At 38.5% G+C, this 52,339-nt stretch overlaps 1 protein-coding gene across 1 annotated transcript; it reads left to right on the top strand.

The window, feature by feature from the left end:
- Positions 1–1,583: 1,583 nt before the first annotated feature.
- On the top strand, positions 1,584–47,919 carry LOC103772733 (titin-like). The gene is made up of 48 exons (XM_008940077.1): positions 1,584–1,674; positions 5,922–6,125; positions 6,838–7,125; positions 7,877–7,965; positions 8,056–8,300; positions 9,978–10,263; positions 10,499–10,651; positions 11,138–11,257; positions 12,319–12,456; positions 13,377–13,514; positions 13,983–14,111; positions 15,434–15,709; positions 15,823–15,948; positions 17,049–17,330; positions 17,621–17,686; positions 18,179–18,437; positions 18,979–19,039; positions 19,153–19,365; positions 20,090–20,232; positions 20,866–21,071; positions 21,170–21,400; positions 21,946–22,190; positions 22,906–23,129; positions 23,246–23,410; positions 23,514–23,682; positions 24,190–25,880; positions 25,978–26,259; positions 26,549–26,815; positions 26,969–27,241; positions 27,343–27,606; positions 27,706–27,966; positions 28,504–28,764; positions 29,274–29,537; positions 29,630–29,890; positions 30,062–30,322; positions 30,788–31,048; positions 31,138–31,279; positions 31,369–31,534; positions 31,739–31,970; positions 34,004–34,288; positions 34,386–34,511; positions 36,333–36,521; positions 37,196–37,570; positions 38,184–38,603; positions 39,863–40,375; positions 40,790–40,846; positions 41,960–43,125; positions 43,258–47,919. Exons 1-48 carry the CDS (start codon positions 1,584–1,586, stop codon positions 47,917–47,919), a joined length of 17,226 nt encoding a protein of 5,741 aa, XP_008938325.1.
- The last annotated feature ends 4,420 nt before the right edge of the window (positions 47,920–52,339 follow it).

The following is a 52,339-nucleotide window of genomic DNA, read 5'->3' as shown; positions in this document are numbered from 1 at the left end:
ATATATATATATATATAAAAATATAAGAGTTCATAAAGTTTAATTATATTGTAAGATTATTTCCATATATTTTAACTGAGCTTCAAAACATAGTTATAACTGAAGCATGTCTTAGTGAAACACATGTGCAGATATTTGTCTTCATCTTCCTTTCAGAAAACTAATGCTGTTTTATGACTAAATGTTGGTAATTTCTTTATAATTTGAACTCATTTCTGCCCATTCAAAAGCTGAGAAGCTTTGATAAAAGGCTGTTCCTCTGTCATGCTGGAGCAAGTATCCAGATAACCGGTGAAGGAAATAAAAAGCAGCTCAAAACTGCAATACAATATGCAGATACAGTATGTAGTTGTTAGGCACTGATTTCAGTGAAGAGAGTCATGTGATGAAGAACTTTCTCCCCTTTGAAAGGCAGCATAAATCTAGTTTGTAGTAAAAGAAAGTTTACTTTCTTATTAATTTTTAAGTTAAGCCTGGGACTGTCACAAAATGAAGCACAAAAGTCAAAGTAAATAACAGTTAATGTGGGAGTGAGATTGACTTGAAAAGATTATGGGGTTAACTCTTGTTTAGTAAGACACGGTATGTTCTTGGGGGAAATTTTTAATGAGAAAAATGGTAACTTTAATAGAGATATGGTGGTATTAAGAAGATGCTAGCTACATTTTACAAACCTACACAATTCAACATCAGTAAATAAATATGGTTACGCCAATATGAAATACTCCTAATACAGGACCTTTTCCAGAAGCAATGTTCTATTTCAATGTAGAATTTTGTGGCATAGGAAGAGAAAGCATACTATTTTTCTTTCAGATTTCACATGGATCTCCAGTTGTTCAAACCATCAGTGTCAGTGGCTATCTTATATCCTAGCTCACATTTCGAAGGTGGCTGTCTTCCCATATTCAAAATTCCACTGAGATACTCTCTAAGAAAGAGTAGAACTTTATCTGCATTTTTATATGCAATATACCTCTGTGTAAAAGGAAAATGTTCACTACTTACAGACTACTTTCAAAAGCAAGCCTCTTGGCATTTTAAAAATTATTATTAAATTTATTTTATTATTATTTTAATTATTACTAGATTTTAGACTGTCACCTTTTTTTCAGTTGCTATTTTGTGATCTACTTGTCTTCCCATTGGAGAATGCAAATGCTTTGCACTAACAAAACATTTTTAAATTATTCAAAAAAAAAATTTTACTTGGAGGTTTTTTTTCTCCTTAGGTAAAGGAAAATAATAGTCAGAGGCTAGACGACCTGCACAAGGTCATGCAATGAGTCAAGCAGAACTTTGTCTCTGCTGCATACTTCTAATGCCAAATCACAGCTTTGTTAAATATAAGTTTCACACCCAACTCAGCCAAGTGTGCCCTAAAAGTAGTTTGCTATCCAGCTTTGTCAAAACCTATAGTCTTCACATTTCACCAGGTTAATGTGATTTAAAACTAAAAAAGGGCAAATTGTTATGAAAATAATTACAAATACTCTAGAAATCTAGCAAGAAGGATGTGTATAATACAAATTTCATCACTGATATCTATTTATGTTTTTGTTGCTTTCAGAGTGCCTGTGAAGATGACGACAAAAGCACCAACGTTTACACAGCCATTACAAAGTGTTGTGGCACTGGAGGGTAGTGCCGCAACCTTTGAGGCTCATATTAGTGGTAAGCCTTTGATTAATTCTTGCAGATTGATTATTTTAATTATTTTTAATAACATTTATGCTAAGCCAAACAATTAACACTTTTTGGAGATCATAATCTAAAATGAATGAATAAATAGCAGTGCTGGAATATTAATATATAACCACCTCATACGATACTGACGAGCAGTGTGAGTTGCTATCAGATATCCACAGACATGCTGCATAAAGTTACAAGGCCTCCCAAGCAACAGCAAATCATCCTGCCAATGAGAGCACTGTCTGCTTCTCATGTGTCTTAGAATCATCAGAACTGGGGAGAAATAACATTAAAAGTATATACATAAAAATTCATACTGTGCTAATAAGGGAACTTCATTTAAGCACAGAGAGAGTAATCTTGCTTGGATGTTGATCAGACAGAATGAGGATCAAGGTGCACAAGACAAAGCGTATAAGGCATATGCAAGTTCTTTGTTGATTTGGTGTTAAACCTTACTCCAGCTAAGCTGTATTTCTGTGTTCTGTGCCTTTGAGCTTACTTAATTCCAGAGTTCTGGTAGGGGGTTTGAAAGCACAGAGTCTAGGTCCACATGGACACTGGGGAGGGAGGAAGACACTAACTTGCTAGATGGTAGATGTGCTTAGTGATCAAGTAATGCAATTTAAATATGCTACATAATTTTAAAGAACAGTTCATTTTGCCAGTCTACACACTACTAAAACACCCTGTCTTGTGCAAAACCCCATGCAACTGGCTAACATAACTTTACCAGATAACCAACACCCTGTTCTAAGTGTGCCTCTGACCTCAGCAGTGACTAAGGAGAAATGACACATGGTCCTGCTGATGGAATTATATTGTCTTACAGGCATTAGCAATGTGATGATCCACATACCATAAAACACCACTCATATGCTCTGTGACAGGTGCAAACACATGATATGTCCAGCTATAAAGATCTCTGACATCTGTGGTTCACTGTGTTTCATCCTGTAGTCCTTTTGGATAACACTAACTCACACAAGGTGTTTGAACATGTTCTGTAGTCAATATTCATGATTTTTTTTCATGCCTTATTCTGTTATTTGATCTACTATTCGGTTAATTGCCCTGACCTTCTCTTCTCTGTACACTGTAAATTATTTGTGAAAAGTTTCTTTCCAGTGATGATTACAATGCTTGTTTTATTACAAATATATAAATATATCAAAACAAGTTAGGATGCTAATATTAAGGCTCAGTGTGCGATTCTGGTTCTTTTAATTTGTGTGATATCATGGCGTACTTGGGAGTGGGAAAACCTGATTTCTAAGAAGAGATAACAGCAGTTTTTCTAATAGCATATACCATATTTGTATTTTAGCTTCAAATACCATGTGAGGTAATCTTCTGTTAATGGTTAATTCTATTGTGAGATTCTGGAATAGTTTTCCTGCCTCAAAAGTGTTCACCAAGATCTGACAGTGTATTGACATTTAATTTTTTAATAAATAAAAAAAAAATGAAAGTTTTCTTTCTTGAAGTAATTGCATAAATAATGGAATGCACAGCTTTGTTCTGCTACATTGTCTGCCCTTTCTAGCTGTCATGAACTGATGTGAATTTGAAATTCAAGCTTTCTTTTTATGTCTGATAACACTGCTCTTTTATATACAAGTATTAATACACAACTATAATTTGAACTTGAAGAACCCAGTTAATCTAAGAGTATCAAAAAAAGTTTAGCAACCAGCGGAGGTGCAATTTTGCAGTCTGCACACTAGAACTAATGAATTCACTGTTGTATCAGACTGTGAAGTAAGTGCCACATTTCAAAAGTTTTGACATCAGACCTAAATACCCAGTACCTTCCCCTGCACTCAGAAAGTGCAGAACACGCAAACCTGGTGATTAAAAGCGGCACACGCCAGAGCAGCTGGGACATCATCATAGGCAGTGCCCTACTTGGACAAGCAGTGGCTGAGTGGATGTGAGACAGCACGTCACTGTCAAGAAAGTCTGTAGTGCTGCTGGCATTAGACCTGTGCCCAAACTCACGTCTGCAGTACTGATCAAATATTGCATTTGTTCATAAAAAATTAATCTGTACTCTGCTTAACTGTGTCTGAATCTATACTTTCAGATATCCCTCAAGGCAAGACAGCCTTTACACTGCCTGTTGTTGAAAGCTGCACATCCATTGTTCACAGGACGGCAGTTCTCACATTGCTCTCAGGACAGTCTCACCGAGTTTAGTTACATAAGCACTGAACTTGAGGCACTTCAGGTTCATTTCCTTCTTCTTGACAATAAAGCTCAAAACCCCTCAAGGACAGTTTTAAAATTAAAAAGAACATCCTAATAATTAATATTCAACTCATAGTGTTATTTGGCACCTATAAAAGTAAGTCCCTACTCTATGTAGTCCATGCAAAAATATCTGTAATCTGAGGTAGACCTTACTGTTTAGTGCCCAGCTCTGTGACATCAGACTAGAAAAGTGATAGCAAATGGGTGAAGTTGAGTTTCTTTTAATATGATTTTTTTTTCAAAACGGCTTCTAACTTTGAGTCCCTTGAACATACTAGTTTGAGACATCAAAATAGACTTCATTTTTAAAATAGAGGCCTTGATCAACCTACCCCACAATCACCCATGTTTGCTAATCATCATCTGATGCTTCACCAAGAAAATAAAACATGAGTTTTGATTGCCTAGCTTAAAATATTTTGAAACCCATTTGTACAAATGTTGAAGACACCGAGCTCTGGATGAAATCAGTGGGATCTGCTGTATACTCTGGGACAATAATATCCAAGTTGTCCTATATCAGCAATACAAAATCGAGTGACACCAGCCCCCTCAGGACTGTTTAGTAACTTTCATTTGTGAAATTAACAACGCTTAAATGTACTTTTACCCTTTTTGATCTCTCGTCCTCTCTAAAACCGGCCGTGGTTTTTTTTTGTTTTGTTTTTTTTTTTTTCCTGTGTATGTGTGTTTCTATTTTGCACGTATCTAAAATTCAGTTTGTTAACTATGAGCAAAATGTAAAACTTTCCTAACCAAGTCTGGCGTGACTTCAGACAACCAGTAAAAGCTTCAATCTACATATCTCAGCTTCTCTTTCATTTTAGACTCACATAGTCATATTCCTGACACATTAAAATCCCAAATAATTGAACGAGTCTATAGAAGGGATCCTTTAGAAAGGAAGCATAATTCTGTAGGCTTTGGGTTTTCCAAACCACAGAGTGTGGAACTGGGAAAATTAGAGCAGCTGAAGTAACTGCAGTCTAACATCTCCTTCCTGAGCCCCTCTGCAGTGCAACTGGTGACTTGACTTGAGTAGAGAAGTACAAGAAGTAGATTTGCAGGGATTTCCATTTTGGAAAAATCTTGTTCTAGGTCTACAAAAAAAGATTTTGAACTGGAACTGTCTCCTTAAATTACCTGTTCTCCTTATGTAGCAAATACGAAATTTTTACCTGTTTGTCAAATGGATTCCAGTTTCCTAGTAAAGTTGGTTGAGTAGAACACTGGGATGAGAATTTCTACTAGAAATCTAAAATCATCATTTAAAATGGAGGAAAAAAAAAAAAAAAAAAAAAAGAAGAAGAAGCAAAAGCTGTAGGTATATATAGGTGAAACTCTTCTGACCAAAAGAGTCTTGCTCATGACCCTGACAACAAAAGAATAATATATTTGGAAAAAAAAAAAAAAAATCGTCTGATTCCAGCTAAACTGCTTTCCACCAAACTCAAACAGAATGAACGCTGGAAAAAAAAGAAACAAACCCCTGAAACACTAATAGCGTTTGATGGTAATGTCCACAACAGACACTTTTTCTGTCACTTCATTTTCTAAAATCATATAGTATCAGGACAACAGCTTAGTTGGTAGTTCTGATTTTTACTTTCTCTCCGAACTATTGAACTGCACAATTTTGTTAGTGATAAGAAATACTACTTAGATACTAGCAAATAAATTAAAAAATACCTCATGAATATTAATTCATCCCCCTCATAATTTTGATGAACTTTTTATGCTCAACAGAACACCACAGTTGACTCATTATTCAAGGGATTTCCTAAATGCAGTAGCCTGTGCAGTTGTATTTTAAAGACCTTTCTCCGAAGAAATTCCTTTACCCTTGTATCACTATAATAGATCTATGCCTGTCCCCCTACACTATAACTGTGACTAAGTGAACAAGTATTATGGTAATTTTAGATGTCTGTCATTTCATAGCATCTTAATCTCTTTTTGTCTCCCTTTTTCTTTAGGTTTCCCAGTTCCTGAGGTGAGCTGGTATCGGGATGGCCAGGTTCTCTCTGCTGCAGCTCTGCCCGGTGTGCAGATCTCGTTTAGTGATGGCCGCGCTAGACTGGTGATCTCCGCCGTGACAGAAGCCAACAGTGGAAGATACACCGTGCAAGCCACCAATGGATCTGGGCAAGCAACTAGTACCGCTGAGCTGCTTGTCACAGGTACCCAGTAGCTAAAGAAAGGCACATCTCCCCAGCAGCAGTGTGGGAAAGGGAGCAGCAGCAGGGGAGTCACAGATAACAAAAAAAAATTTTTGAAGTACATGATCAGCAAAGAAACAATTTTAAAAATTCCTTTCCCTAAAACAGTCTAGAATTCAGCAGATAGTCTCACTAGTAATTTCTAACAGCATCCTTTACACCTTAATTGTATAAAGCTTGATCTTGATCTTATGAACTCTTAATCACCACTACAAACTTCTGATTTAGCCCTGTAGAATTTTGCTCATGTGATCTGCCACACTGGTTACGTTCAAACTACACATGCAAGAAAGGACAAAGTTCTGCTGTTCTTCGTAATATTTGATGATATGACTGATACTTAACAGAATAACTCACATACAGGGCCATATCCAAGAGACTGTGCTTACTGCCTATGATTATAATCAATATAGCTCTACTTCTAGAAACATTTGCAATTATGGGAATAATCAGAAATATCAGCGATTTTAAACACGTGAAAAACGTTAAGGGTGTTTGCACTTTGGCAAACCGAGTAATGTTTTTAATGTTTGAGAAGGTAGTATCTTCTGTCAGCAGCATGTGAAGGAGAAATAAAACTTGTGCACTTCTGGTGATGAAAATATCTAGCCCTTACAGTTCTTTCTAACAGCCGTTACTGTTTTCTTTTTTTATTTCTTCAATAAAACTGCAGCTGGAACAGCACCACCAAACTTCTCACAACGACTACAAAGCATGACTGCAAAGCAGGGAAGTCAAGTTCGTCTTGACGTGAGAGTGACTGGAATCCCTACACCTGTGGTGAAGTTCTATCGGGATGGAGTAGAAATTCAAAGCTCTCCCGATTTTCAAATTTTACATGAAGGAGACCATTACAGCTTAATAATTGCAGAAGCATACCCTGAAGACTCCGGCACCTATTCAGTGAATGCCACAAATAACGTGGGACGTGCTACTTCAACAGCTGAATTGCTGATTCAAGGTAACAAGAGTAGAAGATTCAAGTCATGAGAATAAGACAGCATTCATTGTTGTAATGTTAGAATGCATACCACTTCATCAAGCTGACATTCAATAAGTTAATTTATAACTTTTTTTCTCCAGAGTTATTAACTTGCTGTGAAAAAAAGCAGTGTCTTTGGTGAAATTTGCCAAATATTTTTGTCTGAGAATTTAAAAGGACCTTTTGTCCAGAATAGGTATTCTTTAAACAGGGTATACAGTAGACCACTTTCAGTTGGTCTCATTTTGTTCTGTAGGTTTCTCAGGGATGTATCTGTATGCCAGCTTTGATAGAATAGATATATTAGACTGTGGAACTGTACATGGTCTTACAAATGAGCCTGATAAGGATGAAGACAGTTCTTGGAGAATTGTAGCAGTGAATCATTCTTCCCAGAGCAGTCCTGCTTAGATTTCACATCACTCAAGCTTCCAGTCTGTGTAGTCATCTGAGATCCAGGACTGATTTGGAAGAATCAACAATAAATGTGTTTTGGTTTGGTTTATTTGGGGTTTTCTTCTAATAACATAGTAATGCAGAAATATTATTTTGAGTGTTTTTACAATTACCTGTCTATAGATACTGCAGGGAAAACAGACGATTGCTTAATTCTTTCTCTGTTGTTTGTAGAAATTTGTATATAATTGGAATTGCCCATTCATTGTTTCTGCAACTGCATATTGTTTGTTGCCATACTCAATTCCCCTGACCCTGTTCTCTCTTCCAAAAGGTGAGGAAGAAGCCGTTCCTGCCAAAAAGACAAAGACAATTGTTTCGACTGCTCAGATTTCACAAACAAGACAAGCCAGAATTGAAAAGGTATATTTTTCAAAACCAAAGCAGGTAAGGCTAAAATATAGACAATTACTTTTACAGTATCTCAGACTTGGTTTCTTAATTTCGTTGTAGAAGACTGAAACCCACTTTGATGCCAGATCACTTACAAGTGTTGAAATGATCGTGGAAGGTGTGACAGCTCAACAGCTCCCACACAAAGCACCTCCACGAATGCCTCCTAGACCTACGTCAAAGTCACCAACTCCACCAGTAATTGCTGCAAAAGCACAAATGGCACGACAGCAGTCACCATCACCTGTTAGACAATCGCCATCACCTGTAAGACATGTCAGAGCACCAACACCCTCACCAGTAAGGTAAACGTACTCTTTCATACAGAATTGCTTTTTGAATCACTTTCCTATGTAGCGGTAGTGCCACAGAATGAAAGCATAATGTGAAATGGAAGAATGCACTGACTTGACACTGACTTGAGTTTATGCTGGTGGTAAGCTGTAATGTGCAGTGCTTGCCACTGCTATAGGATTGTGTGCCTCTTATGGAAGTTTCCTGTCCCATGTAAAAAAAAAAAAATCCTTTAGAGAATAAATGCCGTTTGATTGCTTTACATACAGCTGAAGTAGTACTCAAAGCTTAAAGTTAATGATGAAAGACAAAAAACCAGTAGGGCAGTTTGCCCTTGATTATTTTAGATTAACAGAGAAAAGAGCAGTGACACTGCATGGCAAACAGGTTGGAAAGTTATGTAAAAAAACATGAACACGTGTGGTGGTAGTGACTGCAGAAATAATGTTTTGAAAGTAGGCAAGGTAAATGTGGTTACAGAAGAAAAGATGTTTAGTTCTGCTGCATAAAGGGTCTTGATGGGGAAAGTGAGCAATCTGAAGAGCAAGGCTCTCTCTGGGAGACCTCAGGAGGTCTGTGCCAAGAGGCAGGCAAAAAGAAAATTACCTTGAAAGTCCTGCAGTTTCAGAATCATGCAGAACCAGCATTGTGGAAGGAATGTCTCCAAGCTGAGAGCTCAGAAGAGCCCCATTTAAATTGCCAGAGCTAGGAATGTTGGTGAATTTTCCCCCACTGAGAATAACTTGCAAGGATAAGAGATGGATTGATAGTAACTGGCAATAACTAAGTGCACAGATGAAGGAATAATTAAATAGTGCCATCTAGAGTGCATGTAGAATTAGAAGTTTGTGCTCCACTGGTAGTCAAACCACTTTCACCTGTACATTACACAAGAAATAGAACATTCCCAGGATGCTGCTGCCCCCCACTGTTGTAATTTGTTAATGTAATCTGGGAAATGCAGTATAAAAAAGAAAATTCAAAGAAAATCTAAGTTAGAAAGACTGTTAAAGCATATTGAAAAATACTTTTAAAATGTCTGCTAAGATTTGGATTTAAGTTTTTGAATACAAAATTTTAGAAACTAGTACTTTCCAAGTGGGTACCAATTCCTCTTGCTGAGATTTGTAAATGTAAGAATGGGAAAAAAATATAGGCTTGCCTGGAGCCTGAACGTGTGTACGGATGGCACGTGGAAATGAGATGTGGTGCAGGAGTAGGTACGGTGGTGTGGCTGCTACATGGTACTACATAATATTCTTGTGAAGACTGGTTACACTAGTAATTTTGTCCCTCTGCAGAACCAGACCACAAATACAATATCATAGCTTCTAAGACTTCTGTATTATTCATATTAAAATAATTAAGACAGAGCAAATGGAAATAAAAAGTGTATTTTTATATTTTAAATATACATGTTTGAGTGAAATGCCCTTTGACACTTGCCCTTAATTTGCTTTGGGAACCTAACCAAACTACAAATATGCGTTACAGCAATAAGTGTGACAGAAACACATATTAGGTGTAGTGTTAAAAACAAAGAAGTGTAATTTACAAGTAGAAGACCTCAAAAACGTTTTCAAATTCAAACTACAAAAAGTACTGAAGGTACACTAAACGGAGTTCTTTATACAGGTGTCATCATATGACACTCCATTAATCATATTAATACTTTATATTTTCTTTAGATCGGTTTCTCCTGCTGGAAGAATTTCCACCTCGCCCATCAGACCAGTGAAATCTCCATCTCCAATCCGTAAACCACATGTAGTGACAACTGGGGCTGATGTCCTTCCTCCTTGGAAGCAGGAAGGATATGCTGCAACCACAGAAGCCCAGATGAAGGAAACAAGAGTATCTACAAGTGCTACCCAAATAAGAACTGAAGAAAGATGGGAAGGGAGATATGGGGTCCAAGAACAAGTTACCGTTAGTGGTGCTGCTGCTGGTGAGGCTGCAGCTGGTGCTAGAGAGGTAAGGTCTATTTTTGGAAAAAGCCTATTGGAAAGAGTCTGTTTTTTGGTTTTGTTCTGTGTGGACTCACCACTGCTGCACAGAATTGCTAAATGGGGTCTGAGTCTGCTTTTGAGACAGTTATGCTGCAAATATTTAAATGCTTCGTTGCAACATTCTGTCACTGTACTTGTTTCGTGCTTCTTCTGAATGTATGTCAAACATGAAAAAATGTTCTTTGATGTGACTAATATAGGTGAGAAAGGACAGTGAAAAAACAGCAGCTGTTGCTACAGTTGTTGCTGCTGTGGATCAAGCCATGGTGAGAGAACCAGCTCCAGGTGCTATAGAGCAAACTGCTAAAAGGACAGCAATGACTGCAGTCCACGTTCAGCCTGTTCAGGAGCAGGTAGAAACAGAGCACAGACACTCCATCATTTTCCCTTTATCCCTTCATCCAACATGCAAACAAAGCATGATTCACTGTGAGGAATTAACAAGATATGACCCAGTGCAGTGCCAAAGCATGCATACTCCTATAGAGCATCTGGACTGTAAAGGAATGTTCGTGGATCACTTACTCCATTGTTTTCCATCATAGCAGCATTGAACTAATTATTCTTAAACAGTTTTTAAGTTTAAGAATGCCTTCTATGAAACTGATCTTGTATTCTCCCTTCTCATTTACTCTCTAACACTTTTCTTACACCAATGAAGTTTTTCCTCTAATATCTCATTTATAATTTTCCCACTAGGAGTGAAATAATTCTCCCTTAGTATTTTTCCTTCATTTGCATTCCTCTCTTGTTTTTCCTTCTCCTCTTCTTTTGATGATCAATTTGTTAAAATTAATTTTAAGGCTTTGGGTTTCTTTGTTTGTTGCTATAAAAATCAGATGACAAAGGAGGAAATGGTAGTAGTTACCAGTGATAAAGCTGCAAAACAAACACTAATATCAAGAACTAGAGAAGGATTTGTTACTTCACAAGAACAAAGGCACATCTCTTATGAAAAGGTGAATACAGATGTTACTTCTGATTGTCATACCCTACCTTGTTCAAAAATCTAATATCTCATCAAAAAGACAAGGCTATAAATAAGACAAATGTCATACCTTACTATTTTTTCTTTTAATTCACTCTTCTTTTACTTTTATTCACTCTTCTAGTTTATATTGTTATTGTTCTTCTATCTCTCCTTGATGATGACTTTCCTTCCTTTATTTAATTTCCATTATTAATACCTAAGAATGTGATAGATAACCTTGCAAGACATTAACTTAAAAAAAACAAAACTTTTTTTTTCCCTGTTGTATGGTGAATTACTAGACAGTACTCCTAATAATTTAAAGAACTGACATGTAGGAAATATCCCTTCAATATATATTTTTTTTTTTAATGTTGTTTCTAAGCTTGCCATTTGTAGCCTGCTTTCTTTGTTGGCAGCACAGTGGGTCAGAAAAAGAAGGAAAAACTCATTCTGCATTGAAATCAGTTTTGAAAATACTGAGGAGTGATTTGAATTCAGATTATTTTAGCATGTATTTTATCAGACAAATGTGATTTAATGGAAAATCAGCTTTTATAGAGAAATGTTACACTTGCATTCTGGCTAAAATGCATATAGAAGAAAGTGTAACATGTGTTTTAAATACTGAGAAACAGAAATCCACCTGGGAAAAAAAAAAACCAACATGTTTACGTGCAGATCACATCTGAACTTCTTGGCAAAGTGAAAGTTACCTAAAACTTGTTTTCGATATCCTACACTTATACATATCCTCAGTTTAAACTGATTATGTGGGACAGTTTTTCTCTGATCCATTTTTTTTGCTACTGCTTTCAGTAGCAAAGGAAACATTTGTGGAAAATTTTACTATTTTTATGCAAAAAGTCTAACGGTTTTATAGAAGTCTGCTTATGTTGTTATTGTTGTTTCCAGACTAGATGACTTTGAAATCTGCATTTTAACATTTTTCCTCTCTTTCGTTTGTATCTTCTTTTCCAAATACATTGAAGATCACTTTCTATTTTAAATCAAAATATAATTTAACATTCCTTATTTGTAAACATCCAGGTAAGAAAGGAACCAGAGAAAACTCCACTACCCACAGTAATAACTGCCACAGACAAAGCCAAAGAACAAGAAACATTATCACGAGCTAGACAAGAAATATCTACCAGACATGAGCAGGTGCACATTACTCATGAAAAGGTAAATAAATGTTACAGACGTTTGTAACTCATTATTGCACTCTAATAAATTTATAAAACCTCATTTTTCATCAAATGTGCTACTTACCTGTGTTCTGCTTCTTTATGGAGAGAAGATTACAAAACTAAACATAAAGGAAAGTATTCCAGATATAGACCCTGACTATATCCAGATATATCTGAAGCGAATAGTGCTTCAGATTGGGTTCTACTGATTTCATTACAACTCTGTCTACAGAGGAAGACAGAAAGAAGAACCCTTCCTACAAATCCTTCAGTCATTATAGCTTTTATTGCCAGAGTACTCAGAATTTCATCTGATGCTTAATGAACTTTGCTTTTTGTCTGAAGGTAGCTTTCTGAAGATATTAAATTATTTTATTATTATACTATAATATAATTATAGAATAGTATAAGAATGATTATTGTTACATAATATAATTATACTATTATGATGCAAAAGTATCTCATGGTATGATGTTTGTGTGGAGTTTGATTTAATGAATTTCATATTTGTGCGAGAGATGAATGCATCTGCTGGACCATATTGTGGAACCTTGTTTGCTGGAGTAGCTGATGAAATAGTTCCGTCTACTGATGGGAATAAATATTAAGTCAATAATAGTCGTTTTCATACAGTTTCTGCAAAACATAAGAAGGATATACCACAATTAACTATGAACTGGGAAAATTCTTCTCTAATTCACATACAGATTAATGCAATATGTTAATAACTTGGGATGCACTTTGTTCACCTAGCATATAATATAGGCAATAATTTGATCTGTACAAAGGAATTATTCCATTTCTCAGCTGTTTTTCTCTTATTGATAGACATTCTGAAACCTTTCCCAAAAAGCTGTGTAATTTTGAGAACAGGCATAATGGATTGCTATTCTTTTTCTTTACCATAAAAACTAGATAAGGAAGGAAGATATGAAACCTTCTGTACCTAAGGTAGTAATTACCACTGATAAACCTAAACCACCGGTCATAGTATTGAAAAGTAAAGAAGGAATTACTACCAAACAAGAACAAGTGAGCATAACTCATGAAAAGGTGAATAGCACTGTTACAACCACATTTGGGTTTTTTTATCCTCTCTTTACAAACCTTATGTGTCCCTCAAAAAATACTAACTATACATTTCCAGCTCATTTTTTTCTAAGATTTTTTTCACTTACAAACTTCCGGAACTACTCTTAATTTGACCATATTATTCTACCTCTACCTTTTTCTCCTAACCCGTTATTAATAACATGCCCGTAATTATCTTTTGACCGACCTTTTGAATGGATTGACTGACTCCTGAAGTGCATTTTAACTTTTTTAAGAATCATTACTTCTATTTAAATAGGGTTTAACAATCTTTATCAATATACATATAATACAGAGCTGTGTGCAGTGCACAAGGATCTAACCTCTTAATTCTCCATCCCTGTTCCCACTCCAAAACGCTTTTCCATTGTACAAATATCTTTCAAGATCATATGTAACTGAAACTTTTATTTCTGCTATAATGATTAGATCGAAAAGGAAGCTAAGAAAACTACTGTAGTTCCGAAAATAATTGCCACTGATAAAACCAAAGCACCAGTGTCCAGAACTCGAGAAGAAATTACAGCCAGCCAACAAATTCATCTAGCTTATGATCAGGTGAATACATCTGTTGCAGATGTGAGATGCACTGTTACAATTTGTTTTATCTGCAAACCTCACCTTTTAAGAACTACCTGGATACAGTAGAATGCCTTCAGATACATTCCTGATAACATACCTGTTAAGTGGGAACACTCTCACCCTGTTAGGCGATGCCACTTATAAGACTACAGCTGGATTTCTCTGTGAAAGTTTATTCTCTAAATTTTTTCTATTGTAATACAGCCAGGAGCATTTGTATGTGGGAGAAGAGCAGTGTGGTCAACAGCTCTTATTTAAAGTCTGTCTATCTGCTTTGTCAAAAACAGTATGATCTATTCAGAAAATACTTTTGTAAAATATAATTAAAAGAGCATAGCATACAAAACTCTCTAAGATGAGTCAGACTGCTAAGAGATTACAGTTACTTATTGGATGATGTAAATGTAGAGCCAAATTCAAGTTGGTATGAACAATCATTTTGAAATCAACAATACTGAACAAGAGGTCCCTGTTACCTAAATACTACTTTAATACTAAAACAGAACCTCTGTAAATAATAATGTTTTGGCCTTCCTCAAGTTATTTTCATTTAAGGCAATAATGATTTTACATTCAGCATGAAAGGATTTTTTCCACATCTACAAGGCATGTATTTCATATGCTCTGTTGCTACATCCAGATCAGTTATGACAGTAACAATAAACATTAGTAGTAATTTGGACCCTTATAACATACAAATTGACTGTATTAGTTATTAGAAGCAAGTAAAAGTTCTGGTACAAATGTATTGTTTCCAATTTCTCAGAAAGATCCATTTTCCTGCTTTTGTAAAATCATTTAAAATAGAATAGCACCGAATTAGCAGATATGCCTGTAGTAAAATTTTTTATAACTATACTCCTTAGTAAATACATTCATATCATATGCTAGACATGTTCTCTACACTTTTAGTAGCACCTACCAGTTACATGGAATTGATGAGTATACTGACTTTAAAATTCTGTGCACATTTACATACTTGCTCTAATCTTAGGCAAGTAGCCATAAGTGTGACTGTAAAGTATTGAGTGGGCTTGCATACAAATATTGATATGTATAAAGCACAAAAGCATAGATATGTTCTGAACACACATAGATAGAGCTTAGAAAAAAATATGTCTACACTTGAATCTGTTGATTCTGAGTTGTATTTGAGCATGAATACTTTTGATGTTTACATTATTTTGCATATCTTTACATTCTCTTTGGAATACACTTTCCTGAGCATTATAAATACTTGTCATATATGCAAGCACTTAGTGATGATTACTTACAAATTCTGTCAACATTATCTGTAGACTGAAGCTGGAAAAAGAGCTGAAGCTGTAGCTACAGTAGTTGCAGCAGTTGATCAGGCACGTGTTCGATCACCCTGGGAAACTGAACAAGCAGATGAAGCTTATGTAAAGCAGAAAACTTTGGAATATGGCTATAAAGAGCATGCTGTAACAGACCATGTTGCTGAGGCCCCAGCAGAACGTCATGTCGTCACTAAAGAAGTTAAAACTGTCTATGTTCCTCCTGAGAAACATATCTCAGCTACTGAAAAGAAGGAAGTTCATATATCCACAGAGGTTAGGCTCAGTTTCCGCTGCATTCTTTTCCAAAATCTATGTCCCAGTGAAATCTGTTTCAGTTTGGGGAACAACATCATATTCACAACAACCTTTTCCATTGCTTTGTGTAGATAAAAAGAGAAACAGAAGCTAAAGCTGAGAAAACAATTCATGTTGAACACCCGCGACCTCGCACAACAAGTCCTCATTTCACAGTCTCTAAAATTGCGGTTCCTAAACCAGATCATACATATGAGGTAAGAAGTGAAAATTGTATCCAACAAGAACATCATGCTCATTTATAATGTGGTAGGTCACCTGTACGGGTCTATTTGACTTTTTCTCCCACTCCAGTATGGTGCTTTCCCAAAAAGAAGAGTCGTATGCTCTCTACAGTTGTTTTTGTTGACTTGTTTGACTAATAAAGAGCAGTTTTGTAAACAGACACATTAAATGCTAAAATATGATTTGTAATGATTAGTTATTTAAACAAGCTTATCCTCTGTTTAAGGATGCGGCTTCGATACTTCGTATCATACAGTCGAATTGTAAACATTTGTCATGCAACTTACATTTTCTAAAGAGCAGAGGAATTCCTCTTCACAGTTATTGTTCACATCCATTCACCAGCATAAGAGTGTTTCTGTCTTTCTTGCCAATTGCTACATGCTAACCTAATTTTTGAAAGAGAAAATATAATATGACACATAACAGGACAGCATAATATGACACCACTCATTTTTAATGTTATTTTTTCTATCCTTCTTTTTGACTCCTTCACATACTATTAATAGTTCCCATTCAGTTAATTTTCTTATTTAAATATACCCTCTCTCTTCACCTGAACTTTAAAAATGAGGTTTTTTCCCTCAAACATAATTAAATGCTATAAAAATTACCTCAAATAGTTTTTCTTTAAATATTTTTGTTTTCTGAAGTTATTACACCTACAATAACATATTGAAATCTCTTCAGTTATTTTAATCACTGATAGTTACGTCATTAGTAGTACTGTTTATTGCAGCATCAGACTGATTAAATGGAAAACTAAGGCCTCAAGTGAATGAAAAAAGTGTAATGTTTCTCATGTTGCACTTAAGATCTTCTTGATCATCTAGAGATCAAATTCTAGAGTAAAAAAGAGAAAATATTTGAATGTTAGACACATCAAAAATAATATGAGTCTATTATATCTCAGTATTCTACTACTACAATCTGAAACTAGAATTCATTTTTATATATATAGTGTTGGCAGTGTCAAATAAGTAACCAAGTAAGCAACTGCTCAAGAAATATACTGTCTCCTTTGAAAACAAGAGAACAACAAATCCACAACTCCTTCTGTTCTGTTCTCTAGGTTTCAATAGCTGGATCTGCCATGGCTACTCTGGAAAAAGAGCTATCAGCCACCTCTGCTGTGCAAAAGATCACCAAGCCTGTGAAACCACCTCAGCTAAAGCCACACGAAGTCAGAATAAAAGCAGAGCCAGCTGCCCCTCCACAGTTTCCCTTTGGAGAGGCTGTTGAGACCTATAAAAGTCGCTATGATGTTGAAACCAAAGAAGAGACAGGTGTAAGCATTAAAAGTGAGGCAGTGCGAGAAGAACACTTGGTGCTGCGGAAAGAAGGTGAAGCGAAGGTATGTTATTAACCAAATTTCCATCACTTTGACAGACTGTCATCTTAAAAACGTAGCATTGCCTCACTAGTTTGCTGTTCCTCTTTGCAATTTTCCACTTTTAGAGCATTCTGCTGACATTTATCTTTGTTGTTTTACACAAATTCTTCTAAGGATCCAATATTTACCTATGATAGCAAAGAGTTCTCTTTACCTAATTTCTTATCTAAAGTCTTGGGGGATTTGTTTTTAAGGATAACAAAGTCCTTGGCTTTGTTAGGTGTTTACTAACTGTGCTTTAAACTACCTAGGTAACAGAAACTGCCAGAATTCCTGTGACTGCAGAAATCCCTGCTACTCCACCCACCTTAGTCTCAGTAAGTAACTTGTATGTATTATGAGGGAGTTACAGTTTTCAACTGTTTTGTATTCTAACTTTTACCTTTGAAAACCTGACCATAAAAATTTGGTTTTATGTAATCTTTTTAACTCTGTCTTAGATTTACTCAGCCATACATTTTTTTTCTGTATTTATCAAACTATTCTGAATGTCTATTATGGGAGTGATTCTTCACAATTATGTCACATAGTAGGTTGGCTTTTGCTGTAGTGAAACAAGTTCTCACTATGATCTGCATAAACATCCACATATCTTTTAATTTTCTTCTTAATAACAGTAACATTCAGAGATCCCAAATCCATTTTCAAATACTTCTCTTTGGAAACTGCCTCTTTTTTTTTCATAGATAAACAGCTGAACAGAACAGTGTTTTGAAGCAGACATTACATTTTCCATTCAGATAGGTTTTAGTTATTTAAATGTCTGTTTAGTAGTGAATGCCGACTGATACTTACTTTTTGTCATACAGGGCCTCAAAAATAAGACTGTGACTGAAGGTGAGTCTGTCACTCTGGAGTGCCATATCTCTGGTCATCCCCAGCCTACTGTGACATGGTACAGGGAAGACTACAAGATTGAAAGCTCAATGGACTTCCAGATCACTTTCAAAGCAGGGCTTGCTCGGCTTGTGATTCGCGAAGCCTTTGCAGAAGACAGTGGAAGATTTACCTGCACTGCTACCAATAAGGCTGGGAGTGTCAGCACATCTTGCCACTTATATGTGAAAGGTAAATATAGTAATAAGATCATTTAGGTTGGAAAAGACCTTTAGAATCATCAAGTTGGAGCATTAACCTAACACTATGTAGTTCACCATTGAACTTTGTCCCTAAGCATCACATCCACAGGTCTTTTAAATACCTTCAGGAATGGTGATTCAACCACTTCCCTGGGCAGCTGGTTGCAATGCTTGACAATCTTTTCAGTGAAGACATTTTCAGTAATATCCAACCTAAACCCCTTCTGGCTCAACTTGAGGCCATGTTCTCTTGTGAGAGTAGAAAGATTATAATTTTGTTAACAGCTCTCAAGCCAGGTCTCAAGTAGAACATATGTCCTGAGTCGTATTCCGGGGCTGCCAGGTAACAAGACTGTAGGAACATGTGGGAAATAGGCCAATGCAGACTCTTAAATTGCTTCCTTGGTGGAAGTACTTGGCACTCTGAGCCAACTAACCGCGTAACCATCTCTCTTTTTGTGTCAAATAAACTCACTGCTTAAGCACTGTTGAAGTATTTGAAAATCCACTTTATCATATCTGCCTTGCAGTTTCAGAAGAAATTGAGACTCGAGAAACCATATCTGAGAAGGCTCTTACAGAAGAGAAACGGTAAACTTATTTTCCTAAACAGACTGCTCTTATTGTGGTCATTAGTTTCTTGTAGTCTCTTTATGAGAGCTTCGCACATCAGCTCACTTACCTGCACTGGAATCTTATTTCAGCTATGTGGAGACAAAGGACATTGTAATGGAAGATGTCTCTGCTGCAGCAGAGGAAGTATCAGGAGAACCCATACCTCCTTTCTTCATAAGAAAACCCATAGTACATAAATTAATTGAAGGTGGGAGCATTATTTTTGAATGCCAAGTAGGGGGCAATCCAAAGCCACATGTCTGCTGGAAAAAAGGTGGAGTTCCTCTAACGACTGGCTACAGGTACTATGAATACAATCTACAAAAATTATTTAAACATATTTTAAAAGAATATTTAATTGACAGTACCATAATTTTGATTTCCTTACTGATGCTGAGCCAAATAACGTCACGGATTTCTGTGAATTTTTTTTTTTAATTGAAAAGTCATAGGATTGTGCCTTAACATGAGACTTTAGAGGGCTGCTAAGATTTACAATATAAATATTCAAACTACTACAAAATAAGAAATGTTACATATCCTTAAAAACAAATCAGGAAGAAGTTTTGAGCTTCTTTTATTCTGGCTATGCAATGTTTGCATTCTCTCTATGCAAATGTTGTCTATAGAAAGCAACACACTTTCTAGCAGAGGAAAAAAAGTAATTTGTAACATTCTTGAAATATATCATGCTACAGTGACCCACATTACAACAAACTGTGTGCACACAGCATAGCGCATTTCGCTGTGTCTGGTAACTAGACCTCTGATGTTTTAGTACTGCTGTTTGCAGAGCATTGTTTTAGTGAGAACAGTAAGAAAGTAGACTCAGACTCTAGTTTCAGCATGCTTACTTTTCCTCTGCTGTTCTGCAGATTCATTGAGTGAGAATTGCCTGCAAAAGATTTTTTTTTCTTGTCTTGTACAAATTAAGAGTGATTCTGATTAATTGTATAACTAAAAGCAAATTCACTAAAACATCTGTTCATCAGAATTATAGAGCTTGCACTTTTATGTTTTCTATAGATACAAAGTGAGTTACAAAAGAGAAACCGGGGAATGCAAACTTGAAATTTCTATGACTTTTGCTGACGACGCCGGAGAATACACTATTGTTGTTCGTAATAAACACGGAGAAGCTTCTGCAACGGTCTCCTTACTAGAAGAAGGTACATTGTAGATGAAAGAATAGGCAAAATATTTCTTAAAATTTACTTCAAAATGGGAAAATATTTTAAAGCATTCTGCAAATTCCTTGCAGCTTAGTTTGGTCAGTTCAGGAAACTTTAAGGGACATCTGGTGGCTCTGTTTCTGCGAGACAGAGTATTTGACATCAGGACTTATATTCTTTGCTAGAATGTGTAACTATAGGAACCTTCCTCTATTGACATCCATAATGGTCTACATAACATAAGATATTCAGAGAGTAATGTTGGGAAAGGAGGTTAATCAAGTAATAGATTACCACAGGGAAAGAAGTTAACTTTTTTTTTCCAGTTGTCTTTGTAAAAATGTATAAAAGCTTGCAGAAGACAGAGCCGTGATGAAGAAATTGTAAAACAGTCTTGCAGGTGCTTTCACTTTGAGAACCACACCACCTAAATAGCATGGTAAAACTTTTACCTGCTTATAAAGCTCATCTGAGGGCATCAGTCTTTGCATTTCATTGCTGTTTGTATTTTATTGGCTAAATAGACAGAAATTCTGCTTGAATCACCAAAACCAGTAAAATAATTTTGTGTTTGTTTCCTCTATTCAATACAGTGAAGCTCACAAAAATTAATGTGTTCTTAATTCTTAGCTGATTATGAAGCCTACCTAAAATCGCAACAAGAAATGATGTACCAAACTCAAATGACTGCATATGTACAGGAACCTAAAGTGGCTGAGGTAGCCCCAGCTATTTCATATGGTGACTTTGAAAAAGAATACGAAAAAGAGCAAGCCCTAATTAGGAAGAAAATGGCAAAAGATACAGTGATGGTCAGAACTTTTGTAGAAGATGAGGTATGTCTACCACTCCACACTCTTTTTGTATACTAACATTTTACCAGTACAAATCACAAGGTCATTATCTGACACACAGAACTTGCTTTTCTGTATAGGAATTCCATATTTCTTCTTTTGAAGAAAGACTTATCAAGGAAATTGAACTCAGAATTATTAAGACCACCTTACATGAACTTCTCGAAGAAGATGGAGAAGAGATGATGGTTGATATTTCTGAATCTGAAGCTATAGAAGCAGGATTTGATTTAAGATTAAAGAATTACAGAGCCTTTGAAGGGACAGGAGTTACTTTCCACTGCAAGACGACTGGATATCCATTGCCAAAGGTACCCCAAACCTATATGACATTAACTTATTTAAAAAACCATCTAGTACTTGAAAAATTCCTTAACAACTCATTGTCAGACATTCTACATTCTGCATAGAGAACAGAAAATCTCAAAGGAAATCCATTCATTTGTTCTGATATCAAGATGAGTTTTCCTTTTGTCTCTTAGTAGAATAGTGTTATGTTAGTTAGCTAGTTCAGAGTTAGGTTAGATTTACCAGTTAAGTTGGTTTTGTTTCTGACTATCTACAAGTTAGCTCACGCAAGCGGGGAACAGAATAGCAAGTTCAACATAGGTCACTTTGCTCTTTGTCAAAATGGGCTTCATATCCATTTCTAGCTCCAAAACTCATGTTCCAGGCTACTGTTAAAACATGTTACTTTAGCCTTACTTATTTCAAGTAAAAAATATTAATGTTACCATGGTCTATGCTGGTGCATGCACTGAAAAATAGGAAGCTGTCATATGTTGTATGCATGGGTCGTTGCTGCATTCTGGAGGTGGAGAGGTCACATATCATTCCACTGTTTCTTTCCATGCAGGTCGCATGGTACAAAGATGGTAAGCGCATAAGGCACGGAGAGCGATACTACATGGAGGTGCTGCAGGATGGCAGTGCCAGCCTACGTTTGCCTGTTGTTTTACCTGAAGATGAAGGAATTTACACTGTCTTTGCCAGTAATATGAAAGGAAATGCCATTTGTTCAGCAAAACTCTACGTTGAGCCAGTTGCACCCACAGCAACTCCAGGTTATGTGCCGGGACCAGAAGTTATGCGAAGATACAGGTGGGTACATAGTAATATATACATTTTATGGGACTTCAGTCTGTTGTGATAGATAGTCCAAAAACTGGTTACATAGCAGCTAACCAGCTTAAGTACTGGAGTCTGCATACCTCTAGAGAAGTTCTAAATGCTGTTTTCATAATGATTTATGTGCCAATTCTTTGTCTGATTCGTCTTCTTAATGAGCAGTGCAGTTCCCAGAGCACCATCATCTACATGCATATCCAGTCACAGTATTAGATTTACAACCTCAGTAACCATGTTTATTTCTTAAAGTTCTCATGTTTTGGAAAAAAAAATAAATTCTTCTGCACTTGGAGTTGTAATACACTTTGAGACTCTTATTTCCCACCCTTGAAATAGCTGGAGTTCTATGACAGAAAAGATCCCACATTGCCATGTACTGTGTTCTGTCCCCATATACATACACAAACACACATAAGATTACATGCCTATCTGTACAGTATCTAAAAATCAAAACTTTGCTCTGGGTATAGTGTATCCTAATACTATTCAGCTACCCAAATTGCTGTCAAAACTCCCAAGAAAACTGACTATAAAAAAAAATTAATATTGTCACAATTTCCCACATAGATAAATTGGTTAAGATCTTTAAAATAAATTGTACTAAAGGCAAAAGATTAATTCTGTTTATCATGTCAACACACTGCTATATGACGGTATCACACACAACTGTCTTATCTTGTCCTTCCAGGTCTATTTCTCCACGTTCTCCAAGCAGGTCTCCTGCCCGCAGTTCTCCTTCTCGTTCTCCTGCCCGCAGACTGGAAGACACAGATGAAGGACAACTAGAGAGACTATATAAGCCAGTTTTTGTGCTGAAACCTACATCATTTAAATGTTTACAGGGACAGACAGCACGATTTGACTTAAAAGTTGTTGGCAGACCTATGCCAGAGACATACTGGTTCCATAATGGTACATTTTCATCAATATAATCTTAAAGAAAGCAAACAACCTTACATGCATTTTACATCTTGTTGAGACACTATCCTGAGCACAACTTTTTTTTTTTTTTTCATGTGTATCTGCAGGTCAACAAGTGATTAATGACTACACCCATAAAATAGTGATTAAAGAAGATGGCACACAGTCATTGATCATTGTTCCTGCTATGCCTGAAGACTCTGGAGAATGGGCTGTAATTGCTCAGAACAGGGCAGGCAAAGCTTCAGTCTCAATGACACTGACTGTGGAAGGTATCTACTGTGCATGCTGGTTTTAGGAGGCTGAGGAGTGTTTCTTATTAAAAAATGTGGTTATGTCGTTTCCTCTTGTGATAAATTACCCTTGCTCTTTCAGCTAAGGAAGATCTAGTCAGACCACACTTTGTGCAAAGGCTGAAGAATGTTAGTGTAAAGGAGGGCTCTAGACTGGAGATGGCAGTGAAAGCTACTGGTAGCCCTAATCCTGACATTGTATGGCTGAAGAACAGTGACATCATTGTACCTCATAAATACCCCCAAATACAGTAAGCATTTTTATTTTGTTTAAATAATGAAGTAGTTAATAATCACCATCCTGCAAAGTGCCTCCTACAGTGTGCTGAATACACTTGCTTCTGTAGAAGGGTTTCACTAAGGGTTTAATCCAATGGTTAGTCAAGCTACTACGAGCTTTTTCATTGCAGCAAGGATAAGAGACATAAAATATCATGTAGGACTCCATTTTCTCCAGCTTGTGTATTTGTTATTCTGCAAAGGCAATGCTTTTACAGCAGAGATTTAAGCAACCTTTACCTACCCCTGATTTTGAAGTCCTCTGTAGACAAAACTGCCATTGAATTCACAACTTGTTTTTATTATCTTTATCTGTTTGATTGTTAGGAATTGCAGTCATAAACATGAATAAACATAATCAACATACTAAGTTCCTCTAGACATTTGCCTTTGGACAGTTTGAACTATTTTTGGACAAGGGCAAAAATGAATGACAAGGAAATGCATAAAAAAATTTAAAAATTGTTGTACTATTTCAGGATTGAGGGAACCAAAGGGGCAGCTGCCCTTAAAATTGCATCTACTGCCAGGCAAGACGCTGCATGGTATACTGCTACTGCTATCAATAAAGCTGGGCGGGACACTACTCGGTGCAAAGTGAATGTTGAAGTTGAACATGCAGAACCCGAACCAGAAAGGAGATTAATCATTCCCAAAGGAACTTATAAAGCCAAGGAGATCGCAGCACCAGAGTTAGAGCCTCTCCATCTGCGTTACGGTCAAGAGCAATGGGAGGAAGGTGACCTCTATGACAAAGAAAAGCAACAGAAACCATTCTTTAAGAAGAAGCTCACATCTTTAAGGCTCAAACAATTTGGACCAGCACATTTTGAGTGCAGGCTTACACCAATTGGTGACCCAACCATGGTTGTGGAGTGGCTGCATGATGGCAAGCCCTTGGAAGCAGCTAACAGACTCCGCATGATCAATGAGTTTGGTTACTGTAGCCTGGACTATGGAGTAGCCTATTCCAGAGACAGTGGAGTGATTACTTGCAGAGCAACCAACAAATATGGTACAGATCATACATCTGCTACTCTGATTGTGAAGGATGAGAAAAGCCTTGTGGAAGAATCCCAGTTGCCAGAAGGCAGAAGGGGACTGCAGCGGATTGAAGAGTTAGAAAGAATGGCCCATGAGGGTGCTCTTCCTGCTGTTGCACTGGACCAAAAGGAAAAACAAAAACCAGAAATTGTTTTGGTTCCTGAACCTGTAAGAGTTCTGGAAGGTGAAACAGCGCGATTCCGCTGCCGTGTGACTGGCTATCCTTTGCCCAAGGTCAACTGGTACCTCAATGGACAGCTCATCCGTAAGAGCAAAAGGTTTAGACTCCGTTACGATGGCATCTACTACCTGGATATTGTGGACTGCAAATCATACGACACAGGAGAGGTGAAAGTCACTGCAGAGAATCCAGAAGGCTTTCTTGAACACAAGGTGAGACTTGAGATCCAGCAGAGGGAAGACTTCAGATCTGTTCTTCGTCGTGCTCCTGAACCCAAACATGAGCCTGTAGCGACAGAGGCTGGAAAACTTCAATTTGAGGTACAGAAGGTAGACAAACCTGCAGAGGCGACAACCAAAGAAGTGGTGAAACTGAAAAGGGCTGAAAGAATAACTCATGAGAAGCTTTCAGAAGAATCTGAAGAGCTGCGTAGTAAATTCAAGCGTAGGACAGAAGAGGGCTATTATGAAGCCATCACTGCTGTGGAACTTAAGTCTCGTAAAAAAGATGAATCCTATGAAGAAATGTTAAAAAAGACAAAAGAAGAACTTCTTCACTGGACCAAAGAGATCCCAGAGGAAGAGAAGAAAGCACTTCCTCCTGAAGGCAAAATCACCATTCCATCATTCAAACCAGAGAAGGTCGAGCTTAGTCCAAGCATGGAGGCTCCCAAGATATTTGAACGAATTCAAAGCCAGACTGTAGCCCAGGGGACAGATGCACACTTCCGTGTAAGAGTAGTGGGAAAACCAGACCCTGAGTGCCAGTGGTTCAAAAATGGTGTGCAGATTGAGAGGACTGATCGTGTGTATTGGTACTGGCCCGAAGACAATGTTTGCGAATTAGTCATCAGAGATGTGACTTCTGATGATTCCGCCAGCATCATGGTGAAAGCAGTCAATATAGCTGGAGAAACTTCTAGCCATGCTTTCCTGTTAGTACAAGGTAATTTAAATTCTCTTACTTTTATCCTACTGCTTATCATATTGTATTGTCTATATAGTCAGTGCACTGTTGATTCATTGCATACTGTTTTGCACAGCCAAGCAGTTAATCAGTTTCACCCAGAAGTTACAAGATATTGTTGCTAAAGAGAGAGACTCCATGGCAACGTTTGAATGTGAGACATCAGAACCCTTTGTCAAAGTGAAATGGTTTAAGAATGGAATTGAGATTCATTCTGGAGACAAATACAGGATGCACTCAGACAGAAAGGCTCATTTCCTTTCTGTACTAACAATTGAAATGTCTGATGCTGATGACTACAGCTGTGCACTGGTAGAAGATGAATCCATAAAAACTACTGCAAAGCTTACTGTTGAAGGTAAGAAGCACATGGCTTAGTACTATGCAGTACTGTTAAAGTGAAATCAGATTTAGAAAGAAATAAAACAATGCAAAATGACATCTAACATGCTGCGAAGTGTTCAAGCTGCTTTCATATTCTCAGAATCCAGTACAAAAGTTTGTAGATATATTTATGTAAAACAGTTAAGCCATATATATATTATTTTTCTTAAGCCATATATATATTCTTTTTCTTATGCTCATTTTATAAGAAATATTTTCATCAGGGGTATCTTATACATGAATGTAATTATTTTTGCCTGTAGGTGCTGTGATTGAGTTTATTAAAGAACTTGAGGACGTTGAAGTACCAGAATCTTTCTCAGGTGAACTTGAATGTGAGGTTTCCCCAGAAGATGTGGAGGGGAAATGGTATCATGGCGATACTGAACTCACTTCTAATCACAAATATGTGATTACATCCCGACGTGGTCGCCAAATCCTCACCATTAAAGATGTGAATAAAGATGATCAAGGAGAGTATAGCTTTGTTGTTGGAGGAAAAAGGACTCATTGCAAACTGAAGATGAAGCGTAAGCATTTCTAGTACTTATATTGTCTTTATATGATAGGCTTTATACGTTATAGAATATATTATTGCTATACCACTATATCCCATGCTGCTTGAATATTCAACATTCTGCATATCTGTTATAAGGACTAATTACCTTGATTTTGTTCCACAGCTCGTCCTATGGCTATTCTTCAAGGACTTACTGATCAAAGAGTCTGTGAAGGAGATATTGTACAACTTGAAGTGAAAGTCTCCCTAGAAAATGTGGAAGGTGTATGGATGAAAGATGGTCATGAAATTCAATCAAGTGATCGTATTCACATAGTGTTGGATAAACAGTCACACATGTTGCTGATAGAAGATGCAACAAAGGAAGATAGTGGATCTTACTCTTTTAGTGTTCCAGATCTTGAACTGTCAACCACTGGAAAGATCACAGTGTACAGTAAGTCGTTATCATGATTTTGAATGTGTGTCTAATTGTGTGAAGGATTACTTCTTAAGAGGTGTATTTTTTTAATGATAAATATTTTTGTAACTTGACAGGTGTGGAAATAGTGGTGCCTCTAAAAGATGTTCACGTAGTCGAAGGAACAAAAGCTATCCTCGAATGCAAGGTTTCAGCACCTGATGTGTCTTCCTCCAAATGGTACCTAAATGATCATCAGATAAAGCCTGATGAACGTGTACAAGCCGTATGTAAAGGCAATAAACAGAGGCTAGTGCTTACCAGAACTCATGCATCAGATGAAGGACGGTATAAGCTAACTGTTGGCAAAGTTGAAACAAGTTGTAATGTCACAGTTGAAGGTAAGTTTCCTTTAAGATATACATTTCTTTGTGAAAGTATTTATTTAAATACAAAACTATGGAAACAACAAATATGTTTGTAATTTTTTCTTTCTATAGAAATTCAGATTATTAGAGGTCTTCACGATATCACCTGCACAGAAACACAGAATGTGTCCTTTGAGGTCGAGCTCTCCCATTCAGGGATTGATGTAATTTGGCATTTCAAAGGCAAAGAGATAAAAACTGGTCCTAAATATAAAATTGAAGCACATGGCAAAATATATAAATTGACAGTGGTGAAGATGATGAAAGATGATGAAGGAGAATATGTATTTTATGCTGGAGAGAAGAAAACATCTGGAAAGCTTGTAGTAGCAGGTTAGTAGGGTTAAAGTTTGAGATTTTTTCACTGTAAGTAAAAACGTTGTTCAATGTGCTGTATTTTTTTAATTGTTGCAATTCTACTGTTTCTGTACTTTTTTTCCTTTCATTTCACTTTTTTCCTTGTTCTCCTTGCTCTTCTCCTTATCTTTTGTGGTTGGTATAATTTGACTTCAACAAAACTTTTGAATAAGTGCTAATATGTTTCACTAAATCAGAGGCATAGTATGGAATGCTCTATCATGTTTTGAAGTAATTAATATAAAAAAGACATTTTTTGTCTCAAATATTCAGTATACCTGCACTGACAATAAAAATAATAAATGTGAATAAATAAGATAGAAGTAAGAAACATCTTTTTGTGATGTTCAGGTCACATTCTAATCTTTAATTTTCACAGGACACAGAATGTCTATGGGCATGCTGCAAATTAGGGCAAAGAATTCCAGCATCTATTTTTCATGTGGTTACATTTCCATATAGGGGAAAGTTGAACAGTAGCACAAGAAAAAACATGCTTTTGTTTCTCAATAGGTGGTGCCATTTCAAAGCCTCTCACTGACCTGACTGTAGCTGAGTCCCAGGCAGCTGTTTTTGAATGTGAGGTGGCAAATCCTGAATCAGATGGCCAATGGCTAAAAAATGGTAAACCATTACCTATGACAGATCAGTATCGTGCTGAATCTGATGGTGTAAAAAGAAGGCTCAATATCCCTGTCACGAAAATGGATGATATGGGTGAATACAGCTATGAGGTAGCAAGCTCAAAGACATCTGCCAAACTGAAGGTCGAAGGTCAGTATTTTTTATAGCTAACTGATGTCTTTAAGACTCAAGTCTAGCATCACTCACTGTGTGCCCCTAAGATACAAGCAAATTTTGCTTCATTTTCTGAAAATATTTTTATATTATGATGTTCTTTCAGAGGTAGTAAACTTTGAAGTCTTCATATTTGGAATTTAGCGTGGTATTTTAAAAAAAACACGTTTTGCTCAAGGTACTGGCTAGCAGGTAGAAATTCACTCTTTGCTAGTTGTGTAATAAACATGAAAAGAAAAAAGAAAAACCCTGTTTCTCATGGATGCTAAAAATAAATGTGCCTTTTTGTGTTCCAAGCACAACCGCTTTGGTGGAAACTGTATAAATCAGTATATAGATTTTAACATACTAGATTTTAAAATGAAGTACCATGTTTCAATTTTATTATGATTATTATATTTAATATAATTTTTAATTTTAGTCTGGTGTGTCAAGTCTTTTTTTTTTCTTTTTTTTTTTTTTTTTTTAAAAATTTTCACCCCTAGCTGTTAAGATAAAGAAGACACTAAAGAACTTGACTGTGACAGAAACACAGGAGGCAGTTTTCAGCGTAGAACTGAGCCACCCTGATGTGGAAGGAGCTCTGTGGATTAAAAACGGCGTTGAACTTGAATCAAATGACAAATATGAAATTTCAGTGAAAGGAACTGTTCACACACTGAAAATCAAACACTGTGTTGTCACTGATGAGTCTGTGTATAGCTTTAAGCTTGGCAAGATAGGAGCAAATGCCAGACTGCATGTGGAAAGTAAGTCAGCCTGGTTTGAATATTTGTTTTAATATGTGGTTTTAAATGCAAATCAAACACACTGCTGAATCTTGCTACCTTTTTTCCTCAAGCTGTCAAGATCATCAAAAAGCCAAAGGATGTGACTGCTTTGGAAAATGCTGTTGTCTCCTTTGAGTTGAGTGTATCACATGATACTGTACCAGTTCGATGGTTCCACAAAAATATTGAGCTTAAACAAAGTGATAAATACAAAATGATCTCACAAAGGAAAGTTCACAAGCTTATGCTGCATAACATATCTCCTGCTGATGCTGGCGAATATACAGCTCTTGTTGGGCAAATTGAATGTAAAGCAAAACTGTTTGTGGAAAGTAAGTATTATTAAGTTTGTAAGAAAGTAGTTATATGAATTGCTACACCTAATCATATTTGAGAACTTCACCTGACACTTCGTAGCCTGCTACTTTTGGGTATTTGCAGTTAAAAAATCTTTCCTTTTCTTTTGTTTGTTTTTTTTTTTTTTTTTTCCTCCACCACTTTAGCCATACACATCACAAAGACCATGAAAAATATTGAGATCCCTGAGACCAAAACTGCCTCTTTTCAATGTGAAGTGTCTCATTTCAATGTGCCTGCTGTCTGGTTGAAAAATGGTGTGGAGATTGAAATGAGTGAAAAGTTCAAAATAGTGGTCCAGGGGAAACTCCATCAGCTCAATATCATGAACACAAGCAGTGAAGATTCTGCAGAATATACATTTGTCTGTGGAAATGACAGAGTCAGTGCAACTCTGACCGTAAAACGTATGTAAAAGTTAAATTAACTGTAATATTTTACATTTGCAAATAATAGAGTTTCTGTTAATAACAGGCACTTGGCAACTCAGACAAAACCAGCACTGTCATAATGGTATTTTCAAATAACTCTAAATAGGTTGTAACAGTTAAACAGTTACATTTTTTTAAAAGACATTTAGAAGCTGTGAATTTGAAAGTCAGGTCCTGGATTCTTCTGTTTAAGACAACGTGCCTAAATGCCAAGTCGCCATGGGAGGCAGCACTTGGATTCCTCTCTCATTCAGAAGTTTTGGGAAATTTAATTGTAGTATTGATTCTGAACACAGAGCCTTCCTCTTAATATTACCAAAAATTGGGATCTGTCTTAAGGAATTTTGAGTATCTTTGATCCAGTTACATGTTTAAAACAAAGCAAAACAGAACAACAACAAAAAACCCTATCCCAAACTATATTCATTTCTTCTCTTTTAGCCATCCTAATTACCTCCATGCTAAAAGACATCAATGCCGAAGAGAAAGATACAATAACATTTGAAGTTACTGTTAACTATGAAGGTATCTCATATAAATGGCTGAAGAATGGGATAGAAATAAAATCAACTGATAAATGCCAGATACGAACGAAGAAGCTCACACACTCCCTCTCCATAAGGAATGTGCATTTTGGTGATGCTGCAGAATACACTTTTGTTGCTGGAAAAGCAGCTTCATCAGCCACTTTATATGTGGAAGGTATTTGCCATCTTGATTTGTATATTTAGTGACTTCTAGTGGCTTAAATGGCATCATGTGGCACTCATTCTACTTTTGTTTTGCCCTAGCTCGTCACATTGAGTTTAGGAAGCATATTAAAGACATCAAGGTTGTGGAGAAGAGGAGGGCTATTTTTGAATGTGAAGTTTCAGAACCTGATATTCAGGTCCAGTGGATGAAGGATGGACAAGAACTCCAGATTGGTGATAGGTAAATGACTGATGCTGCACCATATTGAGTTCTGTTTTGTATTTAACCCCAGAAAATAACTTGCTTGTTTTCTTTTCTGATGTCCTTAGGATGAAGATTCAGAGAGAGAAGTATGTCCATCGTCTCATCATTCCTTCTACAAGAATGTCTGATGCTGGTCAGTACACTGTAGTAGCAGGCGGAAACACATCCAGTGCCAATTTGATTGTTGAAGGTCGTGACATTCGTATCAGAAGTGTCCGTAAAGATATTCAGGTATGGCTTACAGAGAAGAATAATTATTTCATAACTTTCTCACTCAAAAAATAATGCAAAGGAAGAACAACAGCATCTAACCAGCAAGAGTCCTAACATAAAAATCTCTAATTATAAATTCAGGGCCTTCTTCTAGGAATCTGGCATGTGAGACCATCTGTAAAAACAAATACTATTTCTAATATTTATTCTACTTGTTCAAAGGTCATGGAGAGACAAAGAGCTGAAATTGAATTTGAAGTCAATGAAGATGACATTGAGCCACAGTGGTACAAGGATGGTATTGAGATCAACTTCCAATATGAGGAGAGATACAGTTATGTGGTGGAAAGAAGAGTTCATCGAATGAGCATTTTTGAAACCACTTACTCTGATGCTGGAGAATATACTTTTGTTGCAGGACGGAATAAGAGTTCTGTTGTTCTCTATGTGAATGGTAGGTGTTCCCACAAGCAATGCTCTGACTGTGCTTTTACCCTATGTTTTTCTGATTTCTGTATAGCTTTTCTGAAATTCTAACTCTGAAAGTAGAAAAGAAAAAAAAAATACCCAAAGAGAATCTTATGTCTAGAATACTATCAAAATCTTCATGCACATGGATGTTTTTTGCTGTACTGAAATAGCTGGCTAGCTGATGATCTGAATGCTGCTGTTTGCAGTAGCAGATGTTTCAGTGCAATAGCAGAGGTTCAGTGGACAGAACCTTGGTACTGAGGCTATCTATCTATCTATCTATCTATCTATCTATCTATCTATCTATCTATCTATCTATCTCACTGTTCTTCATACTGCTTCCAAGTAACACCATAATGATTAAGCTGTCCTCATGGCAATGTGTGCTACAAGATACCATAGAGGAAGCAGTAAGCTTAAACCTGCTGAGAGATTATCTGAAATGAATGTATGCTTATTCTGGTGGATATCTTTTGAGGAAAAACAGAACCACAGTGGCTTTTTTTGGTACTTTTTTGTACTGGACTGGCTTTTCTTGTGGTCTACCATTCAAAGAAGCTCTGGGCTTGAGAAACTGAGTGCAGGTTAGTGAGAGCATATCATCATTAAGACAGCATCACCTTTCCTGTGTCTTCACTGGTGGCTCTGATTTCCTATTCCAGAACCTGAAGAGTTGTTTTTTTTTTTTTTTTCTCCCTTCTTCTGAGGGGTTTCCACTGGCTCCATAGGGCTTGGTTACTGAAAAGATACCATCTCTGCCTTCTTGCTGCTGCTGGGGATGGACAGGGTAGGCACACGAGTCTGTAACTGTTATGTCGATGAGGAAGTCACAGAAGAAAAGAGAAAGTAAAAGTTTCCATTTTTATCACAGAGGCTTCAGATTTTGTTTGAGACGCTATTCAGGGAGTGAGAATGCTCTTCCAACCTGTTAAGGTTTAGGGCTGGGCTGGCCACTAGACAAATTGCTCTCTATTAACCCCTCTCAGAGGAGAAGTGAAATGGAGCAAGGGAGAGGGACTTATGGATTAAAAAGCTAAAGCAGCTCTAATGAAAATAATAATAATTAAATGGAAAATACACAAATATATACAACCCTAACATCAAACCCAACCCCCTGTTGACAATTATGTCACCATCACCACTGATGCTGTGGAGCAGGCACTGGGGAACTCCCAGACTAGACACAGCAGTAGACAGGAACTAGATTCAGGAGCTGGATTCTGAAACTGGATTCAGGAATATATGGATGGGGATCAAAGGCAGAATGGAGAGAGTCTTCCTTGAATGCCAGCTGTTGAAGAAGACAGTTTGATCCTCATGATCCCTCAGCTTTATACTGAATATGACTTATGTGGGATGGAATATCTAGTTGGTTGTTTTAGGGTCACCTTTTTTGCCTGTTTCCTCTTGCAGGTGCAGCTTCTTACTTACTGCACCCCCGGACTGGTACAGAAGATTTAGTAATGACCTTGGTCTGCACACCAGTCCTTAGTAGTAACTATAAACATCAAGTCTTATCACAGTTAGAAACAGACACTGTCTGCAAAAATATGCCATTAACTTCAGAAAGTGCAGTTAGTTAGAAGAGACTTACTTAAAAATAAAATCACTGCACAGGATTAGTTCTTTTCTAACTCAAGCCAGGACAAAATGCTCTATAAGTTTTTTTCCCCATTGTATTTATTCACACCAGGAAATTCTCAAGTCCAAATTAAACTAATTTGTTCCTATGGGCAGATATGCTTTGCCAGATGACTAAACCTATCAGTTCTTGGACACGTTTTGCCAGAAAACAGCTAATTATGTTAAGCCACTTGCTGCCAGTTTATTCCCCCTGTATCAAAGAAAAGGGCAGATTTTGATGGGCATGCAAGATTTGGCATCATAAGATTTAAAAAGAAATAAAATAAAAATCCTTGCTAATACTTTTGAAACCTTGATAAATATCAGTAATGAGATTTCTTTCTCTCCTCCTTTTTCCATTCCCCTTCCCTCCCATCCCTGTGCAATTTGCAGCTCCGGAGCCACCCAAGATTATTCAGGAGCTAGAGCCAACCACTGTGGAGTCTGGCAAACCTGCCCGCTTCTGTGCTATGATATCAGGCAAACCACAGCCCAAAATCTCCTGGTACAAAGATGATCAACAGCTTTCTCCAGGTTTCAAGTGTAAATTTCTTCATGATGCACAAGAGTATACTTTATTGCTGATTGAGACTTTCCCTGAAGACGCTGCCGTGTACACCTGCGAAGCAAAAAACGACTATGGAGTTGCTACAACTTCAGCTTCGCTTTCAGTGGAAAGTGAGTTTGCCATGGTCATAACAATGTCTGTGAAATGAGGTGGTCAATGTGTGATCTTACTCATCATTAAACATTACTTCTTTTTCTTATCCTATAGTTCCAGAAGTTGTTTCTCCTGAGCCAGAAGTACCAGTGTATCCACCTGCTGTCATAATACCGCTTCGTGACACTGTTACATCAGAGGGACAGTCTGCTCGTTTTCAGTGCAGAGTTACAGGGACAGGTGGGTTTAATGAAATCTTTTACATCTTTTCATCCCTCTGAATTTTTCATCTTAAACTCAGAAAAAAATGCAACAGTATGTGTGCTGGGATCAGTCCTTCCCTAGAAGTACAGTTATTTGATATACACACACAGCGAAGTGTTACTCACTGACAACAATCAGTTAAGCAAGTTATAATTCAAAGATGGCATCAAGCTTGGAAATTGTAAGCTGCCATAAACATTACTCATTTCTGAAAAGCAGGTCTGTTTCCAAATAAAGTTGTCTTTGGAAACTTTTTAGCATTTTAAATGTTAACTGGCATTGGAAAACTATCAGTGACTAAAATGGGGAGTTTCAAAACATGGGGTATCATAGTGGTGGAAAAGCATTATCATATCAAAGATGATGAAGTTTCTGATGGCACACAGTGTCATGTCAATTAACTAAACAGACTGAAATTGTGCCTCAACCCTTATCCTAATATTCCTAAATATCATGCATCACTCTGCAAACTGTAAACTGCCATCGCATTCTTTTTCCTAGCATAAAAAGGTATTTCCTTTTAAGTGTAGATTTTCCTTAAACAAGTTCGCTAGTTTTAGTTGCATAGAATATCGTTCAACAATTAAAATAATTCTTCCCACGTTAATACAAAACTAAATAACACTACCTTTCTTCACTTCTGTAAATGGACTTGAGTATGACTAGCTATAAAATATTCACATGGTAAACTGCAGAATAAGATCTAGTTCCCATCCCAAACCCACATAAAATTAGTAATATATGTAAATATGCAAATATGTAAAAATTGCATTTCCATCACTCGAAATCAAACTGCACCTTTTTTTTTTTTTCTTTTTAAAGCTTTATAAGAAATCTGATTCTGTTTTAGAAGTGATGCTAAAACTCAGAAAATGTATGTTGGAAAACCTGGCCTGCCATCTATGCAAAGCATGCTAGTGTAACTTTTTCTACAAGAACTGTATTTATGTGGATCTGGAAGCTGCATTTACAGCATGGATAATAAGGGTTCTTTCATCTGAGGCCTCTTTCACAGAATCATAGAGTCATTTAGGTTGGAAAAGACCTTTAAGATCATCAAGTCCAGCCATAAACCTAGCACTGCCAAATCCACCACTAAACCATATCTCTAAGCGTTACATTTACACACCTTTCAAATACCTTCAGGGATGGTGGCTCAGCCACTTCCCTGGGCAGCCTGCTCCAATGCTCGACAACCCTTTTAAGTTTGACATGTTTTTCTTATTGAAGATTTCCCCTGTTGGATGTTGTATCCAATTGTATTTGTTTACCTCTCACTTGTGTTGTGAAAACCTTTCATGGTTAGGTAACAACTGATTGCAAATACAGTTGTTTAATGGTACACACTACGCAGCTGGCTATAGAGAACAGTCTCTTTCTTCTGATGACATTAATAGCACACTCTTTGAGATCGTTTGATCCATGATGTAATACAGTGCCAGATGGACAGGCAAGGTAAAAGTCTGCTTCAGTCCTATTCTTTCCCAAGTCTACAAGAATCTATACAGGTCAAGTAACACAACGTATTATACAGGAATTTTATGAAGGTACAAAGATGAGATCTTTCTTGAGAAATATGAGGGGTAAAATTTATAGTATTTGCAGCAGAGGCAAGATACTGTCTTAGCAAAAGAATATTCTGCTTTAATTTCACCTGTTCAGCTCAACCTAATGTTTTTATAGCCTGTTTCATCAGGCAATTGAAGCAGAATCTTTTTTTTAAAATGAGAGTTTCTCCAATTTTAGCAGCAACAAATTTTAAAAAACTTTTTACACTTCTTTCTGTTGGTTGAACAGATCTGAAAGTCTCTTGGTACAGCAAAGAAAAAGAGATCAAGCCATCACGGTTTTTTAGAATGACTCAGTTTGAAGACACTTACCAGCTGGAGATTGCTGAAGCTTATCCAGAGGATGAAGGAGTCTATACCTTTGTGGCTAGTAATTCAATAGGACAAGTGACAAGCACTGCTACCTTGAAGCTAGAAGGTACAGTGTGTGTTGTTTAGGTTACGTTCCTACACTAATCTTAATATACACTGATGATTATATGTGAGTCATTGTCTGTCATGTTGTCTTGTAACTCAATTAATTGCAACCATTTACAATGTCCACAGCATACGTTTATGTCTCCAAAATATAGGTTATGTACAGGAGAACTTATTTCACAGGTTTTCAATGTTCCATGCACTTTAACTTTTCATTCTCTCCATTATTAGAATCTGTCATGCACCAAAGATGGTAGAATCCTTAATTCTAATGGAAGTGCTTTGCTCACACATTCCTTGATTTGACAGTGAGGAGAATCTAGTAAGAGTTTTTGTATAAAATACTTTAAAAGTGTTGGAAAATATTTTAAATAGAGGTGTGTTCCAGGTACGTAGACAGCTGAAAAGATATAATTTACATTCATATGAATTGGTGAGATATTGATCAATGTTTTAGGGCAGAAATTTGCTGTTGAAGTCCTATATTGTCTTAGATATTATTTAACCATAAATATTTCACTTTCTTTTTGCAACAGATTTTATAAATGATGAATTACAATCATTCATGCTGTTAAATTACCATCTAGAAAAAAAAAAAAAGAAAAATCTTCAATGAGAGAGAATATTTATTGTAGTGTAGGGTAAGAAATTAAAAACTGGCATGCTTCTTTTCAGGATTTAAAAAGGTTGAAGAAGTTACATCAGAGTCCCATTGGCATGTTTCTTCATCTGTTTCACTTAAGGAGGAGTCTATTGGCCAAAGGCCCACCTTTATCCAGCCTATTTCAAGCTGCAGCGTATGCAGCGGGGAATCAGTCAGATTCCAAGCTAGAGTCTTTGGTATGCCCAGACCAAAAATCCAGTGGTTTCATAATCAACAACTCATGTTGCCAACCAAAGACTTAGTTTTCCATTTTGATGAGTCTACAGGCACAGCTACACTGATAATAGTAGATGCTTTCTTAGAGCATGCTGGCCAATACTCTTGCAAGGCAAGAAATAGTGCTGGAGAAACAACTTGTACAGCTACACTTACAGTGACTGCTGAAGGTAAAACCCCATTTTTACTTCAAAGGGATTCAGTTTGTTGTATACCACACTTCTACGCTGTTACTAATGTTCTTCTTTCCTTGTTTCACACCTTTTCTTTACCGGCTAATGTTAGTAGTACCTACCCTCTGTAACCAAATCACTCTTGTTTCTTCTGTTTAAGCTGTAACATTTAGAAATTTGAAAATTTTTATCTAGACATAGGTCAAAGAATAGATTAATTTCACTGGAGGCATTCAGATCTTTAAAACAAGTAATTAAGTGATCTTTATAGGGGTGACTGAGGTATTTTTGCGCTATCCTGTAGGAGAAAAAAATACCCCCTTTAAAAGCTCCATAATAAGTTTCCGATACTGAAAATGAAAACTTCAGTGAAAAAAGAGACAAGCATCAGCTGTGTATCAACTGCATGACTATCTTACATATCACTCATCGTTCATATATGTGAATGGGTAATCTTTGTGTCAAGAGAGTAGTGCATCTGGCATGCTGAGTTTTCAAATTAAGACCATTCATTTTCATCCTCCATGCTGTTTGATTTTGTTCAAAGCATGGCCTAGTAAAGTTCTTTAGATACTAATATTATTGTTATTTTTGTTGCTTGATTACACAGTGCAAGCCCTAGATAGGCAAAGTTCTGGGAATGATGTAAAAGAGTCTATCCAGTCACAGGCTATATCAGAACTTCATGTTACTCCTCTCACAAAGAAGAACATTAAAACTTATCAAAAAGAATTTAAATCAGTGCAACAACCATCACAGGATCTGGGTGTACAGGTTTTCCAAAGTGTATCAGAAAGTTTGACCATGAAGGCTACATCAGTTGAAGAAATGGAAGCCATGCGCACAACCATCCTTTCCCAAACATCTCAAAGCACCAGAATCTCTATGACCACTGCTCAGGAAATGAAAGGTGTCCCTCCAAAGATTGTCTTGCAGCTCAGAGACATAACTGTGAAATGTGGCGACACTACTCAGTTCATATGTGCCTTAGAAAATGAATTCTTCTCTGAGTTTCTTTGGGCCCACGAAGGTGAAAGGATCGAAGTGTCTGAAAAATTGAAGATATCACAAAATGGAAGTGTCCTACTGCTCACAATCCTAAATGCCCAGTTGACAGATCAAGGACTGTATAGTTGCACTGTTTGTAATGATTATGGAAGGACAACAACTGCTGCAATACTAACAGTCAAAGGTGGTTATCTGATTTTTAAAATTATGACACCTTTTGCAACTTCATTATCACTGCCTATAGCTCACATACATTTCCTTTATTAACAGTATTTTATGGAGAAAGCTCTATTAATAATGCTTTGGGGATATTTCCCTCCACATTTACAGCTCTATTCATAACTGACATGTGCGGTACCAGGAAGCTGGTATTGTAACTTCATGCCTCTTCTCAGAAAGCTGCAGATAAGTGGGGCTTTTTATTCCTCATATGCATCATGATATGCAGTAGAGACGTAAAGCAAAACAGGTTAGCAGGAATTTTTACATTTTGAGAATTCCTGAAGCTGGAGTTCAAGGAAGATAGGGATGTCAGTTAAGCAATGTTGAACTAGATACCTGTAATTTAAAATCCTATGGGTCCAACTTATTTCCAGTAAATCCAAGGTTCCAATTCCAAGACAGATAGTATAGGTCAATGTACTTAAAAGCATGAATGGGTGCAGGTACTGTATTACTGCACTAATAAATTGTCTTCTACCCTTCAATATCCCTAAGATACAAGCATTTATTTTCACTAAGGCTCCTTTCCCTTCTTCCTGATGTTAGTGTATTAAAATGCTAATTGTGTTAGCACTAGCAAAGATGCAAAAATGTATTATCACCACACTGGACAGGTGATAGTATTTGAGCTTAAAAGAATCAAAAGTAGAAAACTAAGATGAATAATGAGGAAGCCACTGGCCCTTTTCATTTGGCTTGTACATACTGAAGTTTCTTTCTTCACTCTTGAGCTGTGCAAAGTACTTTACATAATCTTCTGCTACTACTTTCTAAATTGAGGCTCTAAATGAAAAGCAAAGATGTGCTTGCATCATGCATTACAGACTAAGTCTTGGTCCCATGAAAGTCCCATATGTTTACCTGGTACCTAGAATTAGCCTAGCAGGAACAGAGCTCTTAAATGTGTAATCACTATGTTTCATAGCAATGCTGTAGCACTAATATGCTGGACATTCTTTCACTACTAATTATTGAGGGGTTTTCCTCTAAGTATAAGGATATTTTTTATTCCTGCAAAACATCTGATCTAATCCTTTTCCTAACTTTATTCTTACCTAGCAAAAGAAGCACAAGCCAAAGCAGTAACAAAAATTACCCTTGAATCAGATACTAAAAGCTTTAAAGCAGCCAAAGATTGTCAGTTTAAAGCATCTGAAGTTAAGCAAGAATCTTCCAAGAAAACCTCAAGCTTGTTTATATCTACATCCCAAAGACCGTATGAAAATGAGAAGCAAAGAATCTCCTATCCTGATGTTTTGCCATATGAAGACATCACAGAAACCGATGCAGAAGCACCAGAGTTTCTTGAAACTCTGCCTTCAGAAACCACTGTAAAAGAAGGAGATGATGTGTTACTCTTTTGTATAATGAAAGGCATGCCTACACCTTGTGTGGTCTGGCTGTGCAATCGGCTAGTAGTTGAGGAGTCTGCATTGTGTTCCTTAAAACATGATGGGCCACTGTGCAGCTTAAGATTATTAAAAGTTGGTCAGAACCACAAGGGTATATACAAGTGCAGAATAGTTAATCCTGCAGGACAAGCCGAGTGCAGCACCCATCTGAGAGTGACAGGTTGGCAACTGCATGTTCCTTCCAAGTATCAATTCCTCATGCATAACAACTTTGCATTCCAGTACATTCATTCCCTGGGAGATGGTAAAAGAACGAGAAGCATCTCATTAGTCTGTGGATTGTTGAATGTCTTCTTCAGGGATTTAAGGCATGATAAAGGCATGTTGCATTAGAAACTTTCCCCCACCCTGAAAAAAAAAAAAAAAGCAAACATTATAGAAAGGGTAACAAATTTGAAGGCATTTGACTGTTCTCAAAATTTGTCCAGTGTTTTAATTGTTTGGCATGCATTTATGTGAATGTATGTGTGAATTTCTGTATCTTTGCAAGAGAGACTGGATGTTTTTGCTACATAAAGTAATGATTGGCATATTTAGCAACTATAACTCAAAAATCTTTGTCTTTTGGTTCTAGCTCCTGAAAAAATTATTCTTGAGAAGCTAGAGGAAGAGACTGAAATGGAAGTGAAAGGTACAGACACCAATGATGTTGCACTGAATAATTAGTACCAGTAATTAGTAACATTGTGAAAAGCTTTTATTTGCTTACCATGTAGTGTCTAATGGGGACAGACAGACACACTTTAAAGCATATTGGAACATGTTGCATGTTTGTTTTGATATGCAAAGGATTACCTGCGTTAAAAGGTTGTTTAAGTTTTAAAATGTTTAAAACTTCAAATTTTTAATTTTGCAGCCATATTCTTAACTTCTACTTCATGCTTTGCAGCTGCTCACCGAGCTTTTATTTGTTCAATTTCCTTTTGAATGCATGGAATAGTTTACTTCAGAAGGAAGTTATACAAATCTTAATCACATTATTTTTAAACAAGTTAGCCAACCTAACATTAGTCAGTTCAACAGACACAGATGGATGGATGGATGGATGGATAGATGAGTATACTGGAAAGCATTAGTTGTTTAGGATATGTGAAAGCTACACATTCACATTGATTTCTTGCTCTTTTTTTACATACATTAATTCATCATTATATATCTCTTACTCTGGCTTGCAGATAGCATACATGGTTCATGTTGCTTGCTTTTTTCCTTGTACATAACACTGTGAAGTTAGTGGCTGTATTAGTTCGAATAAACGCCTTCTCATTTCATGTTAGCTAATTACTTGCTTACTTTTTTAATATCTTTCAAAATATTTTTTCTCAATTGTTTGAACATTTAATCTACAAACAGAGAGGTCATAAAGGGCGTTTATTCTACTGTCTGCAAGTCAGGTAAGATTTTCTTCTTTGCCACCCAAAGATACACAGCTTTTCCAGGCAGCAAAAACATACACGCAGAAGAATGTGTTATTTTGAAATTCATTTTTGCTTGTTCAAGAAGAAATTTCCACAGTCTGAAGAAAGAACAGACAACGAACGATTTTCGTGTCAATGTTTAAAACAGAGCAAGGCGTTGCGTTTATTCGAACAAATATGGTGAGTGAAATACTTTTTTTTTCCTGGGTGTGTGATGAAATCTGTTGCATGCCCATTTTTTATTTCAATATATTGCTATTTTATTTTTTTCAGTCAGATGGCAGGCAGAGCGTAGCATGTCATAACCCAGTCTCCTTCTTTTGCAGAGCAGCACAGCAAGGCGAACCTTGACGGACGCAGGACAGCGGCGGTGCTGGATTTCCCCCAGAACTGTAAACCCACCTTCACACAGGGCCTCAAGTGTAGGTCTGTCTTGGAGGGGGACCCTGCACTCTTCCATTGCAAGCTGTTGGCATGCCCACCTCCGCACATGGCCTGGTTTCACAACAACCGGCCAGTCCATCAGGACTGCCGCAAGGTGATCCGCACCGAGAGCGAGGAGCAAACGCACCACGCCAGCCTGGAGGTGCGGGACGTGCGGGAGCACGATGCTGGCAGTTACAGGGTATTTGCCATAAACAGCGAGGGCTCGGCTGAGTCCACTGCCTCGCTGCTGGTGGCACGCAGTGGAGAGCAGCAGGGCTCACATTTTGCAGGGAAAGCGGAGTGGATGCGTGAGAAGTGGGAGTGCTTGCTGCGGCAGCGGCAGGAGGACCGGCTGCAGGTGGTGCTCCGTTGCACTGGCTCACCCTTTGACAAAGGGCAGGAGGCTGAGCAGTTGCTTGGGCACCTCTCCCCAGCCCGGGGTATGGTACGAACCATCCGTTTTCAGAGGCTGCCACCGGTGGAGCCTCACCGTCCAGGGCTGATGTGTGGTAGGGAGCACAGTGACACAGTGGTGGATGCTGAGGACGTGCTGGATGAGGAAATCCGTTGGAAGCTGCAGCGACTGCGGGAGGCAAAGAGGGCAGCGCTGAAAAAGAAGCAGGAATCCCTCATGTTTGCACCCCAAGGGAGCCCTCATGGGAAGCCCAGCCCACCTGAGGTGGCTGCCAAAACGCATGACTCAGAGCTCCCGGTGGCACAGGTGGTGAAGCGGTACCGCAGGCACAAGGCCACAGAGGAGGGATGGCAGGTGTCAAGTGGGCTCCTGGAGGACTGCCCACCCCTTTTTGTCCAGGAGATCAAGCCCCAGGAGGCTGTTGAGGGGCACAGATGCACCTTCTCCTGCCTCTTCCATGGCTGGCCGCAGCCCACAGTCACTTGGTACAACAATGCCAAGCCTGTGGGATGCATCCAGGGCACGGCCGTTCACACCACAGGGTGCCGCTCTACACTGACCTTCCCATCCCTGCTCCCACAGCATGGTGGCACTGTCACCTGTGTGATCTTCAACCCACTGGGCACAGTCAGCACCTCAGCTGCACTCCGTGTGAGGCAGCGGATGCCAGCCTATGAGACCATGAAGAAGGAGGAAGAGGAAGGGAATAAAGTGAAAGAAGAGGAAAGGGAGGAGAAGGGCAAGAAGGAAGAAGATGGGGAGAAAGAGAAGGAGGAGGAAAAGGTGGAGGAGGAAGAGGAGGAAGTTGGCCTGGCTTTTGCAGGAGAAGAGGGACTGCCAAGTGTAGTTCCAGACTCAGACTTGCTGTCGCTGCCTGTGGAAATCAAAATCACGGCCCCTACTCCAACACCAGAGCAAGACACAGAGATGAGGGAGACCATGCGGCCCTCTCCAGACCAGACTGCTCCCACCATGAAGCACAAATTCAAGTTTTCATTTGATGTGGGAAATGAGCCACCTCAAATTCTGGCAGAAGCCCCAGCCCACATTCATTGCCATGAAGGGGACGCAGTGCTGTTGGAGTGTGCTGTGTCTGGGCAGCCCCCGCCGACTGTGGTGTGGTCCCTGAATGGCCAGAGGCTCTATGCTGGTGAGAGGTTGAGGTTTGAGGAAGGCAAGAATGGCGTGTACCGCTTACACATCCAAGGCGCCTCTGTCACAGATGCTGGGCTGTATTGTTGTGTGGCCAAGAATGTGGCTGGAATGACACAGACTGCCTCTGAGCTGATAGTGCAGCCCAGTGCACCCAGGTTGTATAGCAAGGATGGAGGTACTGAGGAGCTGCCTGCCATGGACCATGTTCTAGACCTCGAAGGCCTCAGTACACTTGGGAAGGGTGAAGAGGAACAGCTCACATGCTCCAAGGGGGTGGAAACCCATTTACCTTGGTCCCTGAGGATGTCTTCATCTACTGGTGAGCAGTTGGAAGAGTGTGAGAAAACTCACTTCAGGGAAAGTGTGATGGAGGAAATGATGGTGCTGGATACCATGGAAGCTTGTGCAAGGCAAGAAACAGATTATACAGAAGAAAGTGTGAGGGATACAGATGGTATTTCAGAGATGAGACAGTACCAAGGAAAAGTTGTCTCTGAGGAACACAGCTTTGCAGCAGATGTCACTGAGCTGTACCCCAGCATGTCCAGGGAAGAGCATGAACTGGTGGCCAAGGACTCGGGTCACTTTTCAGAGGAGCTGGAGGCTGAAGGAGACAAGGTGATACCACATAGTCTGTCCTGGGATATTTTTAAGTCACCATTTATGGAAGTGGAAGGGCAAGCACATGCCTCTGAGCAGTCTGCTCTGGCAAGGGAGTGTGAGGACTCACAGTCTTTTGTTCCTATATCACCTGTGGTGCAAGAGAGGAGTGTCCCTGCCTGTGAGGCAACATCTCCTGATGTGCCTCTTGTAGAAAAGCCAAGTATGCCCCACCTGCAGAACAACATTGCAAGCACACCCACAAAGGAGCTGTTTGGTTTTTATAACTTCTGTACAGTGGAGCAACAAGAGGAACATGACAAGGAGCAAGAGAGACCAGCTGATATTGAGCAGGATGCTGAGACTGATGGTCATCTTTGTAAAGAAGAAATGCTTGATGCTGCAGATGTTGCACCCTGTGGAATGCACAATGATGGACAAATGTTGCAAGAAATGGAGTCCGATACAGGCAACTCTTCTTTGGATCTAATCCTCACTTCTCCTGACATAGAAAACTCAGATCAGGACTTTACTGAGGAAGTTGAAGTTCACATAGAAGAAGTGCATTTCAAAGAGCAGCTGTTGCCATCTGAGATTGATGAGATGGATACCAGATTTGATCTGAAGCAATTTGTGGAGCCTTTGCCAGCTGCAGAGACTGTGGCCACAGAACAGGCAGAAACCCCTGCAGCTCTGGAGAGTGTGGAGGTAGGAGTGGCTGGGCTTATCCCCTCTGTGCATCAACATGATGTGCTTGTGGAAGAGATGTCTCTGAGTGAGAAACTGCGTCAGAGCTATAAGATTCAGGAGGAGGAGGAGGTCAGTGCACAGGAAGAGGCACAAACAAGAGAAATCAGAAGGCCTGATTTACAAGTCCCTAATGGGGACCTTGGCAGCATCATGGTAACTGGTGAAGAGGGATCGTCTGCTGAAGAAATTAATGAGCCAGAGGTGAGGATATGTGAGGAAGATTCACCTGAGGGACAAACTCATAGTTTTCTGATGGAGTCTACTGCAGCTTTCCAAAGCGGAATGCAGGAAATGCATGTGTGGGAGCATGGGGAACATCTAGAGACCATAGACTCCCACAGTGACAGCTTCATCAGTGACTTGAAAAAAGCTGCACTTGAAAAGAAACTCACGGTTGGGCATCAGGCTGAGGAGGAAGAAGGTTCTGGGATAGAAAAGGTCTTTGAAACAGGAATGAGCAGCTCCACCTGTGAGATTGAAAGCACAGATTCCCCTGAGGAGGTGCTCAGGGATACCCAACAGGAACCAAACACAACCAAGGGCTTCTCTTTTGGCCAGTTCTTACTTGGTTTAATAATGGATCATCCTGTGGCACAGGAGGAGCAAAAGACAGAGTCTTGTGGCAGTAAGAGGATTCCCACTGAGGAAGCCTCTGATGATAGCCTGGATGAAGAAGGACTATGGAAGGATACTTCTGCAAGTCCAGAGCCCAGTGCTGTTCCACCCTCAAAGCAGAAGCTTGACTTGTCCCTGGCCAAATATTTAAGGTCAACTGGGATGCAGAAAACTCCAGATCTCAAAGGGACAGTTCAGAAGGAGCAGCAAGAGGCCATCACGTCTCTGGAAGTGGAGGAGGTTACCTTCAGCACGGTTTATGACTATTACAACAACCAGCAGGAATTTGCCAGGCCCTTCTCTCCTGAGTCAGAAATGTCTATTGAGCTGCAGAGCGGCAGCGGAGAGGAGTCACCCGATTCAGACCACTTCTACACACCTCCCTCCTCAGTGGAAATCTTTGAAACTGCTTCATCAGCATCCTACTACACACCACTCAGCACACCCGAGCGCTACTCCACACCCTCCGAGGGCTCAGGGTACGGCACGCCGCCCGAGCGCTACTCCACACCCTCCGAGGGCTCAGGGTACGGCACGCCGCCTGAGCGCTACTCCACACCCTCCGAGGGCTCAGGGTACGGCACGCCGCCCGAGCGCTACTCCACACTATCCCAGGATTCAAAATACAACACACCCTCAGAGAGCTACTTCACACCCTGCGGGGTACCCTACTCTGCATCAGGGGACAGCACGCCACCAGAGCGCTACCGAACACCCACGGGGGAGTATGTGGATGCCCTGACCACGCTCCCTCTCTGTGAAAGAAGAGAACAGCCTCCAGACCAGCCGCAGGCTGAGGTGTTTAGGACCCCCTGTGAGGCCCTGGAGCCGTCAGGCAGGGAGGTGCCACCTGCATTCCTCAAGGCGTTGAGTAGGAGGAGGCTGTATAAGGGCAGTACGCTGATCTTTGTGGTGGAGGTGGTGGGTGTGCCTAAACCAGGGGTGGAGTGGTATCGTAATAAATCTCTGCTGGAACTGGATGAGAGAGTGCGGATGGAGAATGATGGGGACAAATATGTGCTGGAGATCACTAACATCCAGAAAACCGATGGAGGGCAGTATCTGTGCCATGCAGTAAACATTGTTGGGGAAGCTAAAAGTGTTGCGCAGGTGGAAGTTTTGTCTGAAGATGAGCAGTCGCTAGCACTGCCACCGCCTGTCACCCACCAGCATGTTATACACTTTGACCTGGAGCAAAACACATCTTCAAGATCACCTTCACCACAGGAAATCCTCCTAGAAGTGGAACTGGATGAAAATGAGGTGAAAGAGTTTGAGAAGCAAGTGAAAATCATAACCAGTCCTGAGTTTAGTCCAGATAAAAAGAGCATGGTGGTTTCCCTGGATGTCCTTCCTCTTGCCTTGTTGGAGCAAGCTGCAGGCTTGGCCATAGAGAATGAGGATGTAAAAATTGATTTCCAAGTAACAGAAATGCCTCCCCGCTTTGCTGTGCCCTTTGCAGATGTCAAGGTGACAGAAGGCTTGGAGGCAGTGTTTGAGTGTGTGGTAACAGGTACTCCTGTCCCAGCGGTGCAGTGGTTCAGAGGTGACACCCGTCTGACACCTGCCACAGGGAAGTATGTTGTGAGTCAGAAAGAGGGATTTCACAGCCTGAAGGTCCAAAACGTAGGTCCTTCTGATGGTGGCTGGTATCACTGTCGAGCAATCAATAAGCTGGGAGAAGCAATGTGCAAAGCCTCAGTCATAGTCGTGGCTCGGCAGGAAGCAAGTGCTAAGGCAAGCAGTGAGAGAATCACAGGCAGCGAACCTCACAGGCCCCAGAAGTGTGACTTGCTTTTGAATACGACTGCGAGCCCAGGTGGCCAGTCAGAAACAGAGCTGGAGTCTGAGTTTGAGCCGCACACAGGTGACTCAGACAGAGCAATCCAACAGCTTGTGGAGACTCAACAAGAGCAGGAAGCAGAAGGGGACAAGTGTGCCAACATTAGTTTTGGTGTGTTTGCAGAGCCATCGCAAGAGGAATGGGTTGAGTTTAGGGCAGAGGACTCAGAGAAGTGCAGCTTTGAATTCCAGGTTACAGAAGCCCCTCCCAAATTTCTGAGGCTCATTTCTGACTGCAGTACATTTATAGGTGCCTCTGCATGCTTCCAATGTCTCGTGACTGGTTCCCCCCCGCCAAGTGTCTGCTGGTACAAAGATGGGGTGTTGTTGGAAGGGGACAGGTACTGTGCACAGGAAGAGCAGGGGGGCTCTCACAGCCTTACTATTGAAAACTTGATGCAAAGTGACAGTGGGCAGTACAAATGTGTAGCTACTAACAGGGCAGGAACTGCTGAGGCTTGTGCTGTGTTAACTTTGTACTAAATTTCCATAATTTATTTTAGAGTCTCTTTTGAAACACTCAGTGTTTTTATGCTATTGTTCACTGCAGGTGAAAATGCAGCACTCGTTTTAGGGGCATTGTTTTTCATCTCTTTAGGGATGAAAATCACTCTATGTGGGCATATTTTTGTCTCACTTAAACTTGATTTCATTGGGGAATTTAAGTGAGATTTAATCTGTGCATAAGTTTTGTGCATAGTTTCTTCACTGATTTATATTTCTGGCTCCTTCCAAGCTCCATACTCTTGTGAAGATATTTTAATTGACACTCATTTATGTAGGACTAGTATTTTCATATTGTGTACATATTCCTGTGTTTCTGTAACCATGAAATCATTGTTGTTTTATGTAGGTTAGAAATCACCTGAAAATGTAGAAACTACTTTTTTTCTTGTAACCTAAAGATATGGAATACAAACTGACACTTATTTAGTTTGGATATAGTTCTGTGAAAGAACTTCCTAAATTGGTATTCCCCCTTCTTACAATGTTGTGTCAGAACATGTGAGTCTCACTCATTCAAATCCTGTGTCTACAGTTTCTATCACTGCAAAATTCTTACATCCCTCGGCTTTCATTCTTACTGACTCATGGAATTAAATTACGTTTTTTTTTCTTTTTTTTGAAGTTAATGGAATTATGCTGTTGCAAAAAAAAAGCAACACAATGGGAAGAAAGTGAAAGTTTTGCATTAGTGGAGACTGGACAGGATTTTTTATCTATTACCAAGTAATAAAAATGAAAATATATTTTGTACTCTATCTTTAGAAGTTAAAGGGAAAGTAGAAGGAGCATATTAAATCAATGCTGTAACTGTAAATCCATTAAAATAATTTTGGTTGTCCCCATATTCCAGTCTCATGCATAAAAAATACACAGTCATAAAAACATGAGAGATTTTTGTGCAGTTTTCTTGTTTCACATTAGAACTAAATCTCTAGATATTCCTGTTTTCTTTTTTTTTTTAATAGTAGCAGTTAAGTGTGCTTTGTGTCAAGATGACCAGAAATAAGTAGAATACATTCAATTGTTGATCTGTGTCATTTTTCTCACCAGAAGAGATTTTTGCATTAATGTTCTCAATGTGAGTATATATTTTTGCGTTTAAAATAATGCTAATACTTAGGAGCAGGAATCAGCAGTATCTGGCTTAAATCAGAATTAAATCTATCTTACATAAACAATGATAATTTGATTAAGAAAATACATTAAAAGTATGAAAGCTATTAATTAATGTTTATCAGAATTTACCTCTCATGTATGTGCCAGCTTTCCAGTTACCTATATGCCAAGGCTGAAAATTGAGTTCAACAAGCCTGAGTAAAAATTATTTTTACTTTGATTACCTGTTCATGAAGTTCTTCCAATTATTTACAAATTGCTGCCAGTCACCTGGCAAACTTTAAGGAGCAGGTTGATTTTAAGCATAAAAGAACTGTTTCTATAGTACATTCAGTTATGTTCATGCATGTTCTTATTTCTGAGTTTGAAGTGTCCTCACACTGAGGTCAGCATGCTTCAAGAACTCAATAATCTTCTAAGACTATCCCCTCACTCACCTGGGAGAGTAATTTTTGATCAAAAGATTGACTTGGTCCAAATATGTTGATCAATACCAACTTAAAGTTAAGGGTGGCAAGTTCTAATGATCCAGTACATGGGGAAAATTACTCGAATGGTTAGGCTAATACCAGTGTATCACTTCAGTTTCTTCCCAGTCATGCCCCTGTGATAAATATTTAAGATGTTACGTTGTTAAAAGGCAGAAATAGTAATGATTTCTCATAGGTAATGATTATGGGAAAGAGAAGCATGAGTGTCTGACCCAGTGTTGTTCTGGGAAAGGGTTGCTTCTTGATGGGTCTTTAATCTGTTACTTGTGTACATGTGTAGCACTTACTGATTTGTTAGACAGCAGATGTCCCTGGGGACATTGGCATGGATTGTCTGATGCTATATGTCAGTTGTGACATGAGGGGTCTTTTAGGTCCAAAGCCAAAGAAGGCAGAGCCCCTTTGGTTAGGTCCTATGCAATTATGATTTGTGTTTAATTTGCACATAAACAAACTGAAGTTTTTAGTAGCAACAGGCCCATGACTTCTTTTTAAAATCATAAACCAAAATGGTCCAAGTTCATGTTCACATCTGAAATGTATGGCCAAGCATCTTTACCTCTACCTGTGTAGTAGTGTTTGTGGTTTATGTAAGTTTAAAAGTCTTGTTTTAAGTTTTATACTTTAGCCAGGAGCACTATCCTGTACTTATGGAGAAACAAAATCTCACTTAAGCTATAATGATATAAATCTGGAGTAATTCTAGTTTTGAATAAACTTACTCTGGGGCAATTGGTATAGTTTAGAGTCATGATTGATCATGTCTCTTCAAAATTTTATGCTTTCATAGGAATTACAAAACTCACAATTTCATTGTCAGGTTTAATGTTGTCTTCATTTCTACAAACCAAATATTTCAAAATAAGGATGAATTATGTTTATTTGTCATCAATGTGTATTGAATGTTAACATGTATGGTTAATTTGTGAAATAAATATGTAAATTCTTTAAGTCTACCTATTCCTGTAATTATTTATTTCACAGGCATAACTAAAATATGAAAAAAGTATTTGTCTAGTTTTTCTGTTATAAATATCCAGGAATACAAAAAAAGTTTGTTAATTTTTGCCACACTCCTGTATATAAATCATTCTTGTGTGTGTTCGGATAGATTCCATTCTGCAATTCTTCTGCTTTTCTATGGGCCCAATTCTGCCACCCTTTATCAAATTCACTAGCACATTGTATTTCTGCCCTACTGTTTTAACAAGGCTGGCAGGTAATACTGAAGGATTGGTGTAGTTTTTTGTTAGTTGATCACTGTATGCAATGTGCTATGTCATATTTGTTATGGTATTTGTGGTAAGATTAATAATTACTAAAACAAATGAGAATGAATTGGGTATGGCATACTCTAGTTTTTGTAGTTGTTATTGGAGTGCAGCATAAATTATCTCACAATGAGTTTTGGAACTTAAGGCACTGTGACTGAAAAACTTGTCAAGGTTCACCATTGCAGTGCCTGGAGACATTTTTTCACTCACACTTCTTTTATTCCTTTTCAACAACTCTCATATCTTTCAAGTGTCAAATACTGTGGGCCTTAACTGTGTAAACTTGACTCAGTAAGGACACCAGCATTTGATTTCCAAGGATTTTTCTTTGCGCCGTGCTTTTCATGGGTGGCTTGTTCTGTTCCTGGAAGTCTGAGATTTCACTGATGTTTCTCATATGAAGCGTCTGCAGAGAATGACATATTCTTGACATCTGCTTCCTTTAGAACAAAGCAATCTAACACATAAATGTCTAAATTCAAAAAGGCAAGAAAAAGAATGTCCAAGTGCTCTGCCCTCTTTTTTGCTGGTATAGTAGGAGTTTTAATATGCAACATTGTGAGAGGGAGGAGTTTAAAAATCGATTTAAATCAATTACATTAAATCAAGGTTGCAAACACATTATTTTTAGTAGTACTGATGTTGTAAGTATAAGGGTCGAATGACAAAAGTGCGAGAAAGCTAGTTAAGGAGAGTTAATATCTTTGCATGCTAGACAAAAGATAGAGACTTCAGTTGTGTCTGTGAAATGCATCAATGCTGCTTGACTGTTATATGCACTGTATGCCCTGGGGGTATGCCTAACCCTTACTGTGATGTCAGGTTGAAAGAGATAGCTATATTGATCCAGATGGGAAGTTCATAAGTAACCTGACAACACAGTATGTCTTACTGTTTTTGTTAGGTGTGTATTTAAAAGCAAGAGGACCTCATGTTTATTGTTAACTGCTGTTAACAATAAACATGTTAGTGCTGTTGCACTAACACTGTTACTGTCTACAAGTATTCTCTTAGACATTCTAGTAAAACTAAACAATTTTTTCCCATACAGACATTGCTAGCTCTTTTAGTGTGTCTTCTGAGGATGGAAGAAGCAAAGGCTACAGCAGCTGCCTTCAGTTGCCTGAGAGAGAGAAAACACTTGAATTTGAGCCTGAAAAACCAGTTTATTCCAGCAAAGCAAAGATGGAAACAGAGGAGGGGAGCAAAGCCCCTGTTTTCCTCAAAGAGGTTTCAGATGTTGAAGTCTTTCAGGGAGATGTAGCTAGGCTCTCTGTTACTGTTACTGGCAGCCCCACACCCAAAATCCAGTGGTTTTTCAACAGTATGAAGCTAACTCCGTCCATGGACTGTAAGTTAGTGTTTGCTGGCAATGACCACAGCCTCATCCTTCCATACGCAGGTGTGCAGGATGAGGGTGAGTACACGTGCGTGGCCAGCAATGTGCACGGCGAGACGGCGTGCAGCGCCCAGCTCCGCGTGCGGCAGCGGCTGCCAGGGCTCCCTCGCTTTGCC

This window comes from Merops nubicus, unplaced genomic scaffold (genome assembly GCF_000691845.1).
Source record: "Merops nubicus isolate BGI_N331 unplaced genomic scaffold, ASM69184v1 scaffold16925, whole genome shotgun sequence".
In the NCBI taxonomy this organism is placed as follows: domain Eukaryota; kingdom Metazoa; phylum Chordata; class Aves; order Coraciiformes; family Meropidae; genus Merops; species Merops nubicus.
This window is presented reverse-complemented; position numbering and strand designations above follow the sequence as displayed.

Coding starts and splice junctions, on each gene's coding strand:
- LOC103772733 (XM_008940077.1), top strand. CDS start 1,584: ATGACGACAAAAGCACCAACGTTTACACAGCCATTACAAAGTGTTGTG. Junction 23,411..23,513: donor AATGACACTGACTGTGGAAG/GTATCTACTGTG, acceptor TTGCTCTTTCAG/CTAAGGAAGATCTAGTCAGA. Junction 29,538..29,629: donor TGCCAGACTGCATGTGGAAA/GTAAGTCAGCCT, acceptor TTTTTCCTCAAG/CTGTCAAGATCATCAAAAAG.